The sequence below is a fragment of the Pan troglodytes genome, chromosome 11, assembly GCF_028858775.2.
Source record: "Pan troglodytes isolate AG18354 chromosome 11, NHGRI_mPanTro3-v2.0_pri, whole genome shotgun sequence".
Taxonomy (NCBI): Eukaryota; Metazoa; Chordata; class Mammalia; order Primates; family Hominidae; genus Pan; species Pan troglodytes.
Genome location: NC_072409.2, coordinates 1,670,849 through 1,727,290, shown reverse-complemented (window position 1 = coordinate 1,727,290; position 56,442 = coordinate 1,670,849). Strand labels below are relative to the sequence as shown.

Sequence of the window (56,442 nt, the reverse complement as noted above, 5' to 3'; positions counted from 1 at the left end):
CAGCCCTGGCTCTGCGGCCTCGAACCGGGGGCGCGCGTGGGGAGCCCTGAACCCCGCAGCCTGCGCAGCGCACGGGGCCTCTCTCCAGCGTGGGAAAAGCCCCCGAGACGCCCAGGAGCCCGACAGGCGCGCCCCCGGCCCCGGCTCCGCCTCCCGGCCCATCCCGCGCGCCCCCAGCCCCTCCCGCAGCACCGTTGCACGAGGGGCGGGGTCTGCGGGTGGGCGGGGCCTCGGTGCCCGCCCCCTCCTCAGCCGAGCCGGGGGTCGAAGGCGGGCCGCGCGCCAAGCCCCGCCCCCGCGCGCCTCCGCCGCGACCCTCCCCCGCGCGCCCCCGCCGCGCCGCCGTCGGCCGTCAGAAAGGCGCGCGCCCTCGCCTTTAACGCGGGCCCGGGGGCGCGCGGCCCGCATGGCGAGGGAGCGGCGGCCGCTGCGGGCCGGGCCGGGCCGGGGCTGAGGCCGAGCGAGCCGCGGGGCCCGCGCAGCCCCGGCCGGAGCCCACCATGCGGCGGCTGCGGCGCCTGGCGCACCTGGTGCTCTTCTGCCCCTTCTCCAAGGGCCTGCAGGTAAGCGCGGTGCGCGCCCGCCGCCCCCGGCCGCCTCTGCTTGGGGAGGCCGAGCTCCAGCCCCGGAGTGGGCCGAGTACGGAGCGGGGCCCCGGGTTCGGATACGAAGGGTTCATGAGCCCGGGGTGGGCGACGGGGAGGGGGCGAGTGGCTCCGGAAGGACGGGACGCTGGGGGAGGGGCGGTGGCGGCGACAGGAGGGTCCGGGCGCGGGGATGCTGCGGCCTGGAGGCCCTCGCCCCGACCTGCAGGCGGTCCCTGCCCCCCAGGCCCAGAAACCACACAGAAGTCCTTTCTTCTTTTCTCCACTTAAAAAATAAGGTGTGTTATTCTGCGGTAGAAAACTTGGGACACACAGAAACGCCCTGGCAAGGACATGACCTCCCCGCCCCCTGCCCCTTCATCCCATCAGCCAGCCATAGCGCGGGGACCCTGCCCTGACCCCGGGATGACCTTGAACAAGTCACCGTCCCCTCCAGGGGCCTAGCCGGGTCCGCAGGGGAGGCCCGGGCCGCCTTGGGTTCCAGCTGCCAGGAGCCCTTTCACCTTCTGCTTTGGGGAGATGCAGGCCGGGCCCATCAGGCTCCAATCATCCGGGGCCCGGCCTCTGATGGGATGCCCTCCCAGACCCTCCAGGACCCCAGCCATCTGCCGGAGGCGCCAGTCCTGGTCAGATTTGCCTGTATCTCCCTGGCCCCTGCAGGGTGGTCCTGGGTCAGCAGGAGGAACCCTGCCTGGGTCCTGCCTGAGCTCAGGGCCTGGCTGGCCTCAGCTCCCCTTCTGGGAAGAGTGTATGGAACCTAGCAACTCACAGATTGCAGCGAGACCCTCTGTGCCCACTTTGGGCTTCAGGTTGTGGTGGTCCCGGCTCAGCCTTGGGGCAGGGTGAGAGCTAAGGGGTCTGAGGACCACCCCAGTCGCTGGGAGGTGGGGTGCACAGTGGTCCCCTCCCCCGAGGAAAGGCCTCGACCAGCAGCTGCAGAAGAGATGCTGATGCTTGGAGCTCCGCCCAGGAATGGCAGCAGAGGGGTGTTGGCTGTTCCCAGGGTGGCTGGCTCGGGGCCAGAGCCCTGGTGGGAGCCCAGCCTGCCCCTCTAGTGGCGAGGGCCTCAGTTTCCTGGCCTTGTGAACTGCTTTTCTGGGTTAGTGCTGTGGGGCTCCTGGCCCATGGTCTGAGCCTGCTGGGCTGAGGACCACTGTGCTGTTCTCATCCCCTGGGTGACCTTCCCTATCCTCCAAGTGGCTACACCGGGAGCTGGTCCCCACCTGCCCCTGCAAAGCCCCAGCCCAGGTCCTGGATGGTGGGGCCACCTCCACACTCAAGCTTTTCCCGTCCATCTGTGCCAGGCCCGGGAGCCAGGGTGGGCCAGGGAGCACTGTGGGGGCCTTGCAGAGCAGCTGCTTGGGACCCCAGGATCCACAGCAGGGTCAGGGATGGCAGCTGGGGAAGCTCAAGACCTAGGGGAGAGCTGGGCAAGGTGGCTCCTGCCTGTAATGCCAGGACCTTGGGAGCCTTTATGGGAGGGTCACTTGAAGCTGGGAGTTCGAGGCTGCAGTGAGCTGTGACTGGACCACTGCACTCCAGCCTGGGCAACACAGCAAGACCCTGTCTCAAAAGAATAACAACAACGAAAGAGCTGGGGGATGAACCAGAGCTGGCCAGGCGGAAATAGGCCCTGGCCCAAGCCCAGTCGGGGCTCTGGGGAGCAGAACTGGGTAAGTCCCTAGCTTGGTGTCACTGTCCCCAGCTGGGGTCAGCCCTAGGCCCGAGGCCAGCTGCAGCCTCCCTCCTCCTGGCTGTCCTCCGAGGCCCCGCCCATGCTGGGCCTCCCTGCATGGCCCTGCCTCGGGCACGTTCACCCCAGACGGAGCCATCCGACCTTATCCTGCCAGAACAACACCCACCCCCCATTGTTTCTCTGCTTTCCTGTTTTTCATCTTGAGCAAGTCTGCCGGAAACAGATTCAGTGCCCAGGACAAGTGGTCTGAGGGGGCGGAGACCAACCTGGGCCTGGAGGGCTCCCCACACCGGAGCCATGCCCTCTGCTCCAGGACTCCAGGACCCCACTGCTACTGGAGGTCTGGGCCCTTCCCCAGCTGCTGGGGGTCCTCCCTCTGTAGCCCTGCCTGGGGCGGCCATCAGTGAGTGGATGCCGGGGAAGCAGGAGACCAGGGCCCACCCATCCTGAAAGAACCAGAAAAAACGACCTCAGCTGCCTGGGCTGTGCCTTGTCCTCGTTGAGGAGCTGGTGGCCCCATTTTAGGGAGGAGTCCCCTGCTCACGGCCTAAGCCGGGCTGCAGCCCACGACCTCTGATGGGGGCTCTGACTTGGGCAGGTGGGGGCGTGGCCAGGCGCTGCCGGGAGGAGGATGTGCCCATGGCAGCCTCTCCCTGGCCGCAGGTGGACAGGAGGCCACAGGGAGTGCTTGGAGCCAGCAGTGGGGCCTCTCTGAGGGGAAGCTGGCCCCCAAGCCTGGGCCCTTCACCCTTCAGCTGCAGGTCAGGGATGTCTGAGCCCCTGTGTAGGGCAAGTCCCCTCTGCTGGCCAGTGCCTGAGAGGCCTGAAATTTGCTAGGGGGCTGGGGAGAGGGAAGGTGGCATGCAGCTGTCCCTGGCTGTCACCCTTGGAAGCCCAGCTTGGAGGCCTGCACTCTAGAGCCGGTGCCTGAGCCTCCTCAGGCCGGTAGGGAAACCAAGGCAGAGGGACTGAGGATGGCAGAGTGACCTGGAGCCCTACCTAAAAGCCGGCTCCCAGACATCTGGGTCAGAGCTTTAGGCAGAGGCCAGGGGCTGCATGCTTACTTTTTTTTTTTTTTTGAGACGGAGCCTCACTCTGTCGCCCAGGCTGGAGTGCAATGGCGCCATCTCAGCTCACCACAACCTCTGCCTCCGGGGTTCAAGCGATTCTCCTGCCTCAGTCTCCTAAGTAGCTGGGATTACAGGCATGCGCCACCACGCCTGGCTAATTTTGTATTTTTAGTAGGGATGGCGTTCCTCCATGTTGGTCAGGCTGGTCTCCAACTCCCGACCTCAGGTGATCTGCCTGCCTCGGCCTCCCAAAGTGCTGGGATTACAGGGGTGAGCCACCACGCCCGGCCTTAATTTTTAACTGTGGTAAGATACACATGGCATAAAGTGTATCATCTTAACCCTGTTTAAGGGCACAGTTTAGTGGTCACCTCCCTCTGTCCGCAGAGCTCTCCACCTTCCCAAACTGAAGCTCTGTCTGCATCAAACGCACACTCCCAGTCCCTTCCCAGCCCGCGGCTCCCTCTACTCTCCTTCCTGTCTCTATGGTTTTGGCGACTCTGGGGACCTCGTGTAAGTGGGTCCTGCAGGATTTGTGCTTTGGTGACGGGCTCGTTTCACTGAGCCTCTTGTCCTGGGGCTCCTCCCTTCTGGGTGGACATCAGATCTCCTTCCTTCTCAGGACGCAGTCACTCCGCAGTGTGGATAGGATAGACGCAGCTGCTCTTCCATCCCCCGGCTGTGAACTTAAGGACTGCCCACCCCTGGGCTGTTGTGAACATCGGTGTCTGAGTCTGTGTCTTTTTTTTTTTTTTTTTTTTTTTTTTTTTTGAGACAGGGTCTCGCTTTCTCACCCAGGCTGGAGTGTAGCGTGGGGTCACAGCTCACTGCAGCTTCAACCTCCCGGGTTCAATCAATCCTCCAGCCTCAGCCTCCCAAGTAGCTGGGACTACAGGCGTGAGTCACCATGTCCAGCTAATTTTTGTATTTTTAGTAGAGATGGGGTTTTGCCATGTTGCCCAGGCTGGTCTCGAACTCCTGAGCTCAAGCAAGCCACCCACCTCAGCCTCCCAAAGAGCTGGGATCACAGGGTGAGCCACCGCACCCAGCTAATTTTTGTATTTTTGTAGAGGCGGGGTTTCCCTATGTTGCCCAGGGTGGTCTCAAACTCCTGGGCTCAAGCAATCTGCCCGCCTCAGCCTCCCAGAGTGCTGGGTTTACAGGGTGAGCCACCGTGCCCGGCCCGCCTGCATCTCTTAAAGGCTTCCAGAATGTGGCTGCGTTGGGCTCCTGGGGCCCCGTTCTCCAAACCTGGTTCTCCTTGTGGGCCTGGTCCGGCCGGCACTTCCCACCAATCTGCATTACGGTGGACGGTGGGAAAAATAGGGGCAGTGTCTCTCGCGGTGGGCGCGCTCACCTGGCCTTGTGCGGAGGTGACGATGTTACGAAATGAGATCAGGATAGGAAGGGTTTGTAAAAATATCTTCATTCGGCCAGGCACAGTGGCTCACACTTGTAATCCCAGCCCTTTGGGAGGCCAAGGCAGGTAGATCACCTGAGGTCCGGAGTTCAAGACCAGCCTAGTCAACATGGTGAAACCCCGTCTCTACTAAAAATACAAAAATTAGCTGGTCGTGGTGGTGCATGCCTGTAGTCCCAGTTACTCGGGAGGCTGACGCAGGAGAATCGCTTGAACCCGAGAGGCAGAGGTTGCAGTGAGCCGAGATTGCGCCACTGCACTCTAGCCTGGGGTACAGAGTAAGACTCCCTCTCAAAAAAAAAAAAAAATTTCATTCAGCAGAGGAAAGAATCGGCCACCCTGTAGTCCCCTGGTTTTGACATTTATTTGTACCTGCCCATAACACTGAAAAGTCTGGGCAGCGCCTGCCCTCACCTCCGGCCCCTGCAGCCCCTCGTATGTGACCCTGGAGAGGCAGAGCCAGGAGCGGGTGTCGCTGAGCTGGGGGTGATTCTAGAAGACGGGGGTGCCAGCGGGCCAAGGGGATGGCAGGGGAAGGCTGGGGTGGATCCGGAGGCCCTTCCTGTGGGAAGTGGGGTTGAGAGCACCCTGAGCCTGGGTGCCCCGAGGGCACCTCCTCACGCAGCCCCTTCCCCCACAGGGCCGGCTCCCAGGCCTCAGGGTCCGCTGCATCTTCCTGGCCTGGCTGGGCGTCTTTGCAGGCAGCTGGCTGGTGTACGTGCACTACTCGTCCTACTCGGAGCGCTGTCGTGGCCATGTCTGCCAGGTGGTCATCGTAAGTGTTGCTTGTGCGGGCTGGGGACTGGGCCATGCCCCCTGCTGCCCAAGATGCTGGGGCACCAGGCCCTGGAGACACCTTCCTCCCCAGACCCAGGGCCCACGAGGCACGTGGGTTTCTAGGTGGAATCTGCAAAGCTGCCTCAGGCTGGGTGTGGAGGATGGGGGTCCAGAGGAGGATGGGGGAGACGTGGGGGCGGCTGCAGGGGCCCAGGAGAGAGGGAGAGGCTTGGGGCTGGGGGCTGGGGGCAGGAGGCAGAAGGCAGGGCAGACTCCAGAAATCTTTGGGAGGGAGGATGTTTAGCAGGAAGCCTGGGGTGGGCAGCTGGCCTCACTGCTCCAGGATAGAGACCCCCGTGTGGTGTCCTCACTGGACGGGATAGCGACCCCCGTGTGCTGGCCTCACTGGTCCGGGATAGAGACCCCCGTGTGCTGGCCTTAGTGGCCTCGCTAGCTCCCCTGGGACCAGGGGTCCCCCGAGGCAGGTGGCAGGGCAAGGTCCTCCACAGCCTCCACCGCAGGGAGATAGGGCTAAGTCCCCTGGCGTATGTGAGCATGTGTGTGTCTGGGAGCAAACATGTCCACATGAGTGCACACCAAGGTGACCCCCTGCCCCTCTCCACACCCTGTGACTAGCTCAGAGGGGAGGTCATCCCAGCTCTGTCTTCCTGGCAAACCCTAGACTCGCCCAGAACTGGGCAGGTCCCCCACTGAATTTTGACCCCAGGCTGCCCGATGACCAGGGTTCCGATGCCTCCACTCCCCTTGGGGTCAGGCCTGGGCATAGAAGGATCTGGCCTGTAGCAGCGGCCACTGTGGGTTGTCATAGGGGGATTGGGTGCAGGGAGACCCCAGGTTCGGTGTCTCCTCCGTCAGATGGGGAGAGCGCCTCTCCTGGCAACTGGGTGGTGGATGAAGCTACCCGGGTGGGCGTGGGCAGGCCTGTGTCCCACAGAGCCACGTCTGACGGGGGCCACATGTGGAAAGGCCCAGATGTGGCAGTGGAGGAGTGGGGTGTGGGGTCCGGAGCTAGGAGAGCTTCTGTGCCCAGGACTTGTTTGGAGCCCATGCCAGCCCAGGGGAGGCCTCCGGGCCCCTGGCACCAGGCCTTGCTCACCCTTGAAGTCCAGGGGGCCTCTGAGCCCAGCAGGGCTGGAGGGTGGCACATCGGGCTCGTCCTGGGGCCATGGGTGGGGAGGGCTGTGCCCCGATCAGATGCACCCCTGGAGCTCCTAGAAGGACCAAGGAGGTGGAGGGGCCGGACCTCCGGGCCGGGATGTTGTGGGTGGGGGCGGGTGGGGGTGAGCAGAGGATTCACGTGGCCAGGCAGGCTCTGAGCACCTACTGGGTGCCGGGCCGCAAGGCAGGAGGAGGTGCCCCCACAAACAAGAGGAAGCTGCAGCGTCGGTTTCCCAGGGTGCCCTGGCCCTTTGCCCAGTGGGGGTTTCCCTGGCTGCTCAGAGCCTTCCCAGAGGTCAGGCCAAGCCCAGCTCTCCCGAAGCCACCCCAGGGGCCATGGAGACGTCCCTCCTTCCCAGAGGAGGTTTCCTGCCCAGCCTCGTGGGGGCATTGGACGCCTCAGAGAGGCGCAGAGGCTGGCCCAGCGCACACAGCGAGGCAGCAGCAGTGCAGGGCCGGTCCCAGCTTCCGCCAGGGCCCTCGCGAGGCCAAGAACTAGACCGTGAGTCCCCACTGAGCCCTGCTGCAGGCGGGGAACAGGCAGGGCGGTGAGGGGACCGATGTGCGGCAAGGGCCCTGAGGAGGCCAAGCACACGCCCGCCTCAGCCTCTGAGGAAGCCTCTCCGCACTCTGCTAGGTGCTGGGAGGTGCCCAGGACCATGGGGGCAGCTCCATCTCCCCACCCCTGGGGGACCCCGGAGCCCCGGCCCCAGCCCCAGCCTGCCAGACAGCAGTGTGGCCCACAGGCTCCTTCCCCAGCCACCACTGTGTGCCAGGAGCAGGGCAGCCTCCTGCGGTCCTGGGGCTCCGGGCACAGGGGCTGTGTGGTCTGGGGCTCCGGGTGCAGGGGGCTGTGTGGTCTGGGGTTCCGGGAGCAGGGGGCTGTGTGGTCTGGGGTTCCGGGAGCAGGGGCTGGTCTGGGGCTCCGGGTGCAGGGGGCTGGTCTGGGGCTCCGGGCACAGGGGCTGTGTGGTCTGGGGCTCCGGGCGCAGGGGCTGTGTGGTCTGGGGCTCCGGGTGCAGGGGGCTGTGTGGTCTGGGGTTCCGGGAGCAGGGGCTGGTCTGGGGCTCCGGGTGCAGGGGGCTGGTCTGGGGCTCCGGGTGCAGGGGCTGTGTGGTCTGGGGCTCCGGGTGCAGGGGGCTGGTCTGGGGTTCCGGGTGCAGGGAGCTGGCTGGTCTGGGGACGGGAGTGGACTCCGGTGGCAAAGGGCCTGCCTGCAAGGTGGAGGGTTGGACAAGTGTGCGGTTTTCCTTCATTTTCCTTTTGTCTTGACGAAGAGCCAGCGTTTTCTTGCTGCCGGGACAGACGCTGCCTTCATGACTCACGTGGCGGGGTCCTCGGCCTCCAGTTGGCCCATCTCACTTCTGTCCCCATCCTTGGTGTGTGGGGGGCGGGGACCCTCCCTCCTCCCCAACCCTGGAGGGCGGGGTGTTCCGCAGCTCCCTTCCCCAGCTCCCTCCAAGCCTGCTTGGCCAGGCTCCATGGCAACTGAGGCTGTACATCCAGGAATTCTCCCCCCACCCCTAGAGGGGCGGGCCAGCTCCATCCCTCCATCACCTCCCGCGGGGCGCTGGGATTGAGGGGCTGCCAGGCTCCTGGAGCTAGGGTGGGGGCTGAGGAGGGGCGGCAGCCAGCCCCAGGCCTGATGTAATTACTGCTAACAATGTCTCCCTGGGGGTCTGGCTAAGGAGGGGGCCTGTGGGACGGGGAAGGACAGGCCCGGAGTCATTGTGGGGCCCCAGGGGTCCGTTTTCTAAGCCTTGACAAACAGCTCTGACAACGGAGCGCTTGAGCCTGGGCACTGGCCTCGAAGGGCCGGGAGAGGAGGTAGAGGCTGGGGCTCCGTTGCCCACTCCACCCCAGGGGTACCCTTGAGACTGTCAGCTCTGGCGGTGAGCCCTGTCCTGGCTGCACTTGAGGCAAACAGTGAGGCCGCGGCCTGTCCTCCTGCCTCAGCCTGGGGAAGGCTGGGCCGGGCCGAAGATGGAGGCCAAGTCCTTGGGACAGGAGGAGACCCACACCTGAGATTAGTGGAAACCCACCCAGAAGCTGCCATGCAGGTGTGGCTCTGGGCATCAGGATCTGTCGTGAGAGCCCCCGTGAGTGCCCAGTGCAGAATGGCTGGCAGCCGGCCCTGACGGGGAGCAGAGGGGCTGGACACGGCACCCTTCACGGGATGACACCCAGCTGTTTGCCCTGTGACCAGGGGGTTGCTTCTCTGACAGAGGCCCTATGGCTCGTGTCTGACTCCTGTCCAGGTTCTGCCAGCCTGACCATCCATCGCTCTGGCACCAAGAGCCCACCCTTTTGTTCTTCCTGGCGTCCCAGGGAAAGCCCTGCCTGGGTGGGGCAGCTCCTGGCCCTTCAGATGGAAGACGCAGTCCAGTCAGCACCACCATAGAAAACAAGTTCAGAGATGTCTCACTTACTAATCTGGGCAGGGAGGGCGCCATGAGTCAGGGGATGCATCCTCCCTCCTGGCGTCACCCGAGGCAGGAATGAAGAGTCAGGCAGAGAGTGCGCGTGTGGCAGCTGGTGGTGTAGATATTAGGGACTAGTGTGAATTCTAGTTCACCGGCCAATGCCTGGATGGTCCAGAGCTGGGTCGGCTGGGCGGGAGAGCTGCCTCCAGGTTCCTGCCTCTGGCCCTGGCCTGGGGTCGACACTGGGTGTGGTGTGTGTCTCATGTCCAGGCAGTGGCCTTTGCTGTGCCGTCCTGTTACAGGAGCCAGGATGGTGGGGACGGGACCGGACCGGAGGGTTGGCGGGGCTGCCCCTGCAGCCGACAGCCCCATCCTGCAGCCACCAATGGCATGACCCAGGGCCCCCGGCACTGCCTGTGTGAGGGGCTGGCAGCTTTCCAACTGCAGCAAGTGGAGGCCCCTGCCAGCTTCGGGCCTGTGGGCAGGGGCTCAGTGGGGCAGGGGTGTGGCTGCCCCGCCCGGCACGCCTGCACCTGTCTCCTCAGTGTGACCAGTACCGCAAGGGGATCATCTCGGGCTCCGTCTGCCAGGACCTGTGTGAGCTGCATATGGTGGAGTGGAGGACCTGCCTCTCGGTGGCCCCGGGCCAGCAGGTATAGCCACTGGCAGGGCGGGTGGGCCTGGGGCTGATACTGCCCATGCAGGGGGAGGGGGACGTCTGCACCGAGGACCTCTGTGGCCCTGTCCAGGTGTACAGCGGGCTCTGGCGGGACAAGGATGTCACCATCAAGTGTGGCATTGAGGAGACCCTCGACTCCAAGGCCCGGTCGGATGCGGCCCCCCGGCGGGAGCTGGTACTGTTTGACAAGCCCACCCGGGGCACCTCCATCAAGGAATTCCGGGAGATGACCCTCAGCTTCCTCAAGGTCAGGCAGCTCTCCTAGGGGGCAGGGCAGGAGTCCACACCACGGTCATATGCCCAGCAGGCGGCCCTGGCACCAACATGCCCAGTGCAAAGGCACAGATGGGCCCAAGTGGACCCTGGGCAGATCTCCCATCCCCCAGCCCCTGGGCATGAGCCCTGCCAGGGAAGGAGCCTCTCCAGGGCTGGGGGCAAGGGTTGGGGGCGCCGGTGGGCTGGCAGCTGAGGTCGAGAGGAGGCTCCTGCAGTCAAGGGCCGTGGGTCCAGCAGGGCAGGTGCCCCGAATGGAGACCAGGGCTTGTGGAGAGGGGCCGCTTCCCAGGGCTTCAGCCAGTGCGTGCCCTCCGCCCTGTGCCGATTCTCATCCTCAGGGAAGCTCTGAGGCTGCTCTGCCCAGGTGCCCACCCCCGGGCTCCGCAGGCGCACCCAAGGCTGCCAGGAGGCGGGAGGTCTGTCTGGCAGCAGCCACACAGGCCAGCAGAGTGAGCTGACACATTGCTGGCTGCGTCCTCCACCCGTGTAGCTGTGGGCTGGGACCCCTAACCTGGCAGATGTGCTGGTCTGGCCGGCAGACCACCCCGCCAGGAGGACCAGGTAAAGGCCAGGTCGTGCTCCCAGACATCAAATCAACTGGCTTTTCCTTTCTTTTGGTCCCAAATGCCAGGCGAACCTGGGAGACCTGCCTTCCCTGCCGGCGCTGGTTGGCCAGGTCCTGCTCATGGCTGACTTCAACAAGGACAACCGGGTGTCCTTGGCGGAAGCCAAGTCCGTGTGGGCCCTGCTGCAGCGTAACGAGTTCCTGCTGCTGCTGTCCCTGCAGGAGAAGGAGCACGCCTCCAGACTGCTGGGCTACTGTGGGGACCTCTACCTCACCGAGGGCGTGCCGCATGGCGCCTGGCACGCGGCCGCCCTTCCACCCCTGTTGCGCCCACTGCTGCCGCCTGCCCTGCAGGGTGCTCTCCAGCAGTGGCTGGGGCCTGCGTGGCCTTGGCGGGCCAAGATCGCCATCGGCCTGCTGGAGTTCGTGGAGGAGCTCTTCCACGGCTCTTACGGGACTTTCTACATGTGTGAGACCACGCTGGCCAACGTGGGCTACACAGCCACCTACGACTTCAAGATGGCCGACCTGCAGCAGGTGGCACCCGAGGCCACCGTGCGCCGCTTCCTGCAGGGCCGCCGCTGCGAGCACAGCGCCGACTGCACCTACGGGCGCGACTGCAGGGCCCCGTGTGACAGGCTCATGAGGCAGTGCAAGGGCGACCTCATCCAGCCCAACCTGGCCAAGGTGTGCGCACTGCTACGGGGCTACCTGCTGCCTGGCGCGCCCGCCGACCTCCGCGAGGAGCTGGGCACACAGCTGCGCACCTGTACCACACTGAGCGGGCTGGCCAGCCAGGTGGAGGCCCATCACTCACTGGTGCTCAGCCACCTCAAGACTCTGCTCTGGAAGAAGATCTCCAACACCAAGTACTCTTGATGGGGCAGTGAGGGGCCTGGCCACCCTTCCTGGAGCTGGCCAGGCGCCAGGGTCCAGCCCTCCCTCAAGGGATCCTGTCAGAAGATGTGAAATGCAACTCTGTTGCAAAATCACTCCCCTACCGTCAGGGCTCTGGATTCCAACACCACAGACATGAGACCCCAGCTCAGAGCAAAGGCGGACATGGACATCCCGGCAGGAGAGTCCTCCAAGGGGGTTTGTTACTCTGAAGAACGTAATGTCAATAAACAGCTTTTATGTAATGCCCGGGGCTGAGCACCCTGAGCCCCCATCGATGCTGTGTGTGGGACCCTTCGCCCCGCTGTGGATCCACCCAGCCCAGGCACTCGGGCTGGGGTTGAGCCCCTGAATCCTGGCGAGGCAGCGCTCAGGTGTTAGTCCAAGCTGAGGTCTATTCCAGAGCTGCCTGCTCTTCAACCCACACACACCTCTGAAGCCGCCAGGGCAGTTCCCCAAACATAGCGGCTTCTGAAACGGTCAATGACCAGTACCCCCCAAACCTGGGCTGTGGCACAACAGACCAAGAAAAAGGTGTTCCAGTAAGAAAACAGATATATGCGGTATTTTAAAAACTGATTTTACAAAATCCAGCCATGAGATGTACAACTCATTCCCTAGGAAACAGCCCAGGAATGGCCGTCTTCTCCAGCCCCGTACGCTCTCCCCAGTAGCCCAGGGCACCCAGCAACCATCCCCTAGGAGAACAGGCGAGGACCCTGGTGGGAAGATCCCACCACAGCAACACCTTTCTTCAGGGCAGGCTCTGCTCCGCAATGTGTGAGTCAAGACAATCCATTCCATTCAAGACCAACTTACTCTCAAATTTTGCCAACACAGAAATATTATCCTTAAAGAAATGTGCATTTAAATCTTTTAATTCACTTCATCCTGTATTTTAAAATAAATGTTTTCCATATAGATTTTCCCCCTTGGGGGGGAAAAAATTCAGGATCTTAGGTTCCAGGCAGTTCAAAAACAGCCAAGCGGTTCTTTTTTTCCCACCAGAATACCACAATAGCAGAACTTAAGAATCGGGATATGAAAAGGGAGGCGTGGTCCTGGCAGTGGCCCCTGGCCGGCAGGAATACACAGCAACACCCAGGCAGGGGCAGCGGGTGCCCCCATGCCAGCCTGCCCATCCCTGTAATGACAGCAGGGCAGGAGCTGCAGCTGTGGCCCTGGGGGCAGGTGGGCTCTGAGGCTGCAAACACCCTGAGTGCCAGTGGTCCCAGAGGGGGTGAGGCCTCTATCTGTACCTTTATTCCAGCCAGCCTCCTGGCACAGGGCTGGGCCCACATCCTGGCCTCTGCATCTGAAAAACAAACAAGGACAGTGATGCAGACCAGGGTTCTTTAACCCGGATTCACCAAATGACCCTCAGGGAACCCAATTTATGAAATCCTGAAACTGTACTTTTTTTTTTTTTTGAGACAGAGTCCCACTCTTGTCCAGGCTGGAGTGCAGTGGTGCAATCTCGGCTCACTGCAACCTCTGCCTCCCGGGTTCAAGCGATTCTCCTGCCTCAGCCTCCCAAATAGCTGGGATTACAGGCTTGTGCCACCACACCTGGCTAATTTTTGTATTTTCAGTAGAGATGGGGTTTCAGGCAGTTGGCCAGGCTGGTCTCGAACTCCTGACCTCAGGTGATCCACACGCATTGGCCTCCCAGAGTGCTGGGATTACAGGCCTGAGCCACCGCGCCAGGCCTCCAGAAAGTGTATTTTGAAGTTGTCTTTCTTGATACTATCTCTTAGCAGGAGTCTGACACTGGCACTGCTGACATTTGGGCCACATCACTCTTCACTGTGGGGCGTCCCAGGCACTGCAGGACATGCAGCTGCGTCTTTGGCCTCTGTACCCCCATTGCTACCCATTTTGGGGAGAGGATTCTTGTTTCCAAAGTGACCCAGACACATCTCTGGGCAAGGCAGCTCCTGACCCCTACCCAGGGCCCTTCCTTTGTGCACAGGAGTTGCAGCCCCACCCCCGCCCCCCTGGGATGAATAATGCTGGACAAGGAACAGCCTGTTTATCCAGCTCCACTGTTCTTAGTCAAACTTGCCTAAGGCCTCCCAGACAGACCTACAGAATCGTTTCCAGAACGAGGCCTGGGAGTGAGACGCACACTCGTGGTAACCCCACAAGTGCCCGAGCTTCAGATACACACACAGCTCATTTATACATATCTACACCTCAGGGTTCCCAGCGATGTTGCTGCCCCTCCCTCATGGAGCCAACCAGGTAAGGTGGTTTCCAAAAGCGAAAACCCAAATGCTGCCTGGCTTTGGTTGCAAGTAATGTCAGGCCATAAACCATTCTCAGTGCCCACTGGTTCCCGAGCACTGAGTGTAGAAATCGCCACTTTCTCTTTGCCCCGAGGCCACAGGCACAGCAGAGCAACTGTCTGTGGTGCCAACAGGTCCAGGACAGCATCTGCAGGGCAGCCACTCACACGCACCCAGCAACCAGGGCAGGCAGGGAGGGAGGGCAAGCCTCCACCTCACCTCTTACCTGGATCAGGGCTGGTGCTGGTCGGCCTGGTCACTCTGGCCAGTGCTCACACTGGAAGTCCATCACAGCTCACACTGGAAGTCCATCACAGGCGAAGTCACCTCCTTCCTGTGTTGAATAACAAGAATGCTTGGCAAAGAATCAAGAACACAAGCGGCTGCCGTTACTGCTATTAACTGAGACGCCAGCAAACCCTTCCCCAGTCCTGTCCTGCGTGATCCTGACACGGTGTACGGCATGACCCAGCGTACACCAGACCTGACCGATCCTCACAGGTTCTTAAAACTCACTCATGAAGGCTGCTCCTGGTGAAGGCACCCTCCACTTTCCCACTATCCCTTCAGAGCCCTAGAGGCCAGCCTAGGCCAGCGCGAGGGTTAGAAAGCCCACTCACAGGGCCCACCCTCTCTCCCAGATACCAGCGAAGGAAAACAGATGCCTGTCCACAAAACAGGAATGTCAGACTATCAAACATTCAAACGTTCACGGGGCAGAACGCTGAGCGTAGACATAGCCTCTCTAATCTCTGCCACCTAATGACACAGATGTGACACGGCAGCCACAGCTGCAACGCCTCTAGGGGCAGTGTCCTGTTGAAGACGAAATAATCCGTTTTTATTCCCCTGGAGAGACAACTTCTAGCCTCAATGTAAACACAAGACCGACTGGTCCCTCCAGTCACTTAAGATGTTGCACAGCAGGGCTTAGTTACACTGGAGGATTGACCCTGTTCCAGCTCCAATGCACCAACTTACCCAACACCCCACGCACGTGTCATCTCCAGTGAGCAGACGTCCTAGAGAAAAAAGAAAACGCAATTTTGTATAAATCTTGCAAACACCACAGAGGAGCATCACATAAACACTGCATTTTTTGGGAGGCCGAGGCGGGCAGATCACTTGAGGTCAGGAGTTCAAAACCAGCCTGGCCAACACGGTGAAACCCGTCTGAAAAAAAAAAAAAAGTTAGCTGGCCTAGTGGCTGGCGCCTGTAATCCCAGCTACTCTGGAGGCTGAAGCAGGAAAATCGCTTGAACCCAGGAGGCAGAGGTGGTAGTGAGCTGAGATCGCGCCATTGCACTCCAGCCTGGGCGACTGAGAGAGACTCTGTCTCGAAAAAAAAAAAGACTGCGTTTTGCTGCATCTGGTCTCCAGGAAGGCGGACCAAAGAAGGTCCTGCCACCAAAAAGCTCACTGTCACAAGGGCCGTTCTAGAAAAATCCGACCCATGTTACTCTCTCCCCTTACTCTACGCTTAATTTGCGGGAGGGGGGAAGTTGGAGTTACAACACAGTGGCCACGAAACGCGGGCTGCTGATCCCCTGCAGGTATCAAGGGACCAGGACCACGAGGCGGAATGCCCACCAGACAACCGAGCAGTCCTCCTCCCGCCAGCACAGCCTCCCGCTGAGCAGCCACAGTGACAAGGAAACCACCTGACGCAGCATAAGAAATCAATTTTTCAAAGATGCCGACAAACATCTTCCCACAGCCTGAGCGACTCAGGGAAGCAGCAGCAGGAGCGGAAGGGTCGTGGGTGAACGGGGTGCCTTTCTCTAAGATCCGAATTCGCGCACTCAGCTCTCACCAGGCTTCCCGAAGCTTCCTGGCTGGAAACCGCGCAGGGCCGGCAGCGCCCTCTCCACCAAGAGACACAGCAGCGGCGCCTCCTCCGCGGCCCGGGCCCCCATCCCGCGGCTCGCGCGGCCAGGACGCCCCAGGTCAGAGCCTGCCCCCACCCCGCACCCGGAGGCCAGCAGCCCAGTCCCCTAGGCCGCGCAGCGCCAGCGAGAGCGAGGCTGCAGGGCGAGGCCGGCTAGGCGCTCGAGAACTGGCCGGGAGGAGAAGTCAAGCCGCCCACCCACCATGGCAGCCTCCGGCGCACGCAGAGAACGAGAAGGGAAGCGCCGCGCCTTTTATAGCGCGTACGGCGGCCCGCAAGAGTCAATCCGCCCCGCCCAAGCAGCGCCCCCCAGCGGTCCCCGGCCGTTCAGCTCCCCGCGCCCGCACGTGGGCGCTGCTCAGTGGCTGGCGGGCGGGCGTGTGGGTTCGCCACGCAGAGCAGCGGCAGCGCCGTGACCCGTGTCCTGCACCGCGACCGCCCCACGGGGCCAGCAGCCGGGGCCGCGCCGTTTCCGACCCGCCGGGTGCCGGGCACGCCACGGACACGCGCGGCTCCCCGTTTTCGCGGAGGATTCCCAGGCCGGGTCAGGAGGACGCTCCACGAGCCCGTGGGTCCCGGTGGTCCCAGCCATTGGGGCGGCTCCCGTGACTGTCGAGCAGCGCCCACCCCGGGCAGCATGGGGCTCCCGCGACGCGCTCCGTCCCTTCCCCACCAGGGGCCGCGGTGCTGAAGCTGGGCCTGTAGCTGATGCTGGCCCTGGCTCTTTTTCTGAACCTGATGCTGATATTTGGCCCTAACCATGCAAATGGTTTTGGAGCTGGTCCTGGCTAGAGGGCGGATGCTGGAGCTATAGTGGAGCCGGCACAGAAGTGACCAGAGCTGCCCCTGTCTCTGGGTGTGCTGCTGGAGCTGTTGCTAGAGCTGGCTCTGATCCTGGAACTAGCACCCGAGTTGTAGCCGGAGCTGGCTCTACCTTCTGAGCTGGTGCAGGAGTTGGCTGTAGCTCTGTAGCTAGTGAAAGCTCTAGCTGTGGAGAGGGGGCAAGAGACATCTCCTCCTTCAGAGATACTGAGTCCACTGCACCCGACCCAGCACTTGCTCCATGCTGGGGGGTAGATCTACCAAGCACTTACTGAAACCAGTATGCATAGCCCCGGAGCAGACCATGACCTGCTGAGACCCAGGAGAGGACCTGAGCCCCAGCACCTGAGAGAGGAGCTGCCCCATGACAGTAGGGTACTTAGAAGGTGGAGATGTCACATCCCCTGCCCTGGGTCACATGACAGAGGTCAGAGGGTAGGTAGATGGCACTTCTGTGCAGGTCAGCCCGGGCTAGGTGCGGTGGCTCACACCTGTAAGGCCAACACTTCGAGAGGCTGAGGCGGGCGGATCACCTGAGGTCAGGAGTTCACGACCATCCTGGCCAACATGGTGAAACCCGGTCTCTACTAAAAATACAAAAATTAGCCGGGCATAGTGGCGCACCCTTGTAATCCACGCTACTTGGGAGGCTGAGGTGGGAGAATGGCGTGAACCCGGGAGGCGGAGTTTGCAGTGAGCCGAGATCGAGCCTCTGCACTCCAGCCTGGGTGACAGAGCGAGACTCCGTCTCAAAAAAAAAAAAAAAAAAAAAATTCTGGAGAAGATGATGGTGGTGATGGTCGCACAACAGTGTAAATGTACTTAATGCCACTGGAGTGTGCACTTAAAAATGGTGAGGGCAGGCCGGACGCCATGGCTCACTAGGAAGCCGAGCAGCTGGGCCAGGCCTCTGAGAAGGAAACACCTGCCAGCCCCACTAGTGTCGCTAAGGGCTGCGGGGAGCCTGGTTCTCGAGGTAGCCACAAAACAGCATGCTACATCAGCCGGGTGTGGTGGCTCACGCCTATAATCCTAGCACTTTGGGAGGCCGAGGCGGGCAGATCACCTGAGGTCAGGAGTTCGAGACCAACCTGGCCAACTTAGTGACACCCCATCTCTACTAAAAGTGCAAAAATTAGCCGGGCGTGGTGGCGCAAGCCTGTAATCCCAGCTACTCGGGAGGTGGAGGCAGGAGAATCGCTTGAACCCGGGAGGCGGAGGTTGCAGTGAGCCGAGATTGCGCCACTGCACTCCAGCCTGGGTGACAGAGTGAGTAAGACTCCGTCTCAAAAAACAAACACACAAACAAACAAACAAAACAAAGGATAAACCTCAGAGTCTAATGAGACTAGTTCCCTGCTGGGGTGGGGAGCTGGAACAGGGTGGGGGGATGAAGTTAGACTTTTTTGAGTAAACGTTTTTGTATAGTTTTGACTTTGGAATCAAAGTAATTTGGTATGTTATACTGTTATACTCAAAAGTAAAATAAACAAATTCCAAACATGGGATATAGTTGCATTATAGATAAATGACAGCCACACTGAAGGGGAAAGGACTGCCCCCGGTAACTTCTGAGCACAGTAGTTTTTCTCTGTATTCTCAGGCTAACGGCAGAAGGAGCTGTAAACACATCCTAAGCTCTCATCGGCAGGCTCGTGGCTCACGGTGGTTTGGGTAAGCAATTCTGTTTTCTTTGTTGTTGTTTTTTTTGAGATGGGGATCTCGCTCTGTCGCCTAGGCTGGAGTACAGTCGTGCGATCTCAGCTCACCGCAACCTTCACCTCCCTGGTTCAAGCGATTCTTCTACCTCAGCCTCCTGAGAGCTGGGATTACAGGCACGCGCCACCACGCCCAGCTAATTTTTGTATTTTTAGTAGAGATGGGATTTCACCATGTTGGTCAGGCTGGTCTCGAACTGCTGACCTCGTGATCTCTCTGCCTCGGCCTCCCAAAATGCTGGGATTACATGCGTGAGCCACCGCGCCCGGCCTGGGTGAGCAATTCTGATACTACTTTCCATGTGCTCTAGAAGGGACCAAATGAGTAAATATATCAAGGATAATGGGTTTCTCTGTGTTGGAAAAGAGAATTATAAATATAGACATATAGAAAGGGGAGAGATCAAAGTGAACCCTGTGGTGTTGAATTGGAATTGGAAGTTTCTATGTGAACTCTGATTTTGGTAGCCAGATGGAGAGAGGGAGGGAAGGAAGGAGAGAGGGAGGAAGGAGGGATGGAGAGAGGGAGGAAGGAGGGAAGGGAGGGAGGGAGGGGAGGAAGGAGGGAGAGAGGGAGGGAGAAAGTGGAGGAGAAGGGAAGAAGGAGGGAGAGAGGGAGGCAGGGGAGGGGAAGAAGAGGGAGGGAGGGAGGGGAGGAAAGGAAGTCCAGGCTGGTCTTGAACTCCTGACATCAAGTGATCTGCCCACCTCGCCTCCCAAAGTGCTGAGATTCCAGGTGTGAGCCACTGTGCCCAGCCCTGAGTGGTCATCACTTTCTAAGAGCAAAGTGTCAGCCGAGAGGATGGGCACACAGGTTAGGCGAGGGGGCCAGCGGGCCGGGTGTGGGGGCTCACGCCTGGAATCCCAGCACCTTGGGAGTCTCGCTTGAGCCCAGGAGTTGCAGACCAGCCTGGGGAACAAAATGAGGCCCCACCTCTAGGAGAAATTTTAAAATTATCTGGGCTTGGTGGTGTGTGACTGTGGTCCCAGCTACTCAATGGGCTGAAGTGGGAGGATCTCTTGAGCCTAGGAGTTCAAGGCTGCAGTGAGCTGTGATTGCACCACTGCACTCCAGCATGGGCTACAGGGTGAGACCCTGCCTCAAAAAAAAGAGAGAGAGAGAGAGTTAAACAGGCACACAAATTGATCATTTATTAGGCCATGAAGAAAGTGTAAGTAAGCTTCTTAAGGTGGAAATATGCCAACCTTCTCTGACCACAGTACAAGAAAATTGGAATATTTTATCTTTTCTTTTCTTTTTTTTTTTTTTTTTTTTGAGACAATGCCTCCCTTTATCGCCCAGATTGGAGTGCAGTGGCACGATCTTAGCTCACTGCAACCTCTGCCTCCTGGGTTCAAGCAATTCTCCTGCCTCAGCCTCCCGAGTATTTGGGATTACAGCTACTCGTCACACCTGGCTAATTTTTGTGTTTTTAGTAGAGACGGGGTTCCACCATGTTGGCCAGGCTGGTCTCGAACTCCTGACCTCAGGTGATCCACCTGTCTCAGTCCCCAAAGTTCTGGGATTATAGGCATGAGCCACTGCACCCAGCCTGGAACATTTTAAACATATTTTTAAAAATACTCTCAGATGAAAAGAAAAATACAAACTGAAATTACAGAATTTCATTAATATAAATATAATAAAAACACTATGTAAAACAGGGATCATAGAAAAAATACCTTAAACCTTTATACCATTAAAAACAGGGCCAGGTGCGGTGGCTCACGCCTGTAATCCCAGCACTGTGGGAGGCCGAGGCGGGAGGATCACCTGAGGTCAGGAGTGCAAGGCCAACCTGGCCGACATGGTGAAACCCCGTCTCTACTAAAAATACAAAATTAGCCGGGCGTGGTGGTGGGCGCCTGTAATCCCAGCTACTCAGGAGGCTGAGGCAGGAGAATCGCTTGAACCCGGAAGATGGAGGTTGTGAGCTGAGATTGTGCCACTGCACTCCAGCCTGGGCGACAAAGCGAGACTCCATCTCAAAACAAAACAAAACAAAACAAAAACAAACAAGAAACAAAACAGAAGAATGAGGCTGGGCATGGGGGCTCACACCTGTAATCCCAGCACTTGGGAGGCCGAGGTGGGCAGATGACCTGAGGTCAGGAGTTCGAGACCTGCCTGGCCAACATAGTGAAAGCCCGTCTCTAGGAAAGCCCGTCTCTATTAAAAATGCAAAAATTAGCCGGGTGTGGTGGTGCATGCCTGTAATCTGAGCTACTCGGGAGGCTGAGGCAGGAGAATCACTTGAACCCAGGAGGCGAAAGTTGCAGTGAGCCGAGATTGTGCCACTGCACTCCAGCCTGGGCAACAGAGCGAGACTCCATCGCAAAAAGAAAAAAAGAAAGAAAGAAACACAGGAAGGATAAACCTCAGAGTCTAATGAAACTAGTTCCCTGCCGGGGCGGGGAGCTGGAACAGAGTTGGGGGATGAAGTTAGACTTTTTCTGAGTAAACGTTTTTGTATAGTTTTGACTTTGGAATCAAGGTAATTTGGTATATTATACTCAAAAGTAAAATAAACAAATTCCTAACAAGGGATACGGTTGTATTATAAATAAATGACAGCCACACTGAAGGGGAAAGGACTGTCCCCGGTAACTTCTGAACACAGTAGTTTTTCTCTGTATTCTCGGGCTAACGGCAGAAAGAGCTGTAAACACATCCTAAGCTCTAGTGGGCAGGCTCATGACTAACAGTGGTTTGGGTGAGCACTTCTGATACTACTTTCCATGTGCTCTAGAAGGGACCAAATGAGTAAATATATCAAGGATAATGGGTTTCTCTGTGTTGGAAAAGAGAATTATAAATATAGACATATAGAAAGGGGAGAGATCAAAGTGAACCCTGTGGCGTCGGATTGGAATTGGAAGTATCCATGTGAACTCTGATTTTGGTAGACAGATGGGGAGAGGCAGGGAGGGAAGGAGAGAGGGAGGAGGGAAGGAAGGAGGGAAGGGAGGGAGGGCAGGGAGGGAAGGAGAGAGGGAGGAGGGAAGGAAGGAGGGAAGGGAGGGAGGGCAGGGAGGGAAGGAGAGAGGGAGGAGGGAAGGAAGGAGGGAAGGGAGGGAGGGCAGGGAGGGAAGGAGAGAGGGAGGAGGGAAGGAAGGAGGGAAGGGAGGGAGGGCAGGGAGGGAAGGAGAGAGGGAGGAGGGAAGGAAGGAGGGAAGGGAGGGAGGGCAGGGAGGGAAGGAGAGAGGGAGGAGGGAAGGAAGGAGGGAAGGGAGGGAGGGCAGGGAGGGGAGGAAGGAGGGAGAGAGGGAGGGAGAAATGGGAGGGGAAGGGAAGAAGGAGAAAGAGAGAGGGAGGCAGGAGAGGGGAAGAAGAAGGAGGGAGGAGGAGGAGGAAGGAAAGTCCAGGCTCTGTCTGTTGAGAAGGTTTAGATACAATCGGACCCAGTAAAAGTAAAAGCACACCCAACACTCAGAGCTTGGTTTCTCCACACACCATTCTATATGAAAAGGAACCAGGACTCTGGTGAATTATTCAAAGCCTGTGTACAGAAAATGCAAGAGGAACTTGGAATGTTTTTTGTGCCAAAAAGCAAAAATGTGCCCAAGGAATCAGGGAATGTACCAACAACACTCTGAAGCCACTTTGAAGGCACTCCCATTGGGTAGAAATGATTGTCATAAATTGTAACCTATGGAAGAAAACAGGAACTGCTGAGTCCATGCTGATATAATTAAGTAACCAAATGGAGGGCAAGGAATGCAGGTTCCAATGGGCTCACTTGGTCCCCGCTTGTCACACGGATCTTCTTCCTGCAGACCTGTGTGGCCATCCAGAGTCATTTCTCTCTGCCTGAGGAACATCCCTGGCATTTATTTATTGTACTGAAGCTGTGCTAGAGATAAATTCCCTCAACTTCCATTTGTCGAAAAGTATGTTTATTTGACTGTCAGTTTTGAAGGATATTTGTCCTAGATAAAGAGCTCTGCGTTGATTTTTTTTTCATCAATTTAAAGATGGCCTATTGTCAACTCCTGGTTTCCATTTGCCATGAGAAGACAGCCATTGTGTCCCCCTGTTTATGCCCTGTATTAGTCCATTCTCACATTGCTATGAAGAACTACCTGAGACTGGGTAATTTATGAAGAAAAGAAGTTTACTTGACTCATGGTTCCACAGGCTTTACAGGAATCACAGCTGTGGAGGCCTCAGGAAACTTTCAATCATAGCTGAAGGTGAAGGGGAAGCAGGTACATCTTTACATGGCCAGCAGGAGAGAGAATGAAAGGGCAAGTGCTACACACTTTTAAACAACCAGATCTCCTGAGAACTCACTCACTGTCACAAGACCAGCAAGGGGAAATCTGCCTCCATGATCCAGTCACCTCCAACCAAGCCCTACCTCCAACATTGGGCATTACAATAATGCCACATGAGATTTGGGTGGGGACACAGAGCCAAACTATATCATGCCCTGTCTTTTTTGTTTGTTCTTAAAGAGAGACAAAGTCTCACTATGTTGCCCAAGCCGGTCTCAAACTCCTGACCTCAAGTGATCCTCCTGCCTCAGCCTCCCAAAGTGCTGGGATGACAGGATTACAGACGTGAGCCACCAAACCTGGATGTGCCCTGTCTTTTACCCACAGATCCCTTTAAATTTTCATCCAAATCATTGGTTGGCAGTGCTTTGACTATAATGTCCCCAGGTGTGATTTCTGTGAGGCTTTCTTTTTCATCCTGCCTGGGTTTCTCCGAGCCTCTGGGCTAAGTTGATGTTTCCATCAAGTTTGGGTTATTTTGGCCACTGTTTCTTCGTGTATTCTCACTCTCTTCTCTTTCTCAGGCTAGTTTACATTCTTTATCTTGCCCCACATGTCTTTGAGGTGCTATCAACCATTTTCTTCTCTGTTCCTCAGACTGGATAATTTACATTGATTTGTGCTCAAATTCATGGACATTACTTTTGCCATGGCCAACTCCTATTAGTCCTTCCAGTAAATTTTTCATTTATTGTACTTTTCAGCTCCATAATTTTTTCTTTTTATAGTTTCCATTTCTCTGTTGATTTCCTGATCTGATCTCCTACGTTCACTCCTTAATTCTTTCTTTCTCAATTTGTCCTTTAATGCTATCTTGTCACTATTTCTTTCCTTAGAGTATATCTTGCTTTTCCTTTAACTACTTATAATGGCTGTTTTAGACCTTTATCTTCTGAATTCAACTTTGGGTCTTCTCGGTGTCAGTTTTTAGTAACTTTTTTTTTCTTTTTTTTTTTTTTAACATAGGTCATATTTTTCTGTGTCTTTGGACGTCCAGTGACTTTTGGGCAGGATGTTGTTGACGACGGCAGCCCTGCATCTACTGTCACCCTCTAAACAGCACTGACTTTTGTTCTGGGATGAATTCTGCCCTCCCAAAATTCCTGCGTTGAAGCCCCAGATCCCATGGTCACTGTTTCAGGAGATGGGACTCTTAGGAGGCAATCGAGATTAAGTGAGGTCAAAGGGAGTGGCCCTAATTTAACAGGCTGATGTCCTTATTAGGAGAAAAAGAGGCACCCAGAGAGCGCTCCCTGCCAGGTGAGGACACAGCAAGGGGCTGCCTTCTGCGAAGGGGCAGGAAGCCCTCACCAGAAACTGCACTTTCCGGCACCTTAATCTTGGACTTCCACCCTCCAGAACGGTGAGGAAATACAGTTCTGTTGTTTAAGATGCCCAGTCTGGGGTATTTTGTCACGGGAGCCTGAGCTGACAGCGAGAGTGACAGCCCCTCCAGCAGGAAATCCAAGTCCAGGCTAAGCTCCTTGAACCCGTGGGCTTCGGCCAGGCACAGCTGCGCAAAGTCACGGCTGTTTCCCAGGAGCCCCTAACTTGTCAGAATGCAGCCTCTACATGTCCCTCCTGTGGGTCTTGGGGGCACGGTTCTGGATTTGAGGCACATCTGGGGTGCAGTCCTTGTTCCTAGCAGGGCCTTTCCGGTGTCCCGGCCGTGCTGGGGGCTGGCGAGGTCCCCCCACTCGGGCTGTTCCCCCAGAGCTCCCGGCACCACTCGACCTCAGGTATCATTTTCCGCCGCCCCAACGAGGCAGCCACCCTCGTAAGCTTGGGTTGTCTCACCTGCATATGTGGGGACCAGCTGATCCCCAGGGGCCTGGGCGCAGAACCTCCGGGCTGACACTGTCACTTTCCTTGCCCTTCCCGTGTCCCAGGCCAGGCGGGAGGAGAAAGCGATGCAGTCGGCTGGTGGCAGCCGAGGCCACGGGGTGACAGCCCACTGTGGAAGCGGACACTGAGCAGGGCTGGGCAGCTGGGGGTCCAGGGAGGCCGGAAGCGGGGCCCATCAGGTAGGGCCTTCAGCATGGGCCGTGAGCCTGGAGCCCTGGGCAGTGGGGAGCCATGGAGGATGCAGGCAGGAGGGGTGTGGCCTCCATGTGTTTGAGAGACCTGCTGAGACTCCACCAGGAGCCCTGTTTCTGTCTCTGGTCTATACCCTGGGGCAGCCTGACCACGACCCCAGCAGGGCGGGAGGGCAGGGGTTGCTGCCTTGCACGTGAGCTGCACTGTTTGTCCAGTAGCCGTGGAAAACACACCTCCTGTTGCCAGACCTGGGGCGGGCAAGTCCCCCCACACCTGTCACCCATCAGCCCTCCGGAAGGACACACCAGGCAGTGGCTTGACTTCACAGTTTATTCAGAGCAGGTGCAGGTGACCTGGTGGGCAGGGTGCCCAGGAGGGGCCGGGGTGGGCGGGCGCTCCGAACCTCGTGGTCTGAGGCAGGAACTCCATTAAATCAGCTCCTGCGACACAGAAGTGCAGGGGCTCAGGCCCGCGTGGTCTCCGGAGGCCCCACAGAACTCCATTAAATCAGCTCCTGCGACACAGAAGTGCAGGGGCTCAGGCCCGCGTGGTCTCCGGAGGCCCCATGGGGCTGCGATGAGGGCCACACGGCAGGGTCTTCTGTCCTCGCTGCCTGGTTTTGCGCAAAGCACCCGGCTCCCTGAGCGCCTTCTCAATCTGCAAAATGGGGTAACAGGCCCAGCCTCTAGGGCCAAGACAAAGCGAGGTGAGGGAGACACTGGGTTCTCGCAGTGCCCAACCTGGGAGCCCTGAGGCAGCGCCCGCAGGATCTGTGCCCTGCCCCCGATGGGACCTTCGGGGGCACAAGCAGCCGGCAGTCCTGCACGGAACACCGAAGAAAAGGCGCCATTTCTGCTCCCCTGCCCCACCCAGCTCTGCACCCCGTGACCCCAGCCTCCCAGGGTCCCTGCCTGGCAGCCTAGGGTCACCACCCTGGAGGCTCCAGCTCTTTCCAAACCAGGAGACAGACTCATCTCTGGAGCTGCCCACCAGGGGTGTTTGGTGTCCTGTTCACAGGAAGGGGTGAACAGGCCCCAGCCCAGGGCCGGGAGGCGGAGCCATGGGGGCTCCTGACAGGGCCAGGGACTGGGCCAGGGGCCCGGGAACTTCAGCACAGGCCAGGGTCGGGGGTCAGGCTCACCTCCTTCAGGAGCTCGGCACACCGCCCTGCAGGATAGGCCAGCATGAGGAGCTGCAGAGTCAGCCCACAGGGCCCAGCCCAGCCTCCACCCCAAGGCCCCTGGGCTCACCAGGCCGGGCCGCCAGGTAGAGACCAGTGTCTGCTGTCACCTCCTGAAACTTCCAGAACCCCAGCTGGTCCTTGTCCTCAAGGCTCCGAGCTGTGGGGCACAGGGGGGCTGGGCGGGCAGTCCCTGGGAGGGCAGCAGCTGGGCAGAGCCCCCCAGGGCCAAGCTTACTAAAGTACTTGAGGACGCGAAAGTTCCTGCCCCGCCACATCAGGGACACCCGCAGGATGGCGTAGCCCTCGTAGTCGGTGTCCAGCACGTGGATCTCTCTGTGGCCTTCAGGAGCCGGCCATGGTGTTGGGGGAGACGTCTGAGGGGGACGGACCTCGAAGGCCAGGGTCTGCAGGGTCTAACTCCATCCTGCCCCCACCCAGTCCCAGCACTTGAGTGGTTGGAGACACTACAGAAGCTTTTGAAGGATGATCCACTGTGTTGGTGGGAGAATGGGAAGGTCTGGGGCATGAAATGTGCAGGGAACAGCATGGGGAACAGTGCAGGGAACCCTGCAGGGAACAGCATGGGGAACGGTGCAGGGAACAGCATGGGGAACAGTGCAGGGAACAGCATGGGGAACAGTGCAGGGAATGCATGGGGAACGGCGCAGAGAAAAGTGCAGGGAACAGCATGGGGAATAGTGCAGGAAACAGCATGTGGAACAGTGCAGGGAGCAGTGCAGGGAACAGCATTGGGAACAGTGCAGGGAACAGCATGGGGAACAGTGCAGGGAACAGTGCAGGGAACGCATGGGGAATGGCGCAGAGAAAAGTGCAGGGAACAGCATGTGGAACAGTGCAGGGAGCAGTGCAGGGAACAACATGGGGAACAGCACAGGGAATAGTTCAGGGAACAGCATGGGGAACAGTGCAGGGAACAGCATGGGGAACAGTGCAGGGAACAGCATGGGGAACAGTGCAGGGAACAGCACAGAGAACGGTGCAGGGAACAGTGCAGGGAACAGCATGGGGAACAATAAGGCCTAGCTGTGTGCACAGCCGGGTTCCACCTGCCATCACAGGGCAACTGCACTTACCAGGAAAAGCGAATTTTCCCGTACTGTCTATTTCTGAGCCCACGATCTTCTCTATCTCACAGCTTCCTGAGCTGAAAGGCAGCAAAGTGCCCATCGGGAAAATGCTAGCCTGTGTCCCGCCTGCTGGGCTCCTTCCCGGAGTGGGGTTGTGTCTTTAGGAAGGGCACAGGCAGCACTGTGGAGTATCCCAGGGCCTGGAGCAGGATGAGGCGGGGAATGTGCCAGGTGGAGCCTTACCCTGGGGATTCTGTTCCCTCCAGCCAGCCACCTGTCCCACACCCCTTTTCCTTCCTTCTAAGTTCACAGGGCTTCATTAAAACACTATGCTTATATTTGGGATAAAATGCAGATCCAGGAGCCTGGGGGTCAAGGGCTCAGGCAGACAGGCACAGGGAGTGCTGGCCCACCAGCGGGACGGCACTCAGCCCAGACCCCACGCTGCAGCGGGTGCAGCAACCCACGCCCAGTCCCCGGCCATGCATGCCTCTTCCTCTCCAGCAGCCCCCAGGCCTCTTACCTGTTATATGCAACCTTCACGGTCAGGTTACTCCCGCTCAAGGTGAGGAACAAGCCCTCCACCCGCTTCTGGGCCGTCAGCACCAGGCTTTGATCGGAGGCCACACCGACTTCCCTCCAGAATCCTCCAATCTAGAGAGATACGGAGCCTGGCCAAGAGCTGAGCAGTGGGTCTGAGACCCCCAGGGGCATTCCACGAACCCCCAGGCAGGGGCCTGCTGGGCTCTGAGAGGTCAGCAGATGGCTGTGAGGCTCGGTGGCAAAGCAGCAAGACATCTGTGAGCCCACTGTCCCCAGGCATGTGTCCCTCCAAGCGGTGCCTTCAGGCCATCAGACAGCAATGCCCACAGGGCAGCCCCTCCCCACTGGGCCATCTAGAGCTGCCGAACAGTCCCTGGGGCTTCTGCGACATGTCGGGAGGAACCACAGGCCCTGCCTGACCTCGGAGGCAGGACCCAGGAGCAGGGGCCTGGAAAAGAAAGCCCGCAGGGTGTGGCAGAGTGAGAAACGCCAGAGAACAGGTGGCTCGGGAAGCGCAGCTCGCCAGCCTGCCAACCACGCCAGGGGATGGGCCTCCTGCCCTCAGCAACCCGCCCAGAGCCAGGACTTCTGCTGAGACTTTTAAAAACCCTACCATTTTTGGGAGGAAAGAATCTTCGTCTCCGGCATCTACCTTCTCTGGGCCTGCTAATGTGCCTCTGGCCCAGCAGCCGGCACAGACTCAGCGGAGAAGAAAATGCCGCTAACAGGAAGTGTCTAGCCGGGCACCAGCGTCCCCACGAGCTCCCCACACCGGGAGAGGCCTCCTTCCCTGAGCCTGAGGGGTTGGGGGTGTAGGAGGAGCCCCACCAACCAAGAAGGAGAAGCCACCTTCTGCCGGTCCAGCTCCTCCATGGCTGCTGCCACCTGCGCCCGGAGCACCACGAGGGCACCCAGGATGGTGCACGGCAGCCTGGCCTCCGTGGCGGGGTCCGGGCTCCGGGTTCCCCCGCTGCACAGCCTGGGCCAATTCTATACGGACAGTGCAGGCTTGTGCGCCCACCCGGGAATGTCATCAGGACAGCTTGGCTGCTGGCTGCTCAGAGACGTGGGTTTCTGCACAAGCGCCATCCGGCCCTGGTGACACCCACGCCCACCGCAGGGGTTAGCCTGGCCTAGACAGCAGCCTGCCCAGCCACCCTCCTGGCGTGTGGACAGCGGTGGACGCTGCTGGGGCCGTCTCGGAGCCTGAGAGGAAGAGGAGCTCCATCCACACCACCTGGGGCTCGGTGACCCCCACCCCACATGACACTTGTTTTTTTGGGCTCATTCTGGCCTGCGCTGCGAGGGCTGTGGGCACTGATGGGCAACGGACCAGAGCCTCCAGCACTTTCCTGTGCCACCCCACGCCTGGCCCTTTGAAATGTGTGCCAGACGCAGTGGGCAGTCAGAGCTCCGGAGGCCGGAGGCACAGCGCCAGCGGCCAGAGTGACAGTGACAGTGGGGAGGGCCTCTGCTGCACCAGGCGTCACCACCCGGGGGCAGTGTGGAGCCCAGCCCTGGAGCCTGATCACCCAGGCTTGCAGCCAGCCCGGCCTCTTCCTGGCTGTGCAGCCTTGGATAAGTTACCCAACCCTTCTGTGCCTCGGTTTCTTGATTTTTTTTTTTTTTTTGAGACAGAGTCTTGCTCCATCGCCCGGGCTGGAGTGCAGTGGCACAATCTCAGCTCACTGCAGCCTCTGCCTCCTGGGTTCAAGCGATTCTCCTGCCTCAGCCTCCTGAGTAGCTGGGACTACAGGTGTGCGCCACCACGCCCGGTTAAGTCTTGTATTTTTAGTAGAGACGGGGTTTTGCCATGTTGGCCAGGCTGGTCTCAAACTCCTGGCCTCAAGTGATCCACCTGCCTCGGCCTCCCAAAGTGCTGTGATTACAGGCGTGAGCCACCGCGCCAGGCCAGTTTCCTGATCTTTGAAACGAGGAGTACGTGGGGTAGCTACCTATGTCTGTGGGTCTGCTGTGGAGCGCTCAGGCTGGCTGGCAGTCCCCTGGCCACAACGGTGACCCATTTCCAGGGGTGTAAACCAGGTGCCCACGATCATATCAGTGGTGAGGGGCAAAACCCAAGTGGTTTTTGCCTCCTGCAGCTCCCCCAGCTCCCCGCCCCCCGCACCAGGGCCTGTGTGCCCAGCACAGCCCCAGTGGCCGGGCCGTCTTCACAGGGTGCCCAGTTCCCCACAGCACTGCAGACCCATAGGGACTGGGCCAGGATGCTCCATTCTTCCTGTGGGTGCAGCCCCCCCACAGGCCAAGAGTGGCTGCTGCCTCCTGCCCCTCCCCAGGGCCCCTCACACCTGTCCCCTGCCTCTTCACCCAGGGCCCCTCACCCCTGTCCCCTGCCCCCTCACCCAGGGCCCTTCACCCCTGCCCCCTGCCCCTTCCCAGGGCCCCTCACCCCTGCCCCCTGCCCCTCCCCAGGGCCTCTCACCCCTGCCTCCTGCCCTCTCACCCCTGCGTCCTGCTCCCTCGGCCAGGGCCTTCTCACACTTGCCTCCCTGCCTCAGTCTCCCCAGCAGTGCTGGGGTCAGTCAGGGGCCCGCTTTGCCCTCCCCCAGGGCACGTCCAAAGAGGTGAGGGCCATGAGGCTGCAGCATCTGTTTATTGAATAGAAAGAGACGAACCACAAGGCATCCCACAGGCGGGGGTGGAGGATGGAGAGACTCCAGGTGGTGCCCGAGGGCTGTGGGTCTCGACTCCAGGGGCAAAGGCGCCTGCTGCTTTGGCTCCACCTGCGTAGAAAATGCACGCCTACTCCATCACCCACTCCCGCGACAAACGCCCTTCCTGCTCCCCACAAGCTGGGCATCACTCTTCCAAAGCCACCACTGACAGGCCAGGGAGAGCTCATTCTGCTCCCAAAACTCCTGCAAACCTGGAAACACACACCAGCTACCACTGCTGCCCCACAGGCCCCAGGCGAGAGGCTGCCCCAGAGGCCATCCCTGGCTCCAGCACTTCCCCACCTTCCCCGGCGCGGGAGGACCCAGCGCCATGCCCCAGTCCCTGGCTGAGTGGCAGTGAGCCACGGCCTCTGCCTGGTCCTCGGTGAAGGGGGCTGCGTGGCAAGAAAAGCCCCGGAATGTCCATGAAGCCACCACAGAACCCACAGCCTCCACGGTCACCCGTGGTGGCCCAGGCGGGGCACTCTACCCCGAAAGCTGCTTCTTCAAGATCATGGGGGGATGGGGCTACATGTTCTGCCCACAGAACCTTCTGGACAAGGGCGATTTGGTGTTGCCCCCCATGTTTCCCAACCCAGCGGGGGTGTGCAGGGAGACGTAGGTGCAGACTTGTGCAAAGCTGAACAGCCCCAGTATCCCCAGGCAGGACGGCGAGTCTCCAGGAAGAGGACCCTGGGAGTGGAGGCGAAGCTCCTGGAGAGGAGCAGAGATGCAGGAAACGCAGCGGCAGCACGGCAGAAACGCAGGAGAAACAGCCCTGCCTCAGAGCCCCCCACCTCCTCCCGCCATGCCAGGAAGGGCCAGTGTCCCTCCAGACGCCGGTGACTGTCACGTCAGACACGTGACGTGTGGCTGTGCCCAAATTCTGGCGGTGAGCCCCGGCGAGGGACCCAGCGGTCTCCCGGCGTCTGGTTTGGGGGGGGATCTCCGCAAGACCCCGCCCGCACGTGGCTCCTGTGAGGGGCCCTGCGCGCGAAGGCTGTGGTCTGCCCTCCTGGGCCCTGGGGGAGAAGACAAGGCTCCCACAATTCCAAGGCAGGACCCTGCCCTGGGGAGGGAGCCGGGGGCTGTGTGGATACAGCGGGGACACAGAGCTGTGGATTGAATCGTGTCCCCAAAACTTCAGGCCCACCTGGAACCTCCGAACGTGGCCTTATTTGGAAACGGTCTTTGCAGATACCATTAGTTTAGAATCTGGAGATTAGATCATCCTGCATTTACAGCGGGCCCTGAATCCAAGGACAGGCATCCTCCTAAGAGAGCCGTGGGGCGCTCGCTTCGGCAGCACAGACACTAGGGGGAAGTTTGGACACAGACGCACAGAAGGAAGGTGGCTGTGGGAGGACGGAGGCGGAGACAGGGCTGATGCTTCCACAGGCCAAGAAATGCCCAGGACAGCGGCAGCCGTGGGAGCTGGGGGGGGGGCGGTGTGGGAGGGAGTCTCCTTCAGAGCTTCCAGAGGAACCAGCCCTGTGGACATCTTGATTTTGGACTTCTGGCCTCCAGAACTGGGAGAGATAAACGTCTGCTGGTTTTGTTTGTTTGTTTTGAGATGGAGTTTCTCTCTTGTCACCCAGGCTGGACTGTAATGGTGCAATCTCGGCTCACCGCAACCTCCGCCTCCTGGGTTCAGGCGATTCTCCTGCCTCAGCCTCACAAGTAGCTGAGATTACAGGTATGCACCACCACGCCCAGCTAAGTTTTGTATTTTTAGTAGAGACAGGGTTTCTCCATGTTGGTCAGGCTGGTCTCGAACTCCCAACCTCAGGTGATCCACCTGCCTCGGCCTCCCAAAGTGCTGGGATGATAGGCATGAGCCACTGCACCCGGCCAAACTTCTGCTGTTTTAAGTCGCCCCATTTGTGGTACTCTGTGATGGGTACCTTAGGAAATCAAGGGAGGCTTCCTGGGAGAGGTGATGTCTAAGCTGAGGCCTGAAGCATGGGGTCGCCAGGCAGAACAGCGGGGCAGGCATGGGGCAGACACAACCAGATGTCAAGCTGCGATAGGGAGGGGAGAGGCAACCAGGGCAGCCCCTGCAGGGCCTGGAGAACCCACCTGGGAAGGGCGGGGGCGGGGCTCCGGAGGTGTCAGGGCGCCTCCTTGCTCTCAGGGTTGCATGCATCTGTGGGGAGGAAGACATCCGTGAGATGCTGACGGCCAGGACTGCCCTCGCTTCCCGCAGCCCCCAACCCCTGGGTGCCAAGGGCCACTGGACAGCTCCACCATCCCCAGAGAGTGGAGCCCAGAGCCTCCCTCCCAGCGCTGCCCAAAGCCTCTCCCATAGTCTGTTCTGGGGGAGGTGGGGTAGGGGCTGCAGGGGCTGCCAGCCCACCCCTGGAAGAGAAGACCACCTGCTGCCCGCACACTGCCTGTGCTGTGAGGGGAAGGAAGGGTGGGCTCATGGGAAGGGAGGGCGAGGCTGGGGGGCATGGGGTGGGCGGGGCTTGCCAGGGTACCTGACTGGGGCAGCATGACCATCATGTCCTCGGGGAGCCCCAGGGTCGGGTAGAAGTCCTGGAAGGCCTTCAGAGCCTGGGGACTCACATCCTGGGTCCGGCCTGGGCAGAGCAGAGGTCACTGTGAACTCAGCAGCTCACGGGAGTGCAGCACGGGGTCTCCTGGCGTCACTCCACCTGCCTGAGGGCTGACAGCAAGGCCGCCACCCTGGGTTGGGCAGGTTGTGCGCGGCATAAAGCTCCGGCCTGGCTGAAGGAAACTTGGGGCCCCCTTCCCCAATTCACACCAAGATGTCTGGGAGATTGGGGTGGTCTGGCTGTCCTCCTGGGCCCCACTACCCCTTGAGCATCTTTCCCTGCAGCCCGGAAGCCTCCAGCCTCACTCCGTCGGCTCCAACCGGGGAGTCCCCAGGAGTTAAAGAACCTGAGCCCCAGCCGGCGTGGTGGCTCACGCCTGGAATCCCAGCACTTTGGGAGGCCGAGGCGGACGGATCACGAGGTCAGGAGATCGAGACCATCCTGGCTAACGCGGTGAAACCCCGTCTCTACTAAAAATACAAAAAATTATTTATATTTTTACAAATACAAATACGGGCGTAGTGATGGGCGCCCGTAGTCCCAGCTTATAGGGGGGCTGAGGCAGGAGAATTGCTTGAACTGGGGAGTCGGAGGTTGCAGTGAGCCGAGATCGCGCCACTGCACTCCAGCCTGGGCGACAGAGTGAGACTCCACATTAAAAAAAAAAAAAAAAAGAACCTCAGCCCCAGCCCCAGAACTCAGGCAGCGAGGCCAGGCAGGGAAGGACGGGGCACCACGCTCAGGAGGCCAGAGAGGAGCATGCGCCGCAGGACCCTCCCCCAAGCCAACCTCCTCCACATCCAAAGCACCGCGGGCCCAGCTCCCACCCCACCCGGTCCTGGCCAGGCCAGGAGTGTGTGAGAAGGTCACAGCAGGAGAGGGCATGGGGCAGCACCAGAAGGGGCGGGCCCGGGGATGAGGAGGCGGAGCCTAAACTCGGCCTAAAAGGCGGGGGGCGGAGGGGTGAGGGCGGGGCCTGTGAGGAGGTGCGGGGCGGCAGGCGGGCAGGGCGGGGGTAGGCAGAATGGGGGGGCGGGGCCTGTGGGAAGTTGGGGAGGGGCCAGTGCGGGGAGGTGGGACAGGCACTCACTGTAGAGCTGCACCATGGTGCTGAGGGCCCCCTCCAGCTCCTTGTAGATGTAAAGGACGGCGAAGGAGCTGTAGTCTGTGTCCACGATGCGCACGTCCAGGTAGCCCAAGGCTGCGGAGAGGCAGGCGGCCGATCAGGCTGGAGAAGTGGATGGGCCCGGGCACCGACCCCACCCATGCCTGCCCCTGCTGCTGGGCTGTGAGCCTGTTCCCCGAGGACAGAGGAGGGGCGGGGAGGGCGGGCAGGGGGCTGGAGACTGGGATGGACAGCTTGGGCCCGGGTGGAAAGTCAGCCCCACGTCACCCCCAGAGAAGCGGCATCCAGCACCCCTGAAGGCAGATGAGGCAGGACCTACCCGGGACTCTGAAGTGTCCCTCGGAGCCCACCTTCAGGTACTCGGCATCCACCTGGTTACAGCCGTCCGCCCTGGGGGTGCACAGCCGGCTCACTCATGGCACCCAGCTACCTCGGCTCCCCAGCCCAGCCCAGGCAGCCCAGCCCAAGTAACTCACTCCGGGAACTCCATGTGGACGTGGAGGCCGCCCTCCTCTGTGGGCCTGATGGCCCTGGTGGACATGGACAGGTGGTCCTTCTTGCCCAGGAAGACCCTGCAGTCAGATGCCATGGAGACCACGTACCAGAGGCCTGAGAACTGCCGGAGGCTTAGTCACCCGCAGGCCAGGACAGCCAGCAGCAGGGCCCTCCTTGCCCAGGGACCCAGGGGACAACTCAGAAGTCACACAGCAAGGGGTCTCGGAGTGGCCATCTCTTGGGTGTGAGCTGAGCCCAGGTGGACAGGAACTCATCTCGGGCAGGTCACAGTGCAGCTGTGAGCCTCAGTTCCCAGCTGTGAAGTGGGTGCAGTAATGATCCATTCACAGGTCGGTTTAGGATTAAGTGCAGAGTGGGTCTATAGCACGTGCCTGGCCGGGCACAGAGCAAGCGCCCCAGGAAAGGCAGTTGTCACAATTATCACGTTGTCTCTGGCAGGGGCCCAGCTCCCACCCACCACAGGACAGCAGAGGCCCCTGGTACCTTTTCAGCATTGAAGTCAGGCTGCAGCAGAACCTCAGCCTGAGCCGTGGGCGCCCAGAGCAGGGCCAGGATTGCGCCGAGCAGGAACGACATCATCCCCTCCCCTGCCCTCCAGCCCCTGGTGCTGAGTCCCCAAGCCCCAGGGGGCCAGCTTTATAGCCCAGGCCACCACCTGGGTGCACCTGCTCCTGGGCGGAGCAGATGGAAGCGGAAGGTACTTCGGCTCTGAGACTCCGGCCCCCTTGTCCATTGTTTGGCACAATCACTCGGATGTCCCCCAGCCTGGGGGGCCATTTCCTGGAGGGCTCCAGACAGCCAGGCTCTGGCCTGATGCACCCGGGCTGAGGATTTGTCCCCTAGGCCTGCCAGACATGTCACCAATCACGGGGCCACTGCCAAGCCACAGCAGAGACTTGTCCTGCCTTGCTTGGACTCGCACCCAAGCCCCTCTGTCCACACTCTGTCTGGCTGGGCTGGGCCAGGGCCTTTGGGGTGCAGCTGCAGACAGCTGCGCTGGGGTTGGTCTGGCTAGGCCCCCTCTCCTGGGATCTGGCCACCCAGAAAGCCCCCTTCTCTCACCCCCAACATGGGGGGTAGGGTCACACTGGCAGAGTGTCCAGGGCAGAGCTTGTGCCCCCACACTGTGAGAGAGGCCTGGGCACCCCTCACTCCAGACCCCCACCACCCCCGATGCAGCCCCCAGCTGGGCTCCCAGCAAGCAGGCCAGGGACCGGACGGGACCGGACAGGGCTGGGCTGGCCCTGGGGAGGATTACGGCATTGGATACCACCTTATCACTGGTTGTATAAGCGTGCAGGGGGCAATGACGCCAGGAAGGCGCCGCGGTCTGGCAGAGGCAGGAACCTCCCAAGTGACCTCTCTGTGTCCCCACAGAGCACCCAGGGACACTGGGCAAGGAGCAGCAGGTAGCCTCAGAGCACGCCCAGACCCCTCTGGTCAGGGGCGGGAGTCCTGCCAGGGAGGCCAGCACCGCCAGTCCTCTGGAGTGAGAGTGAGGCAGGAGAAGAGGGCCTGGACGCAGGGAGCCCAAGGGCGTCCTAGAACCAAATCAACTGGAAACACCAACGATGACGGGAATGTGAGTGGCTTTGTACCTTCACTCCATCCTCTCCGTTTACGTAAGGCTCATACCGAGTACATGACTTCGTTTTGTTTGTTTGTTTGTTTGTTTGTTTTTTGAGATGGAGTTTTGCTCTTGTTGCCCAGGCTGGAGTGCAGTGGTGCACTCCTTGGTTCTCTGCAGCCTCTGCCTCCCGGGTTTAAGCGATTTTCCTGCCTCAGCCTCCTGACTATCTGGGATTACAGGCACCCGCCACCACACCCAGCTAATTTTGTATTTTTAGTAGAGACGGGGTTTCTCCGTGTTCATCAGGCTGGTCTTGAACTCCCGACCTCAGGTGATCCACCCACCCCAGCCTCCCAAAGTACTGGGATTACAGGCGTGACAGTATGCTCAGCCGAGAAAATGACTTTGACTTCATCCTCTTCGTTTACGTAGGGCATACACCAAGTAACCAATGGTAAACCGCTAGAGGATATTGAAACACCAGAAAATTCTGTAACCGGGGCCCTTGAGCTGCTTGCTCAGCCCGCTCCCACCCTGTAAGGAGTGCTTTCATTTTCAATAAATTTCTGCTTTTGTTGCTTCATTCTTTCCTTGCTTTGTTTGTGTGTTTTGTCCAATTCTTTGTTCAAAATGCCAAGAACCTGGACACCCTCCACTGGTAACGTGATGGGGGGACAGGGTCAGAGAAAGACCCTTGGCCCCCAGCATCGGGGAAGGGAAGGAGCCGAGGGCTTCTGCTTATGGCCTCCACTGGTCTTCAGGAGGTTCCAGTTCCCAGCCACGCCCCTGACAAGTTCACCTAAGCCAGCAGTTAGATACAGCAGGAAAACTGTGGGCAGCAAGCCACCCAGATGCCGAAGCAAGAGACCGAGGGCACGAGCTGTTCCAGTTTAATAAAATATATAAAATAATAAGAGTTATACTAGATCTAGATCATAGACATGATTATATATGAATATTATTAATCATTAGCTTGTAGCAATTACTCTTTATTCCAATATGATAATAATCCTTGCTGTACGATTATAACCTAGGAAAAACCAGGCCATACAGAGATAGGAGCTGAGGGGACATAGTGAGAAGTGACCAGAAGACAAGAGTGCGAGCCTTCTGTTATGCCAGGACAGGGCCACCAGAGGGCTCCTTGGTCTAGCGGTGACGCCAGCGTCTGGGAAGATGCCTGTTGCCAAGCGGACCGTGATCTAGCGGTAGCATCAGTGTCAAGGAAAAACACCTGCTACTTAGCAGACCCGGAAAGGGAGTCTCCCTTTCCCTGGGGGAGCTTAGAGAGGACTCTACTCCTCCACCTCCTGTGGAGGGCCTGACATCAGTCAGCCCTGCCCACAGTTATCCAGAGGCCTAACCGTCTCCCTGTGATGCTGTGCTTCAGTGGTCACGCTCGTAGTCCGCCTTCATGTTCCATCCTGTACACCTGGCTCTGCCTTCTGGATAGCAGTAGTCAATTAGTGAAAATACTAAAAGTCTCTGATATGCAGAAATAATGATGTAAGTTGTCTCTCTTTCTCTCTCTCCACCTTGGCTGCCAGGCAGGGAAGGGCCCCCCATCCGGTGGACACGTGACTCACGTCACCTTAACTATCATTGGAGATGACTCACACTCTTTACCCTGTCCCTTTTGCTTTGTATCCAATAAATATCAGCACAGCCAGACATTCGGGGCCACTACCGGTCTCCACGTCTTGGTGGTAGTGGTCCCCAGGCCCAGCTGTCTTTTCTTTTATGTCTTTTTCTTGTGTTCTTATTTCTATGCTCTCTCATCTCAGCACACAGGGAGAAACTCACCAACCCTGTGGGGCTGGTCCCTACAGAAGCCATCTACAAAACGCATACACCTGAGACGAGACTGAAATCCAGCATCCATGAGGAACTCCCAAGACCGAGTAATAAGAAAACAAGCCACTCCATTAAAAATAAAAAGAGGCCAGGTGTGGCATCTCACGCCTGTGATCCTCGCATTTTGGGAGGCCGAGGCGGGTGGATCACCTGAGGTCAGGAGTTCGAGACCAGCCTGGCCAACATGGTGAAACCCTATCTCTTCTCAAAATACAAAAATTAGCTGGGCATGGTGGCGGGCGCCTGGAGTCCCAGCTACTCAGGAGGCTGAGGCAGGAGAATCGCTTGAACCCGAAGTGAGGTGGGTGGGGGGAGGTTGCAGTGAGCGAAGATCGCGCCGTTGCACTCCAACCTAGGTGAAAGAGCAAAATTCCGTCTCAAAATATATATATAAACAAATAAAAATAAAAAGGCAAGAGATCTGAAAAGATACTCCACCAAAGAAAACATCCGGATGGGAGATGAGAACACGCTCAGCATCAGTCCATGGGAAGGTGCAACCTGGAAGCTTTTTGCGACCCCTCTGTGCACCTCGCAGACCACGGAAGGCGTTCCACAGAAACAGGCTCAATCCCTAGAGCCTGTGAGGGCCGGGAGTCAGCAGAGCTATCACCCTCTGCGGGAAGAACAAGACGGGACCACACTGCAAAACTTCCTGGCAGACTCTCATGCAGTGAAACATTCCACCAACCTACGTACTTATGGAGGTCTCCACCCGGGAGAAATGAAAACTATGTTTACAGCGAACTTGAGCACTTCTGCATGAGCAGCACGTGATGGACACTCAGGGGTAAAAGGAACGAAGGTGGCTGAATCCCAGGTGCACCCTGCAGAGGGACAGAAGCCAGGTGGAAAAGGCTGCGATCTGCGACTCCTTTTATAAGACGTTCTAGGACAGGTGAGCCCACAGGGCAGGGGGCTTCCCAGTGGCTCTGACGGCTGAGGTGCGGGCAGTGACTGACCGCAAGGGACCTTGAGGAAGCTTTGTGGGCACCAGAGCTGCTCTGTCGCACTTGCAGTGGTTCCATGAACATTTGCATTTGTCTAAACTCACACAACTGTGCCCTCAAAGGGGCGAATGCAGCTGTGCATATATCATACCTCAACTTTTATTTATTTGTGGTTTTTCTTCGTTTTCTTTTCTTCTTTTCTTTTTTTTTTTTTTTTTTTTTTGAGATGGAGTCTCGCTCTGTCGCCCAGGGTGGAGTGCTGTGGCGCAATCTCAGCTCACTGCAAGCTCCACCTCCTGGGTTCACGCCATTCTCCCACCTCAGCCTCCGGAGTAGCTGGGACCACAGGCGTCCACCACCATGCTCGGATAATTCTTTGTATTTTTAGTAGACACAGGGTTTCACCGTGTTAGCCAGGATGGTCTCGATCTCCTGACCTTGTGATCCACCTGCCTCGGCCTCCCAGAGTGCTGGGATTACAGGCGTGAGCCACCGTACCTGGCCTTGTTTTGTTTTTTAAGACGGGTTCTCACTCTGTCACTCAGGCTGGAGTGCAGTGGTGCAATCTCAGCTCACTGCAATCTCCACCTCCTGGGTTCAAGCGATTCTCCTGCCTCAGCCTCCCATGTAGCTGGGATAACAGTAGCCACCATGCCCGTCTAATTTTTTTTGCATGTTTAGTACAGACAGGATTTCACCATGTTGGTCAGGCTGGTCTCAAACTCCTGACCTCAGGTGATCTGCCCGCCTTGGCCTCCCAAAGTGCTGGGATTACAGGCGTGAGCCACTGCGCCTTGCCTTTTTTTCGTTTTTGACATAGTGAACTGGGGTCCTTTCTCAGAGCTCAGTCCCCTCCCACCCCAACCCCCATGCACTGCCCCCCCCGCCACCCCGCCACCCCCCCATGCACTGGCCCTCCCGCCACTCCGCCACCCCCCCATGCACTGGCCCTCCCGCCACCCCGCCACCCCCCCATGCACTGACCCCCCCGCCACCCTGCCACCCCCCCATGCACTGCCCCCCCCGCCACCCCGCCCCCCCATGCACTGCCCCCCCGCCACCCCGCCACCCCTCCATGCACTGCCCCCCGCCACCCCCCCAAGCACTGGCCCTCCCGCCACCCTGCCACCCCCCCATGCACTGCCCCCCCCGCCACCCCACCCCCCCCATGCACTGCCCCCCCCACCACCCCGCCACCCCTCCATGCACTGCCCCCCGCCACCCCCCCATGCACTGGCACCCCCGCCACCCCGCCACCCCCGCCATGCACTGCCCCCCCCGCCACCCCTTCCCCTTGAGCTCTTGCTGGGCTCCTGGCTCCTGCCCTGAGAGCTGCTCCAGTCCCCACCTGCTTGTTCTCCAGCCTCCGCTAATCCTCTGAGCTCAGATATTCTTCCAATAAATTCCCAATGGCTTCGGTCAGCCAGGGCTGCCACTCATCTGTCTCCCCAACGCCAGGCCTCGCCCCCACCCCGAGTGGCCCAGGCCCCTGCCACTGCAGCCTGCCTCTAATAGCACTTCCTAACCCAAGACCTCTGCCCTCAGAGGAGGAGGAAAAACCTTCCTCTCTCTCTTTGCCCTGCTGAGGGGGTCTGCCCTGCAGGATAACACCAGGGGGCCCCGAGCCCCCTCCCCTTCCCTGGGCAGCCTCATCACTCACGCAGCCTCATCTGCATGGCTCCCCTCCGCGTGCTGGTGGCGTCCCTCCATTCTTCCACCAGGGGGCGTCTGCTCTGCTCTGCTCTCTGAGCCCCGGGCTCCCCGCACCCCGCCTGCCCGCACCCCGCCTGCCTCTGGGTACATCGTTTCTTTCGGTTGGAGCTACCCCTCAGCGTCCCTCCTGAAAGTGTGTCAGCGCTGAGCCAGGATTGGAAAAAGAGATCGTCAACGTTTTATTCTGGTGATAATCCTCAAAATAAAATCATTACGAAGTCATGAATTCTCCCTGAATCATCATCTATAAACTTTTTTATCTTTATTTATTTTTTAAATTTTTCTGGAGACAGAGTCTCACTCTGTCACCCAGGCTGGAGTGCAGTGGTGCGATCTCGGCTCACTGCAACCTCCGCCTCCCGGGTTCAAGGGATTCTCCTGCCTCAGCCTCCCGAGTAGCTGGGATTACAGGCGCGTGCCACCACGCCTGGCTAATTTTTGTATTTTTAGTAGAGACGGGGTTTCACCATGTTGCCCAGGCTGGTCTCGAACTCCTGACCTTAAGTGATCCGCCTGCCTCGGCCTCCCAAAGTGCTGAGATGACAGGTGTGAGTCACCGTGCTCAGCTTATTTCTTTACTTTCTTAATAAACTTGCTTTCACTTTGTGGACTTGCCCCAACTTCTTTCTTGCACAAGGTCCAAGAACCCCTCTCCTAGCGTCTGGATCAGGACCCCAAGAATGAGAGAATGGGAAGGCGCAGGGCGTCCGACAGGACTTTCCGGGAGCATGTTTGCCTGACTCCAGGTGGGCCCTGTCGGAAGCTGGGTCAAAATGAAAGGCAGCTGCCAGTTACTATCCACGTCCTGGCCACGGGGGCCATTGCTCCGGGCTTGCTGTGGGCTTCCTGCTGGCTGCTGGAATCAGAGCTCTGTCCTGGTAGGGTCTGCTCATTGTCCATTTGCATATTCCCGTCTCCCACCATCCAGAAAACAATGTAACAGGAAGGGCACAGTGGCTGACGCCTGTAATCCCAGCACTTTGGGACGCCAAGGTGGGCAGATCACCTGAGGTCAGGAGGTCGAGACCAGCCTGACCAACATGGAGAAACCTCGTCTCTACTAAAAAGATACAAAAAAATTAGCCAGGCGAGGTGGCTCACGCCTGTAATCCCAGCACTTTGGGATCAGGAGTTCGAGACCAGCCTGACCAACATGGTGAAACCTCGTCTCTACTAAAAACATATAAAAAAAATTAGCTGGACATAGTAGTGGGTGCCTGTAATCCCAGCTACTGGGGAGGCTGAGGCACGAGAATCACTTGAACCCGGGCGGCGGAGGTTGCAGTGAGCCAAGATAGTGCCAACTGCACTCTCCAGCCTGGGTGACAGAGCGAGACTCTGTGTCAAAAAAAAAGAAAAAAGAAAAAAAAAAAAAAGAAAACAGTGTAGCAGGCAAAGGTTTGATTTCCACACCAAAGCCTAACTCTGAGAGCGTGGTTTTCTTCCAGATTCTCTCTAAATACTAATTTCAGGGAAGACAGGCCCATTCCCAGCCTCCTGGAAATCCTTCTCAACGCAGATCTTGAGTCTGTGGTCCCTCCCATGGTCCTCCCCACCAGCACTCTGCTGTAGCTCTCAGGCTGCTCTGCCACCTCCCCTCCCCATCTACCTGCTCAAGGACTGGCCCGTTTGCTGTCTTGGGTGGAAGGGACAGTCCTGAACTCTCTTCTTCAAAGTGACAGTTTAATTCTCCACCCCTTAAATCTTGGCGGGAGGGGCACCTTGTGACTGCTTTTGTAACTGAACACACATTCAGCTGCTCAAAAGCCAAAACTCAAGAGACGGGAGTTGGTGGGAAGAAAGCAATTTATTCAGACAGCCAGCAAACCAAGAAGATGGTGGACTAGAGTCCTAATGTGCCATCTCAGGTGGGTACAAATTTCAGGCTCTTTTTATGTTAAGGGCAGAGAAAGATAAGGTGGTTAGGATCAAGAAGTGGTCTACAGTCAGGTGCGGTGGCTCACGCCTGTAATCCCAACACTCCCACTTCGGGAGGCCGAGGCGAGCAGATCATCTGAGGTCGGGAGTTCGAGACCAGCCTGACCGACATGGAGAAACACCGTCTCTACTAAAAATACAAAATTAGCCGGGCATAGTGGCGCATGCCTGTATTCCCAGCTACTCTGGAGGCTGAGGCAGGAGTATCACTTGAACACAGGCAGAGGTTGCAGTGAGCTGAGATGGTGCCATTGCACTCCAGCCTGGGTGACAGAGCAAGACTCCGTCTCAAAAAGAGGTGACCTACATCTGGGTGGGGTGGCTCAAACCTGTAATCCCAGCACTTTGGGAGGCCAGGGCAGGTGGACCACTTGAGCTCACAAGTTCGAGACCAGCCTGGGCAACATGGTAAAACCCTGTCTCTACAAAAAATACAAAAATTAGCCTAGCATGGTGGTGTGCACCTGTAGTCCCAGCTACTCAGAAGGCTGAGGTTGGAGGATGACTTGAGCCCAGGAGGTGGAGGTTGCAGTGAGCCAAGATGGCACCACTGCACTCCAGCCTGGGTGATAGACCTTGTCAAAAAAAAAAAAAAAAAAGAAGTGACCTATGAGCACAGACATCTGGGCACCAGCAAGTCTGAGGAGGTTGGGAACCTCTTTGTCCTTAGTCAGGTCGCAATGCTTTTACACATATTTAATAAAATATTGTTAGTTGTTTATATACTTTCAACCTCAGAGTTAGTTTTTAAAACTACATGATTACTGTTTTTCCATATTATCTCAGTGCTCCGAAATTATCCTAGCCTACGTGCAGGATGGGTAAAGGCCCCTTGAAAACAAACGGAGTGAGTTATGTTAGTTCTACTGTTTTACTGTTATACTTTGGCCAATTGAATACAGTGGAAGGGATGCTGTGCCAGTTTGGGGAGTGGCCTGGAAACTGCTGGAAACTGCTAAACTGGCCTGGAGACTGCTACTTCCTGTGTCTTCGAAGTCCACTGGCACATGAGAAGTACAACTGCTCAGAGGCAGCCATGTTGAAAGGAAGCCCAAGCAGCCACGTGAACACCCTGGTTTACAGGCCAGCAGATCCCCCAGCAACAGCCATCATTAGCTGCCAGCTACTTCCTGCAACAATGTGATCCTAGATTCAGCAAAACAAAACAAATCCTGTTGCTGGTTTCTCCTGCTCAGGCCTGGAGGCATCCAGACCTCACCAGAACAGACACACAATATAGTGGAACTGATGTGTAGATGCAGTCAACACACAAGAACAACCATCACCCGGGGAGTCAACCCTGACCCCAGGGCGGGGGAGACCAGAAACTCTCTCCCATGTCCTCTCTCCCCTCGGCCTCAGGAGGGACCCATGTGGGCACTGGCATCCAGGATGAAGACTACACTTCCCAGCATCCCTTGCAGCAAGCAGTGGCCATGTGACCAGGCTGTGGCCAATGGGGAGGCGAGGCCTGTGCACAGCGGCTGCCTTTAGAGGAAGGAAGTTTTGTGCCCTGTTGTCCCCTTCTCCTCTCCCTGCTGGCTGGCAGGAGACAGGATGGACTCTCAGGGGGAAGCTACACCCTAAGGAAGTCAGAACAGCAAGATGGAAGGAGGCTAAGACCCTAAAAACTGCATAGAGAAGAATCTCCCGACTGCCTTGGACTTTCATGTGAAAGGAATGAACCTCTGTCTTAGTTAAGCCACCGTGATTCAGGGTCCTTGTCACATTCACCGAGGCTGTAAACTAATTGGTAGAAAGAACAGGAGCGGGAGGGGAGATGGAGTCAGAGAGGCAGGCAGAGGTCAGATCACATCAGGCCTGCAGGTCAAGATGGAGGAAGAAACAGGCCACATAGGACTCAAGGACCACACCTGCTCCCAGGTGAAGGGATTTTGCCGTGGGTGCCCCTCCCTGTCTGCTGGAGAAAGCTAATTTGACCCATTTCCCTTTAGGACTTTGCAAGATGCACGTCACAGTCACAGGTACTTGTCTCCTAACAGTCCTTTCAGGGGAACTGCCCCACCCCTAATTAACCCAGCCTCAGGTATTCCTTTATAGCAATGCAGGTGGACTGACACATATCTTTAGTGTCATGAGACTGTGACAAGAGCAGGAAAGAATCCTCGTGTGCATCCCTCTGAGCGTTGGGAGCTGTTGTTGTAGCAGCTGCTGTTACTCATCCTGACTGATACACAGACACCGCCAGTAGCCCTCTCTCCTGGAAACGCCATGTAAGTTAGGTGAGGCATGACCCAGGAAAGCTCTCAAGCTGACTTCCCTCCTACCCTCAGGGCTGCGGAGCAGGTCCCTCATTATCTAAGATCAGTTGGACACCTGTACGCCTGCCATGGCCTGGAGCAAGTGCCAGGCACTGTGGATGATGAATATGAGAACAGCATCAACCCTGACCTCCTGCAGGTGACTGGCCAGACCGTGGGATTCCTCCACAACCAACTCTGCACACACAGCTGACTCATGTCGAGCAGGAAGCAGAGCTTGGGATCACCTGACCCGCTCCCCTCACCTGGGAGCAGCTTATATAGAAGCGCCTGTAGTTCACACAGGGCTGATGGTTCCAGCTTCCAAGACACCCCGAGGCCTCCTTGGCTGCTTGGTAATCAGACCAGGTACGTGCAAAGAGGCATGGCTCTTTATTTTCACTTAATTGAGAAAACCACATCAGCAAAGAGAGCATCCAAGCTCAGTGGCCCTTTCTCCCCACAACAGTGACCATTAACCTTTTAAAAGATGCTTTATGGGTTATTTGCCAAACCTCCTTCTTCATGCCGAGGTGTGATGAGGCTCATAAATAGGCCAGACTTGGGAGGGGACAAATGCGAGCAATGCCACCAATGAGAGGCCCAGGTGGAGCCGGTCTCGGGGCTGCCCAGCCATGTGTGCACCAAACATGGATGTGTCAGTGGCCGTGCCAGGAGTCAAGCTCTTGGCCAGGGGCCTCTGGGTGGCCAAGGCCAAGTCTTGTTCAAAAGGTGAGTTCAACTGAGCCAACCATGGCAGAAATACATAAGGGAGACCCCATGCCTCCTCTGGGTAAAATCCCCTGCTAATCCCACCTGGCTCAGAGGAGGAGCCACGTCCTCACAGCAGCCTGCAGTCCCCGCCTGACTCAGCCTCCTCTCGGCTCTGATTCTCCGTGCCCCTCTACCCCTCTCTGTCTCCTCTCCCACCCCAGAAAGGGGATCCTGCAGGTTCATCCTGGTGGATTCAAACCCATCTTTGCCACACGGATAGTCATCAGAATGAATGGGCATAATCTATAAAGAGTCCTCTTGAAAAAGAAAAAGGCAGGCCAGGTGCAGTGGCTCACATCTGTAATCCCAGCAGTTTGGGAAGCTGAGGCAGGCAGGTCACCTGAGGTCAGGAGTTCCAGACCAGCCTGGCCAACATGGTGAAACTCCACCTCTACTAAAAATACAAAAATTGGCTGGGCATGGTGGCTCACGCCTGTAATCCCAGCTACTCTGGAGGCTGAGGCAGGAGAATCGCTTGAACCCGGAAGGCAGAGGCCACAGTGAGCGAAGATTGTGCCATTGCTCTCCAGCCTGGATGACAGAATGAGACTCCGTCTCAAATAATAATAATAAAAGAAAAAGGTGCCGGGTGCTGTGGCTCACGCCTGTAATCCCAGCACTTTGGGTGGCCGAGGTGGGCGGATCACGATGTCAGGAGATCAAGACCATCCTGGCTAACATGGTGAAACCCCGTCTCTACTAAAAATACAAAATAATAATAATAATAATAATAATTAGCCGGGCGTGGTAGCAGGCGCCTGTAGTCCCAGCTACTCTGGAGGCTGAGGCAGGAGAATGGCGTGAACCCGGGAGACGGAGCTTGCAGTGAGCCGAGATCGTGCCACTGCACTCCAGCCTGGGCGACAGAGCAAGACTCCGTCTCAAAAAAAAAAAAATGAAAAAATAAAAAGGCAAAAATTCAGACAACTAAACGGAAACTGGGCAAAAGAGTTGAACCAGCCCTGGCTGGGCACAGTGACTCACACCTGTAATCCCAGCACTTTGGGAGGCCGAGGCGGGCGGATCATGAGGTTAAGAGTTCGAGGCCAGCCTGGCCAATATGGTGAAACCCTCTCTCTACTAAAAATACAAAAAATTAGCTGGGCGTGGTGGTGCATGCCTGTAGTCCCAGCTACTCAGGAGGCTGAGGAAGAAAAATTGCTTGAACCCAGGAGGTGGAGGTTGCAGTGAGCCAAGATTGTGCCACTGCACTCCAGCCTAGGTGACAGAGTCAGACTCCATCTCAAAAAAAAAAAAAAAAAAAAAAAGAGTTGAACCAGCCCTTCACAGAAAAGGAAATGTGAAGGAAAGGGCAATAAAAACATGAAGAGGGTCTCAGCTAACAGGATGAGGATCACGTGTCACCCACCAGATGGCAAAAATCCCACAGCCCAATCAATGCAAGGATTGGGAAGAATGGAGAGCAACAGGAACCCTCAGCCACTGCTAAGAATGATGTGAAATTGTTTTTGGTATCCCTGCATATGAAAGGGTGTGTTTTGTGGGTTATGAGGAAAATTACATTTCTTACCTGGGATGAAATTGTAAAAACTGAAAGCTACTGACCAGGAGAAATGTGCACCTGTGTACAAAAGAAAGGCCCAAGAGCGTTCCCAGCAGCACAGTCCTCAGGGCCCCAGCCTGGCTGAACTCTCGTCCACAGGAAGATGAAGACATTTCCCATGCTCCCCTCAGACGGCGGGAGATCGTGCAGCAATGAAAAAGACTCATGTCAGTGTGGGTGGGTCTCAGGAAGAGAATGGAGACGGGAGATCACGCAGCAATGAAAATGAACCATGTCAATGTGGGTGGGTCTCAGGGAGAGAATGGAGGACAAAAATAGACATCAAGCAGATGCTCAGACCCAACGCAGCGTAGGAGCAGCCACCCAGGAGAATTCCTTCATATCAAAGTTCAAAACTACAGCCAAGGCAACAGAGCCCTATCTCAAAAAGACAACAGAAAGTTGAAACAGAAACTAGAACGAGTCTGGGGGTTGTGGAGCTGGAGACCCGGGGAGGAGTCAGTGCTGCTGTTGTAGTTTGCGGGTCGTGGAGCGGGAGACCCAGGGTGGAGCTGGTGCTGCTGTTGTAGTTTGACGGTCATGGAGCTGGAGACCTAGGGAGGGTCCATTTGAACAGCAGCACCAGCTCCTCCCTGGGCCTCAGGCTCCACGACCTTCAGACTTTAAAAGCGGTAATACCGGCTTCTCCCTGGGTTTCCAGCTATATAACCCTCAGACATGAAGCGCAACAGCACCGGCTCCTCCCCACCTCCAGTTCCATGACCCTCAAACTACAACAGCAGCACCAGCCTCTCCCCAGGTCTCCAGATCCACGACCCTCAAAACAGAACGGCATCACCGCCTCCTCCCTGGGTCTCCAGCTCCCAAACCCTCAAACTTCAGCTGAAGCACCGGATCCTCCCCAAAGTTAAACAGCAGCACGGGCTCCTCCCCCAGAGCTCCAGATCCACAACCCTCTGACTTAAATGGGGGTAGCACTGGCTCCTCCCTAGGTCTTCAGCTCCATGACCCTCAACATGCAACAGCAGCACCAGCTCCTCTGCACAACTCGAGCCACATGACCCTCAGACTTGAACAACAGTAGCACCAGCTTCCCACCAAATCTCCAGCTCCACGACCCTCAGCCTTAAACAACAGCAGCACCAGCTCCTTCCTGGGTCTTGAGCTCCACGACCCTCAAGCTAGAACAACACCGCTCCTCCCTGGTCTCCAGCTCCATGATCCTCACACTAGAACAGAAGAACCGGCTCCTCCCCGAGTCTCCAGCTCCACGGGCCTCAAACTAGAACAGCAACAATGGCTCCTCCCTGGGTCTCCAGCTCCATGACCCTCAGAATTAAACAACAGAAGCACCAGCTCCTCACGGGTCTCCAGCTCCACGACCCTCACACTAGAACAGCAGCACTGGCTCGGCCCCAGTTCTCCAGTTCCATAACCTCAAATTTAAACAATAGCAACACTGGCTCCTCCTAAGTCTTCAGCTCCACGACCCTCAAACTAAAACAACAACGCTTCTGCCTAGGTCTCCACTCCACGACCCTCAAGCTAGAACAACACCGCTCCTCCCTAGTCTCCAGCTCCATGATCCTTAAACTAGAACATCACCACCAGCTTCTCCCCTGGTCTCCAGCTCCATAACCCTCAAACTAGACCAACACTGGCACCACCCCGATTCTCCAGCTCCACGAACCTCAAACTAGAAGAACACCAGCTCCTCCTCAAATCTCCAGCTCCATGACCCTCAAACTAGAAAAACACCATCTCCTCCCCAGGCCTCCAGCTCTGCAATCCTCAAACTAGAACAACACCATCTCCTCCCCAGGTCTCTAGCTCTGTGAACCTCAAACTAGAACAACACCACCAGCTCCTCCCAGGTCTCCAGCTCCCCAACCCTCAAACTGGATCAACACCAGCTCCTCCTCAGTCTCCAGCTCCCCGACCCTCAAACTGGATCAACACCGGCTCCTCCTCAGTCTCCAGCTCCCCGACCCTCAAACTGGATCAACACCAGCTCCTCCTCAGTCTCCAGGTCCGTGACCCTCAAACTGGATCAACACCGGCTCCTCCTCGGGTCTCCAGCTCCCCGACCCTCAAACTGGATCAACACCAGCTCCTCCTCAGTCTCCAGCTCCCCGACCCTCAAACTGGATCAACACCGGCTCCTCCTCGGGTCTCCAGCTCCCCAACCCTCAAACTGGATCAACACTGGCTCCTTCCCAGGCCTCCAGCTCCATGACCCTCAAACTAGAACAACAACGCCATCTCCTCCCCATCTCTCCTACTTGCACGTCCATTTATAGGCTCTCTGCAAGAAGAAAAATATGGCTCTTTTTGCCCAACCCTGCAGGCAGTCAGACCTTATGTTTGTCTTCTCTTGTTCCCTAAACATTGCTGTTATTCTGTTCTTTTTCAAGGTGCACTGATTTCATATTGTTCAAACTTACATGTTTTACAATCAATTTGTACAGTTAACACAATTATCACAGTGGTCCTGAGGTGACTTACATCCTCAGTTTACAAAGATAACAGGAGTAAGTGACTAAAGTAAAGACAGGCATAAGAAATTGTAAAAGTATTATTTGGGAACTGACAAATGTCCATGAAATCTTCACAATTTGTGTTCTTCTGCTGCGGCTCCAGCTGGTCCCTCCATTTGGGGTCCCTGACTTCCTGCAACATGCTGGCATGCACCTGTAGTCCCAGCTACTCAGGAGGCTGAGGCAGAGAATTGTTTGAACCTGGGAGGTAGAGGTTGCAGTGAGCCAAGATCGCTGCCACTACACTCCAGCCTGGGCCACAGAGCAAGACTCCGTATCAAAAAAAAAAAAAGAAAGAACTGGAGGCTGACACAGGCCAAAGAAGCAGCTCAGGCTGAAATTGAACAGTACCACCTGCAGAGGGAGAAAGAGTTGAAAGCCAAGGAAGCTGCGGCACTGGAATCCATGGCACTGGCAGCACCGAAGTGGAGAAGGAGACCCAGGAGAAGATGACCATCCTCCAGACCTACTTTCCTCACAACAGGGATGAAGTCTGGGATAACCTCTTGGCTTTTGTCTGTGACATTCAGCCAGAAATCCATGAAAACTACCGCATAAATGGGTAGAAGAAGAGAAGCACCTGTTCTTCGGATAGGCATTTTAGATGCCCTCATGAAATATGAAGTTTTAGCATAGCTCTAGTTATAGTCTTATGAAATTATGAAGGGGACCTGCCCCTCCACACCTGCGGATATTTCTCGCCAGGTGGAGACAAGAGACTGAGAAAAGAAATAAGACACAAAGACAAAGTATAAGGGAAGAAAAGTGGGCCCAGGGGACCAGCACTCAGCAAGTGAGGAACTGCACCGGCGCTGGTCTCTGAGTTCCTCAGTATTTATTGATCACTAGCTCTACTATCTCGGTGAGAGGGATGTGGCAGGACTATAGGGTAATGGTGGGGAGAGGGTCAGCAGGAAAACATGAGCAAAGGAATCTGTGTCATAAATAAGTTTAAGGAACGGTGCTGTGCCTGGATGTGCACGTAGGCCAGGTTTATGTTTGACTTTACACAAACATCTCAGTGCAGTAAAGAGCAGTATTGCCGCCAGCATGTCTTACCTCCAGCCATGGGGCGGTTTTCTCCTATCTCAGTAAACAGAATGTATGATTGGGTTTTACACCAAGACATTCCATTCCCAGGGACGAGCAGGAGACAGATGCCTTCCTCTTATCTCAACTGCAAAGAGGCCTCCCTCTTTCACTAATCCTCCTCAGTACAAACCCTTTATGGGTGTCGGGCTGGGGGACGGTAAGGTCTTTCCCTTCCCATGAGGCCATATCTCAGGCCGTCTCAGTGGGGGGAAACCTGGACAATACCCAGGCTTTCTTGGGCAGAGGTCCCTGTGACTTTCTGCAGTGCACTGTGTCCCTGGTTAATGGAGAATGCAGGATGGCGATGACTTTTACCAAGCATACTGCCTGCAAACACATTGTTAACAAAGCACATCCTGTATAGCCCTAAATCCCTCAAGCCTTGAGTCAACACAGCACATGTTTCTGTGAGTACAGGGTTGGGGCTAAGGTTACAGATTAACAGCATGTCAAAGCAGAAGAATTTTTCTTAATACAGATCAAAATGGAGTTTCTTATGTCTTCCTTTTTCTACATAGACACAGTAACAGTCTGACCTCTCTTTCCCCCACATTTCCCCCTTTTCTTTTTGACAAAACCGCCATCATCATCATGGCCCATTCTCGATGGTCGCTGTCTCTTCGGAGCTGTTGGGTACACCTGCAGACTGACAACAGACAGAAGAGGCACACAAGCATTAACATGAAATTTACGATAGCGGAACTTCCGAGGGTTTTAACCCAAGTGACAGGGTTAAGACTTGCGAGGCCGGCTGGGCACGGTGGCTCACGCCTGTAATCCCAGCACTTTGGGAGGCCGAGGTGGGTGGATCACGAGGTCAGGAGATTGAGACCATCCTGGCTAACAGAGTGAAACCCCGTCTCTACTAAAAAAATAACAAAAAAATTAGCCGGGCGTGGTAGCGGGCGCCTGTAGTCCCAGCTACTCAGGAGGCTGAGGCAGGAGAATGGCATGAACCTGGGAGGTGGAGCTTGCAGTGAGCCAAGATAGTGCCACTGCACTCCAGCCTGGGCAACAAAGTGAGACTCCATCTAAAAAAAAGAGAGAGAGAGAGACTTGTGAGGCCATCGGCAACTCCCGCAATTGCCTCAGTTCCTGGTACCAAATATAAATGGGCTTTTGATGCTTCAAAAATTTGTTCTTTTAATATCACCATTCTATTCATCTGGCGAGTCAATGGTGCTCAATTGCGGTGTCTCTGTCTCCACGGAGGCGCTTTTCTTTGCATCTCCGATGGGTTCATTGTAGAACTTTAAATGTCTAGTGGGTATCCAAACAGGAAGCTGATTTTCTCCTGGTGAAACACAAGCAAAACCTCTCCCCCACGTTACCACCTTCCCTATTTCCCATGTCTTATTTTTGTCGTCTTTCCACCAAATCAGTTTTCCTTCATGTAGGCTGTTCTTTTTACCAGTAAGATGTTGTTCTGCAGAGGTAGTAGTCTGATTTCTATAAAGGTTTAAAAAATTTAAAGTATAGAGTGCTAGGTTAAGTTGCATCTGAAGAGTGGTATACTCCTTACTGTCTCCCTCTTTTCTTTGTTTAACCAATTGAGTTTTCGGTGTTCTATTAGTTTTTTCAACTATGGCCTGTCATTGGGAATTATAGGGAATTCCTGTCGTACATGTAATTTTCCACTGATTTAAGAATTTTTGGAAAGCTTTTCTACAGTATTCTGCTCCATTGTCAGTTTTAATTTTTTCTGGAACTCCCATGACAGCAAAACAAGAAAAATAAATGTCTTTTAACAGGGCAAGTACTTTCTCCTGTCTGTCAGGTTGCCCATATGAAATGTGAATAAGTATCAACTGTTATATGGACACATGTTCCAAATGAAGGTACATGTGTGGCATCCATTGGCCATAACACATTAGGACACAGACCTCTGGGATCAACTCCTGCCTCCTGAGTGGGCAGGTGTAGGGCTTGACACTGGGTGCAATGTTGTGCAATATTTTTTGCCTGTTTCCATGTGATATTAAATTTATTTTTTAATCCTGCCACATTTACATGAGTCAAAGCATGAAGTTCGTGTGCTTCTACGAATGCAGATGATACTAGCAAGTCAGCTTGTTCATTTGCTTTAGTTAAAGGCCCTGGTAAATTAGTGTGTGCTCAAATATGAGTAATATAAAATGGGAGATTTCTTCTTCTCACAGTTTGTTGTAATAAATTGAACAGCTGGTTTAACTGATCATCCATGCTATATTTGATTAGGGCTGTCTCAATATCCCTTGTAGCCTGTACTACATATGCAGAATCTGATACAATATTAATAGGCTGATTAAAATCTTGTAACACTGTAATGACAGCAACCAACTCTGCTCTTTGAGCCGAATGATATTGAGTTTCAAGGCCTCCTTCTTTTGGCCCAGCGTAAGCTGCTTTTCCATTGCTGGAACCATCAGTAAACAGAGTCAGAGCATTTTCTAAAGGTTTATGTCTGGTAATTTTAGGTAAAATCCGAGTAGTCAGTTTTAAAAACTGGAAGATGTTTGTTTTTGGGTAATGATTATCAATAATTCCCACAAAATCAGCAAGACCAGTCTGCCATGCACTAGAATTGATAAAGGCTTGTCTAACCTGTTCCTTGTTTAAAGGAACAATGATTTGTCTGGGTCACTTCCACACAATTAGATTATTCGTAATCTTGCCTGACCAATTAATGTAGCCATTTGATCCAAGTACAATGTAAAAATCTTAACTGTACTGTGAGGAAGGAATGACCACTCCACAAGATCTGTATTTTGAACAATGATGCCTGTTGGAGAATGTGCAGTAGCAAAAATCAAAAGTTGGAGTGGAGCCAAGGGATCTAGTCTATTTACTTGTGCTGATCGAATTTTCTTCAAATAATTTGGAGTGCAGTGGTGCGATCTCGGCTCACTGCAAGCTCCGCCTCCCAGGTTCATGCCATTCTCTTGCCTCAGCCTCCCAAGTAGCTGGGACTACAGGCACACGCCACTGCGCCCGGCTAATTTTTTGTATTTTTAGTAGAGCTGGGGTTGCACCGTGTTAGCCAGGATGGTCTCGATCTCCTGACCTTGTGATCCGCCCACCTTGGCCTCCCAAAGTGCTGGGATTACAGGTGTGAGCCACCGTGCCCAGCCTCATTTAATATTTTTAATGTATCTTTTCTTATTTCTATTTTTTGTGGTTTAATTTTTCTATTTTCTACCTGTATCCCTAAATAATGAAAAGGAGTTGTTGTTTGAATTTTATCAGATGCTATCATCAGTCCTGCGTTGGCAACCTCTGCTTGTAGAAATGTGGAACAGTCAGTTAATTTATCTCTCATTTCTGCAGCACATAGAATATCATCTACATAATGAACAATATAAGAGTCTGGAAACTTGTCTCTAACTGGTTGAAGAGCTTGACCTACAAAAGTCAGACAAATAGCTGGGCTGTTTAACATTTCCTGAGGTAACACTTTCCACTGAAACCTGGTGGCTGGTTCCTTATTATTTATGGCTGGTATAGTATAAGCAAATTTTTCAAAATCCTGCTTCACCAGAGGAATGGTAAAAAAAAGCAATCCTTCAGATCAATTATAATTAAAGGCCAATCTTTGAGGATCATGGCCAGAGAGGGCCATGAGGGCTGGAGAGGGCAGGTTGGAGAGGCCCCCATGGGTTGAATTATGGCGTTAATGGCTCTTAAATCATTTAGCATTCGCCATCTGCCGGATTTTTTCTGAATTACAAACACAGGAGAATTCCAAGGCGAGAATGAAGACTCAATATGTCCCTTTTCTAATTGTTCCTTTGCTAATAAATGTAAAGCCTCCAGTTTTTGTTTTGGTAGCAGCCACTGATTTACCCATACAGGTTTTTCTGCTTTCCAAGTTAATGGAATGGGTTTTGGAGGCTGTACAGTGGCCGTCCCTAAAAAGGATAACCTATTCCCTTTTTTTCCTTGATTTCCCTCAGCCTCAATTGGGACTTCAATACCATTTTCACTCTTTCCTAGTCTGTTTTCTGGTACATGTCCCATTTCAGTCATGATTTTTTGACTCGTGGGGCTGGATAATGGAGCGGGCATACTGATTTCCATACTCCATTGTTGTAATAAATCTCGACCCCACAGATTAACAGGAATTGGAGTAATCATTGGCTGAGCAGTACTTTTTTGATTATCTGGCCCTAAACAATGTAAAATCATAGTACTTTGATACACTTCTGAGGCAGTGCCTACGCCCACCAAACTTGCAGCCATCTTTTGTTTTGGCCAATTTCTTGGCCACTGATGCAAAACAATTATAGAGACATCCGCCCCAGTGTAGGGTCCAGCCCTACAGGACCTTGTGGGTTTCCTCTTCATGTGCAGAGATGAGAGATTGTAGAAAGAAAGACATGAGACTAAGAGATAGTAGGAAAGACAGCTGGGCCCAGGGGCCACTACCACCAATGCGCGGAGTCCGGTAGTGGCCCCGAAGGCCTGGACGCACTGCTATTTATTGTATACAAGGCAAGGGGGCAGCGTAAGGAGTGTGAGTCACCTCAAGTGATTGATAAGGACAAGCAAGTCACGTGTCCACATGACAAGGGGACTTTCCCTTTGTGGTAGCTGAAGCAGAGAGGGAGGACAGCAGACTTTAGCATATCTTCTATGCACTTATCAGACAGATCAAAGACTCTAATACTTTTGCTAATTCTGCTACTGCTATCTTCTAAGAACTTAAGAGAAGCAGCAGGTGTACAGGCGGAATATGAAAGTGGACAAGGAGCGTGACCACTGAAGCACCACAGGGAGACGAAGCCTCCGATGACTGCGGGCAGGCCTGGGGAATGTCAGGTCCCCCACAAGAACTGGTGGAGCAGAGTGCTCGCTAACTCTCCCAAGGAAAGGGAGACTCCCTTTCCCGGTCCGCTAAGTAACGGGTGCCTTCCCAGGCACTGACGCTACCGCTAGGCCAAGGTCGGCTAAGTAACGGGTGCCTTCCCAGGCGCTGGCGCTACCGCTAGACCAAGGTCGGCTAAGCAACGGGTGCCCTCCCAGTCACTGGCGCTACCGCTAGACCAAGGCCCGCTAAGTAACGGGTGCCTTCCCAGGCGCTGGCGCTACCACTAGACCAAGGAGCCCTCAAGCGGCCCTTATCTGGGCGTGACAGAGAGCTCACACTCTTGTCTTCTGGTCGCTTCTCACAATGTCCCTTCAGCTCCTAACTCTGTATGGCCTGGTTTTTCTTTGGTTATAATAATCATACAAAGGTTAATACAGAAAACTAATGATTGATAATATCCATATACATTCATCTCTATATCCTATTTCGAATATAACTTTCTCTTATCCTATTTTCTTGATTATACTGGAACAGCTTGTGCCTTCAGTCTCGTGCCTCGGTACCTGGGTGGCTTTCCGCCCACACCCCAGGGTCTACTAACCCTTCAAACTGTTTTCCTTGAATAATGGCCTTACACACAGGTCTGCTTTCTGAGACCTGACTTGCCCAACATGCAGCCTTTCCTGCCAGATCAGTGCTCCCAAACCCTCCTGTTCTTTTTGTCTCACTGTTTCCAACCTTAATATAAGGCAAGAGTAATAATTGAGCAATTCAGTCTCCTGGACGGGCACTCCAAGGAATTGAGGAGCTAATCACCAATTGAATTTCACCTTTGTAATCTGAATCAACCACACCAGTATGAATTTGAACTCCCTTTAGATTTAAACTTGATCTTCCTAAGATGAGTCCTACAGTCCCCTCGGGCAGTGGGCCGTATACCCCTGAGGGGATTTTTTGTGGGGGCTCCCCTGGAAGCAGAGAGACTGCTGGTATAGTACATAAATCTACTGCTGCACTGCCGCTTGTGGCGGGGGACAATAGTTGTATTGTGGTAACTGGCCCGTTCCCTGAGGCACTCGTGACAGTGGAGGTTGCTGTCCCTGAAAACCCTGAGGAACAAAAGGCTGAATTGGGA

The 56,442-nt window shown here is 56.2% G+C and overlaps 3 protein-coding genes, 2 long non-coding RNA genes, 2 other non-coding genes and 1 pseudogene across 15 annotated transcripts; 2 read left to right on the top strand and 6 right to left on the bottom strand.

The window, feature by feature from the left end:
* Nucleotides 1-350: 350 nt before the first annotated feature.
* Nucleotides 351-11,832, top strand: DIPK1B (divergent protein kinase domain 1B). Of its 2 annotated transcripts, none has more exons than XM_016962171.4 (5): nucleotides 351-563; nucleotides 5,432-5,566; nucleotides 9,716-9,823; nucleotides 9,920-10,096; nucleotides 10,757-11,832. In XM_016962171.4, the coding sequence occupies exons 1-5, from the start codon at nucleotides 501-503 to the stop codon at nucleotides 11,567-11,569; spliced, it is 1,296 nt and encodes a 431-aa protein (XP_016817660.1). In that variant the 5' UTR covers nucleotides 351-500; the 3' UTR covers nucleotides 11,570-11,832. The 2 variants fall into 2 exon arrangements, with proteins under 2 accessions (XP_016817660.1, XP_016817659.1); XM_016962170.4 differs by lacking the exon at nucleotides 351-563 and adding an exon at nucleotides 831-2,278.
* Nucleotides 11,833-12,449: 617 nt separating this feature from the next.
* Nucleotides 12,450-15,996, bottom strand: LOC101056751 (uncharacterized). Its single transcript, XR_682488.4, has 4 exons — nucleotides 15,689-15,996; nucleotides 14,857-14,897; nucleotides 14,102-14,209; nucleotides 12,450-12,902 (listed from the first exon to the last, which is right to left on the bottom strand). It is a non-coding gene; the product is annotated as an uncharacterized LOC101056751 (long non-coding RNA).
* On the bottom strand, nucleotides 13,886-14,021 carry LOC112204472 (small nucleolar RNA SNORA43). The gene has a single exon (XR_002938115.1). It is a non-coding gene; the product is annotated as a small nucleolar RNA SNORA43 (small nucleolar RNA).
* LOC112204473 (small nucleolar RNA SNORA17) lies at nucleotides 14,557-14,688 on the bottom strand. The gene has a single exon (XR_002938116.1). It is a non-coding gene; the product is annotated as a small nucleolar RNA SNORA17 (small nucleolar RNA).
* A 9,587-nt stretch (nucleotides 15,997-25,583) lies between the features above and the next one.
* On the bottom strand, nucleotides 25,584-30,440 carry LCN8 (lipocalin 8). The gene is made up of 6 exons (XM_063788032.1): nucleotides 30,411-30,440; nucleotides 28,282-28,422; nucleotides 27,413-27,543; nucleotides 26,896-26,966; nucleotides 25,869-26,141; nucleotides 25,584-25,785 (listed from the first exon to the last, which is right to left on the bottom strand). The coding sequence occupies exons 1-6, from the start codon at nucleotides 30,438-30,440 to the stop codon at nucleotides 25,727-25,729; spliced, it is 705 nt and encodes a 234-aa protein (XP_063644102.1). The 3' UTR covers nucleotides 25,584-25,726.
* Nucleotides 26,065-26,826, bottom strand: LOC134807695 (uncharacterized; annotated as a pseudogene).
* Nucleotides 30,092-40,432, bottom strand: LCN15 (lipocalin 15). Of its 6 annotated transcripts, XM_063787381.1 has the most exons (7): nucleotides 40,342-40,432; nucleotides 34,268-34,602; nucleotides 34,111-34,181; nucleotides 33,756-33,866; nucleotides 32,588-32,689; nucleotides 32,187-32,253; nucleotides 30,092-30,176 (listed from the first exon to the last, which is right to left on the bottom strand). In XM_063787381.1, the coding sequence occupies exons 2-6, from the start codon at nucleotides 34,378-34,380 to the stop codon at nucleotides 32,219-32,221; spliced, it is 432 nt and encodes a 143-aa protein (XP_063643451.1). In that variant the 5' UTR covers nucleotides 34,381-34,602; nucleotides 40,342-40,432; the 3' UTR covers nucleotides 30,092-30,176; nucleotides 32,187-32,218. The 6 variants fall into 6 exon arrangements, 2 of the variants coding, with proteins under 2 accessions (XP_063643451.1, XP_520378.4); XM_520378.8 differs by lacking the exons at nucleotides 30,092-30,176; nucleotides 40,342-40,432 and adding an exon at nucleotides 34,791-35,459 and having other exon boundaries at nucleotides 31,797-32,253; nucleotides 34,268-34,407; XR_002938084.2 differs by lacking the exons at nucleotides 30,092-30,176; nucleotides 32,187-32,253; nucleotides 32,588-32,689; ... (1 more) ...; nucleotides 34,111-34,181; nucleotides 34,268-34,602 and adding exons at nucleotides 36,697-38,083; nucleotides 38,170-38,347; nucleotides 38,427-38,558.
* Nucleotides 30,913-36,442, top strand: LOC129135988 (uncharacterized). 3 transcript variants are annotated; one of them, XR_008537212.2, is made up of 4 exons: nucleotides 30,913-30,999; nucleotides 31,706-31,803; nucleotides 32,950-33,086; nucleotides 35,685-36,213. It is a non-coding gene; the product is annotated as an uncharacterized LOC129135988 (long non-coding RNA). The 3 variants fall into 3 exon arrangements; XR_010148531.1 differs by lacking the exon at nucleotides 30,913-30,999 and adding an exon at nucleotides 31,371-31,458; XR_010148532.1 differs by lacking the exon at nucleotides 30,913-30,999 and having other exon boundaries at nucleotides 31,712-31,803; nucleotides 35,685-35,889; nucleotides 36,018-36,442.
* Nucleotides 40,433-56,442: the final 16,010 nt, after the last annotated feature.

Excerpts from the sequence above, each read along its gene's own strand:
- DIPK1B (XM_016962170.4), top strand. The coding sequence starts at position 2,207 with ATGAACCAGAGCTGGCCAGGCGGAAATAGGCCCTGGCCCAAGCCCAGT. Across the intron at positions 5,567-9,715 it reads ATGTCTGCCAGGTGGTCATC|TGTGACCAGTACCGCAAGGG; the intron begins GTAAGTGTTGCT and ends CTGTCTCCTCAG. Across the intron at positions 10,097-10,756 it reads TGACCCTCAGCTTCCTCAAG|GCGAACCTGGGAGACCTGCC; the intron begins GTCAGGCAGCTC and ends CCCAAATGCCAG.
- LCN8 (XM_063788032.1), bottom strand. The coding sequence starts at position 30,440 with ATGGCGCTGGGTCCTCCCGCGCCGGGGAAG. Across the intron at positions 27,544-28,281 it reads AGGAGCTGGACCGGCAGAAG|ATTGGAGGATTCTGGAGGGA; the intron begins GTGGCTTCTCCT and ends GTATCTCTCTAG. Across the intron at positions 26,142-26,895 it reads GGGAAAATTCGCTTTTCCTG|GCCACAGAGAGATCCACGTG; the intron begins GTAAGTGCAGTT and ends CGGCTCCTGAAG.
- LCN15 (XM_520378.8), bottom strand. The coding sequence starts at position 34,886 with ATGATGTCGTTCCTGCTCGGCGCAATCCTGGCCCTGCTCTGGGCGCCC. Across the intron at positions 34,182-34,267 it reads GTCCACATGGAGTTCCCGGA|GGCGGACGGCTGTAACCAGG; the intron begins GTGAGTTACTTG and ends GTGCACCCCCAG. Across the intron at positions 32,690-33,755 it reads CACCATGGTGCAGCTCTACA|GCCGGACCCAGGATGTGAGT; the intron begins GTGAGTGCCTGT and ends TGCTCTGCCCAG.